This window comes from Cyprinodon tularosa, unplaced genomic scaffold (genome assembly GCF_016077235.1).
Source record: "Cyprinodon tularosa strain WSP-4 unplaced genomic scaffold, ASM1607723v1 ctg60, whole genome shotgun sequence".
Lineage (NCBI taxonomy): Eukaryota > Metazoa > Chordata > Actinopteri > Cyprinodontiformes > Cyprinodontidae > Cyprinodon > Cyprinodon tularosa.
The window spans coordinates 1,533,518-1,605,606 of NW_024039341.1; the positions used below are offsets into that span (position 1 = coordinate 1,533,518).

The following is a 72,089-nucleotide window of genomic DNA, read 5'->3' on the forward strand; positions in this document are numbered from 1 at the left end:
CGGAGCCCTCCGGTGTTGTAATAGGAACACTGTCTTAATAAAAAGCAAAAATATTTGGATGAAATAGTTAAAGCTATCAACTTTGACCATTTCGTCTAACAAATTTTACGTTATTGTTATACATATTTTATTTTATCATTAATTAGCACCAGTTGAAAGACATCTGTTGGCTGTTTAGTCTCAGTAGCACAATGTTTGCATTGTGTACTAAAAGACAAGAACTTAGAAATTATTCTTGAGTTTTTATTTTCATTTTAAAACTAAGCCTCAACATTTTCTACCGATTTTAACAGGTTTACCGAACAGATTATGACTTTTTAATTTTAGAAAATGTATTTACATCTAACACTGATGTAGGTCTATCACTCTTTCCATATTGTTTATTATCAAAAACAACTATTTATCCATAACATCTGTCTTTAAGCTAACTAACTGGAATCTTGAAAAAAGATGCTATACTTTTTTCCAAAATAAAATTAAAAACAATCCACTGGAGTTGGTTTCCAAAACTAAGTCCAGTGGATTGTTTTTAATATATATATATATATATATATTTTGGAATGACTATGAACTGGATGACTTAGAACCTTTACCAGCATGCTATACTTTTGTTTTCTATCCGTTGAACACTTTGACAAAAAAACATTTTATAATTATTTCAATTCCATGCTTTTATTTTAGTTTTTATTGTGGAAGTGTAGTAATAGAATTTGTTTCTATATTACAACACATAAGACTTACAGTAGTCTGTAATTATAACATCAATAAGATCTAATCACACTATATCTGGAAGTCCAAATTTGTTTATAAGCTATGCTGCAACATTTAAAAGTTTGTATTGTAAACAGTGTTGTCTGTTGCTCATTATTTCTCCCTCTTCTTTTGGTGTCTCTTTATCAAAAACAATTCCAGGGCTTTTTCATGAAACTCTGATAGAAATATGTTACACTAAACAAAAACAACAAAACCTTTCTTTGGTGTTCTAGCAACCAGCATAGCTGGACATGGGTGCAATTTGGAGGTGTGCCCTCTTCTAACAGAGAGCAAGATAAACCAATTATTTTGTACAATTGGCCTTGTTCTGGTGCATTATTCACCAAATGGGAAGTTTGAATTGTTTGTTATAGGTGTTTGTTGAGACTGCTTTGGTAAGCAAAAAGAAAAAAAAAAAAAACAGAGGAGAGATAAGACCTGCATTAGATATCTGTGACAATGCAGAGCTTTACACTAATTCCAGTACAGTAATCGCTTTACATGATGAAACCAACCCAGCAGGATGGAATTGCTGCCACTGATGCCAGTTTGCTCCAGAATGCTCCATCAGGGATTGTGATGTGCTGCAACCACAACGCTACAGTAAAGCTGTGTGAATGAGCAACTCTGTCACTCTCACAGTTTATCAAATGTTCAAAATGTAAAAATATCTTTTGTAAAATCATGTCATTATACACTTTGGTTTAATTTCATAGTCATAATATGGCCTAATTTGATACTAAGGGTTCCAAATCAAAAGAAGAAACTTGATATCAGCATATTTAGTAAAACAGAACCGATTACCCAATGAATAATAATTTGTAGTATGGGTTTAATATTTCTGAACCAGCTGAAATCAGTCAAAGCGAAAAGCCTCTTTACTTCTGCATGTGCAAGTTGCCCGTTCATTTCTCACACTAATCTAAACAGTTCATTTTAATATTAAATAATACTATTTAAGCTTATATTAAGACAGTGTTTATCCAGATTGGCTGGGGAAATTTATAGCAAGACTGCTTTCAATTTATCAAACACTCATGCAAGATATTTTGTACACACACAGCCATCATTTTCTTCATAAATATACATCAATTTATTGATTATAATAAGACATCCTTATTAAGTTAGATTATTAGTGTGCTTTAATATTACATAACAGGCTTATCAAATGTATTTGAGCAGCACAACCAGTTGACAAGTTGGCATTACTTTTGTCATTCATAAGTTTGATGTAATCCTATGAGAAAGAGAAGCCATTTTTCTCTGTAACAGATATCCCACAAATCACAGGTAGTTGATCTCTCAGCACATATTCAACACACACACATACATACACACACATTGTCTAGAGGAGAAAACACAGTGGCCCCTTACACATATACTTCAGAACCTATTCTTTATATGTTTTTCAGAATGTGGGAGAAAACATTTGGGGAGAGGAAAAAATCATCCCGCACTTGCCACAGTGAGTAAAAACATGTATAAATTAGGGGCAAACACCGTAAATAAATGGCAGTTTGTCATAAGAGGGTTCAGGGTCATTTTATCTTTCTGTTTCCAATGTCTGCTGAGTTCCACAACATATTAAATACAGTTATGATGGGGCAAGATATCGAGAAGTGTAACTCTATCATGCCTCCATACATTTATGTGGTTAAAGTATAAGGAACCCAAACCAGAAAAGAGGGGAAATGTTTTACTCTCTGTTGATTTGAAGAAGACAGAAGAAAAAATTCAGTAACTCCCTACCCTGACGCTTCGACTGGCAGCAGACGCAGTGACAGTAATCAGATGAATAAATAGAAACAGATGAGATAGGGTAACTGCAAGGGTAAAACAACACCGAACGATGTAGAAACAATAAAGAACTGAAGCTTGTAATTTAAATAATGAATTACATGTACGTATATTGCTCTGTGAACTTTGCTTCATCCTGGAAACCTGACAGTTTTTTAAAAGAGTGGTGTATAAAAAGCGTGGAGGCTTCAAAGGGGAGGCCACTGTCATCGAGTTGAACATTATAAACGATGCAGAAAAATGAGAAACAGTGAGTCACCATAATCTGGGAGATTTCCAGTGAAGGAGTTAATTAAAGTTTCTGTTGAAGATGTATGGAACTCTTGGCTGCCGCTGCGTCCCGCATAGCCGAGGGATCAGGGAAGGATCGCGATTCATTTGGCTTTGATTTCTGTATAGTTGCTGCCGTCATCCCCCCTCCCTGAGGCCCCCCCACTGGGCCTGGCGCCGATAAACTCCAAAGCAGCGTAATTCAGCTCTTGCTTATCCTTTCCTGCCATAGAGCCCACAGGTTGAAAATCCCCGTCTTCTCCCTGCGGGCAAAGGAACCATTCACCACCACAAGTACCATAACTGTAAAAGTACCATGAAGATACTATGAAAAAAATATGTTAGCAGTTATTGGTTGACATATGACAGCAGGACTGACGACATTTTGCTGTTAGTTTTGCAGTTTGTGTTACTAATGAGAAAGCCATGAAGAGGGCTTTTCTGGAAAACAATCTGAAGTGAACAGAACAGAGAAGCTGATATGCGAGGGGAAGCATCTGTCACCGAGGCTTGTGTTTTAATAGGGATTCGTTTAGGAACCTTACCGTAGTCTCCTCTAGAATGGAGTTAAACTTTGAGCCCAACAGCTCTGTCTTAAGCTGTGCAAGAGTTAGGGGAGAGAAAAAACAGACAGAAAACGCAGAGAAGCGATGAAAGCAGGAGAAAAACAGTGTTTTGAAAGGTCTTTGTCGGGGTTATTAGACTGCTAGTGGGAGAGATTACTGTATGTCCTCTTGGCAGAGGTTAAAATGGGGTCTTATATTTTTTTTTCATTACACAAATAACCCCAAACATTTTGAGAATGGTTGTCCAACCCCTTTGTATTTATAATCTGAATTATTGACACCGTTATGTCTCACCACTTTCTTCCTCAGATTTTGTTTGTCCTTCTTGACTGCGCTGTAGTACAAAGCTGGGTTCTCCAGGACCACTTCCTGCCTAGGGTTGCCATTCTCTCTGGGGGACGGAGTCACATAATCAGACTCGGTCTCAACTGCCAGTAATGCTGGGCGACACGCCAAGCCTGGGCATCCATTTTAAAACAAGCTGTACAAGGTTATGCTGGAGGTTGTCTTTGGCTGTGAGTGACGTGGTTATTTTATGGGTTTAGTTGCTGAGATTGCTGATCTACTGAGGAAAAGCTTGCAAATTTGGGGGCCCGATGAGAACTTGGGGCTAAATCAAAGCAACTTGGTTAAAAGGGCTACCTGGGTTGTATTTAGCACAGCAGGTCAAGGATACGGAAGCGATGTCAGAGTGGAGAATCATGCCTTAAAACTATAGTGTTAGTCGAGCTCCCTAACTACCTTCACAAGGCAACCATTGTGAATTTGCAAAGATTGTTTTTTTTTTTTCTGTTATGTTGTTGTAAATAAATTGAAATTGCTCTAAACAGAATATGCTCACGTTCACATCAATCCCACATTCACTCAAATACAATCTGCATACGTGTGTTTTAGAATGGATGACTAGGCTTAAGTGTTTCCAAGGATTTCAGTAAATGCTTAGTAAGCAAATATAAGGCCTCTGTCTTACATTGGCCTCTCCATTAGTTTGCCATTTATACTTACTTCTTGTTATTTTGACCAACATATCTCACTGCTGCGATGATGAAGGCAATGACCGCGACTCCTCCAATGGTGCCAACTATGACTGCCATCATGTACTTTTCTAAAATCACAAAGATAATAAAAAAACAAAATGACTCTAAGATTTGTACTGAAAGTACCAAGAAACACATACTGTTAATCCATAATTATAAATACTACTGGTAGATTTCCATTTAACTATTACATTGATCTGAACTAGTTTGTTGAAAACTCAATATTCTTAGACTTAGACAGATTTTGTTTTGTGATTTTGTACACACAAGTGTAAACAAAAAGAAATTTCGTTAAGTACAGCTCTCTAAACTTTTTCACTTTTTAAAGTGCAGCACTGAAAAAGGTGATATGTAAACATATGACTGTATGGTTACAGTTCCAACATTTTTTTTTCCTTTTTTTATAACCCATAACTCTTGTGATACATTCTGAGGAGAATGTATCACAAACATGGCTTGACTGTTGAAAAGCAGCTTAACCAAATAACTGTTTTTTAGTAGTACACATGTTCTCCTAGTGTATGCATTGGTTATCTGAAGGAACTGTTGCCCCCATTCAACAGTTCATGAACATAACCATTTTGTGCAGGTGTGGTTTTGTTTCCTGTGAGTCTTTGGATGTATGCATGGATGTATGGATGTATGGATGTATGGATGGATGGATGGATGGATGGATGGATGGATGGATGGATGGATGGATGGATGGATGGATGGATGGATGGATGGATGGATGGATGGATGGATGGATGGATGGATGAAAAGTCTCATGGGTTTGTATAACATCCTGAAAACAAAGTGTTGTGTGACTGAAACTAAGGACTCGTTCTCTATTTGAAGTTTATTCTCTATTGTAGATCAATACAGACTCAATTTACTGGGGCGGATAGATTATGTGGGAGTGATTACAGTACTTTAACCTAAAGTAATGAAGGACTAACATCAGCAGAGTTTTTAATTGCTCAAAGAGATCAATACAGGTCTACAGTAAAGATCTGGATATCTGTACTTGATGTTTTGTATAGCCAAAGCCATATTAACACTTCAGGATGGTGTAAAAAAATCAGATTGTGTACATTTGCAATTCATGAGTTACGGATAACTCGTAAAACACAAATAAGGTATTACCGCCCTCAAAATCAAACATAGCTGATTTTAACTTATAAAATAATTCAAAGAACATACAGTGAGGACAATTAGAATTTGAAAACACTGCTATTTTGAAAGTTCTCCCTATAGAAATCATGGAAGGGTCTGACATTGTCGTCATAGGTGCATGTCCACCATGAGAGACAATGCAGGATCTTTTCATTTTTATGATATAGCTGCAAATAAGTATTTGAACACCTTAGAAAATCAATGTTAATATATGGTACAGTAGCCTTTGTTTGCAATTACATAGGTAAAATGTTTCCTGTAGTTTTTCACCAGGTTTGCATACACTGCAGGAGGGATTTTAGCCCACTCCTCCACACAGATGTCCTCTAGATCAGTCAGGTTTCTGGGCTGTCCCTGAGAAACAGGGATTTTGAGCTCCCTTCAAAGATTCTCAATTGGGTTTAGGTCTGGAGACTAGCTAGACCATGCCAGAACCTTGACAAGCTTCTTACAGTATGCTCTGGGTCATTGTAATTTTGGAAGACCAAGCCTCAACCCGTCTTCAGTGCTCTAACTGAGGGAAGGAGGTTGTCCCCCAAAATCTCGCAATACATAGCCCCAGTTATACCGTCCTTAAAAAAGTGCAGTCGCCATGTCCCATGTGCAGAAAAACACCCCAAAGCAAGCACCCCCATCCTTCACAGTAGGGATGGTGTTCTTGGGATGGTACTCATCATTCTTCTTCCTACAAACACGTTTGGTGGAATTATGACCAAAGGATTCTATTTTGGTCTCATCTGACCACATGACTTTCTCCCATGACTCCTCTGGATCATCCAAATGGTCATTGGCAAACTTAAGACAGGCCTTGACATGTGTTGGTTTAAGCAGGGGGACCTTCCATGGCATGCATGATTTCAAACCATGGCGCCTTAGTGTATTACCCACAGTAACCTTAGAAACGGTTGTCCCAGTGCTGATCAGTGTGCTGATTTCTCACCTTTCTAAGGATCATTGAGACCCGATAAGGGGAGATCTTGCATGGAGCCCCAGTCAGAGGGAGACTGACAGTCATGTTTAGCTTCTTCTAGACAAGTTTTCAAATATTTATTTGCAGCTGGATCATACAAATAAATAGTTAAAAATTCATACATTGTGATTTCTGGATTTTCCACAGAACACATGCATCTAAGTGGGAGAATTTGCAAAATAATAGCGAAGCATTCAAATACTTCGTTTTCCTCACTAAAGTATCACACAGAAATGATCCTCTATCTTTGCAAAAGACATTCAAGGCTTTGTGTTTTCAAATGAAATCTTGTAATGAACTAAACAGGTGACTGTACGCACAGCAGATAGTGATTCTTGAGGAAATGGTTACCTGGTAAATGAGTTTTTTAAAGGGTTACTCTGTCAAAGGATGTTTACTTGGGAAATGCTTTCATCAAAATGTACAACGCATTTCCTGTATTACCTCATACTCAGGCAATGGATAAAATCTTATTAGCTCATCATCAGCTTTTTTCACCTTTGATTGATTATGTAACCGGAAACATTTGGGTTTTGAAATAACAATGTTTTATATTTCACAATGTTTAACCGTTAAAGCCTATGATAACATTTAAAGCAAATATAGCTTTCTTTGGACTCACTTTCTTGTTGTAGCTCCAAAAGGACGTTCTCTTTCCCATAGGTGTTATATATGTTGCAAAGGACGTTTACAGCCGGCCCGCTGTTGTCAGTCCGCTCACCTTTCTCCCTCAGCTTGATCATAGCAGTGGATGTGTGACCATCTGAGTATGTGTAGAAGTTGAACCGATTATCGGTTTCATTGATGGTGATGTTGAGGTCAGGTAGGTAAAACTCAATAGTGGGTTCAGGGTTCCCCACGGCCACACAAACACACTGGACCCCCTCCCTCACCACTGTGCACTTTGACTCCTCCAGAAACACAGGGGCATCTGTGGAAAAAGGCCAGACAAATTTAGGTAAGAGCAGGGGATATATTTTCATACTAAGAAGCCAGTTTAGTTGTTTGTAATGTTGCTCTATTATCACTGGGACCTTCATGAAATGTTTGCTTAACAGTTACAAACAATGAAGATTAGATTAGTTCAGTTACAGAGCTTAATTTTCTCAAACTCTTTACATTTTCCACTAAGAATAATACAGGGGAGTGAAGCACTCACATTCGACAGTGATATTGAGGGAAGCACTGGCTCGTCCATGCTCATTCTCCACCAGACAGCGATACTGTCCCGTTTGCTGTGGCGTGACTTCCAGGATATCCAGCACTGAGAGCTGGCCAGCAGTGATGGAGCCTGCCAGCTCCCCATCCTTCAGCCATGTGAGAGTCGGGGTTGGGTTCCCCATGGTGTTGCAGTGCAAAGCCAGTGAAGTGCCTTCAACTACTGTGATGGAATCATTCACAATAGGTTCACGAGGAGGATCTGCAATACAAAGAGAGAACCTTACCTTGTTTTATTTTTACTAGGCACTATTTGGAAACAAATGTCTTCTTGTTGACTGTCAATAAAGTTATGAAAGAAAAAAACATATATTTGAATCTGGTGGGTCACCAACAAGTAGTGACAGTAATTTAACAGCATGTTATCAGATGGTGGGTAAACATAGAACACTAGAAACTACTGCATGACAATCAAGAATAGCAAAGTTGTCAGTAGTAGATAATCTGTGGGTCACAACAAGCAAACATAGTACATTTCTTTTTCTAGTCCAACAATATTGTCACATAACATTTAAACTGATTTAAAGAAGGATCAAATAACTCAAAAGCTTTGTTGCAGTTCTAAATTTCCCTTTCAGTCGTAAAATACCAAAGTGATGGGGAAAGAAATAATCACAAGAAATCCAATTTAATTTGAAATTACTAAGTAAATCATCATATATGTGTGTTACCAATATTTCCTAGGCATAAAAATGAAAAAAAAAACAGTAATGCATTTGGTAAAGACTGTGTTTTAAAGTAAAAGTTCAGGATTTCTGAAGTAGGGTCCTATTTTAAAGAGTTTGTAATGTATAATCTATGGCAGATAACAATTGAAATCCAAAGCTTTTTGATCCTGAGAAATTGAATGTTGTAAATTTTACAAGAAGTTTTCAACTGCTTGAGGCAGATAGGATGTCCTGCAGTGTTTTGTCTTAGCCTCAGACTGAAGACTCATTTTCACTAAATTAAACTAAGTTGGTCCTGGAGGCCTAAAGGATTAGTCAATGAAAAGCAAAGACCACAGCATAATATGAGAATGATATCAGCAACATAATGGCAGCTTGTTTCCAGTGCTATTCAAAAACTTTAAAACGTTTTTTTTATTTTTTAATAGTTAATGGCGGTAGGTGGTGGTGCGCCAGAGTGATCACTCTTTTGAAAGAGAACAGAGAATACTCAATATTTCTTGTAAAATGAACTAATGTAAAAGTAAGTAGGTATTAAAAGCAAAAATCTTTTAGCAGTCTAAGTCGACCCAGCATACCAGTTTTTTTACACTGCCTCCCATCTCTATTGGGTAGTTATTCTGAACTAAAACACTTATGGTCTGCTTTTAGTGGATGTTGCACAAAAGACGAAGTGTATCTTGCTTCTACTTCTAGTATAATGAATGATCACTAACCAGTCAATTCAAAACTTATTATGATTTTAATGTTTAAAAAAAAATGTAATTTGTAAACAGCATTATTTTATGTTATGATGATGTGAATGAAGTGTTGGACCTCTTTACACAAAGAATTAGCTGTATCATCTTGGAAAAGTTAATCTGCATGAAAACTGAATAAAGACATCAAATTAGTTTTCTACAGCCTATGATACTAAATGTTTATAAGGTTTGGACATAACTTCAAACATCTCAAACTATCTTTATGGCAGATCCCAAACATGATTTTCAAAACCTTAGAGATACCACACAACAAAAGAAAATGTAGATATAAGTTTTTTGGTCGTCCGGTGTTTGTACAGCCACACAGCATGCAACAAACTCCACAAACAGATTTATCCATCCATTCATTCATTTTCTGACATGCTTATTCCTGCTGGATTGGCAAGGGGTGCTGGTGCCTATCTCCAGCACTCAATGGGGGAGATGCGGGGTACACACTGGAAAGGTCGCCAGTCTATAGCAAGGCCAAACAGATTGAATTTGGGAAAATTTAGATGTTAGACAGGTAATCTTACAAAACGTATTAAGATCAAACACGGGTTCACAGTATATTAATGTTTAAGACAAAGCAATGGTGATATCTTGTGTACCAATTTAAAGAGAGAAAAACGATTCAAATAGCAAAAGGGGCTGGTTAAATTAAAGGAGATTTTGGACTAAAATGAGCATCCTCTTGAGAAGATTTTTAAACAATAATGTGTCTTCAGTCAGAGGTTTCTCCAGATCTAGTATAAGACAGGCTGATACAGAAGATCCCAACTTGATGAAAAAAAAATATGAGTTACTGCAACATTTAATTTCCTTTTGAGATTAATAAGGCATTTTTAATTGAAAAGAATCAAATTAAAGGAGTGCTAAACTGGTAAATTGATTTGCTTAGATTTTTTTCCATGGGAAAACCTTTTCCGATTGACTAAACATAATATTCAACAGGTTGCATCCCTCTCTGAAGGCGGGGAACACCTCAATTGCTGGTACGCTATCGGGCTAAGACAAGCCAACATATATCCCTCATTTAAAGGTCAAAGTTGTAGCAATATCCCAGACCAGATTACTCTAACAGATGACAAGCAAGAGGAGTATCTCATAAAATTGTCCTAGGAGCCTTTACAATATTAGGGGCATCTCGAAGAGAGAAGATTTGGGCAAATCTGGCCCATTCATCTTGCTTTGCGGACCATGTGTTAATCTGAAAATGTTTCAAACAGAAGAACATTGTGGTTGATAGAATTAAGGCATTCCTAGGCTTTTTTTTTCTTTTACTTCTCCGACTTATTGCCATTTCAATTATACACTGAGTTAGTTTTGACTGTATGGAAGATTTTTTAATCAGTCTATTGGCCAGCTAGCCTAGTAAACTAGCCCCACCCACCAGCGCCCAAAATCATTGCGAGTGGGCTAGCCTCGAACAATGCCCCAGGCCCTAGAACTGGCGGGCCAATCACAATGCAGAGATGTGTTTTGAATTTCTGGATGCAAAAAGGGGGGAGTTTTGAGGGCGTGATGACAAAGCTGCACGACGCTGGAGAAAGCGCAACAAGGAAGATGGCAACAACTATTGAACAGTTCTCGTTTGACTCAGCTTTGGAATCAATTTTGGAAGGATTAGACTTAGGGTTTTCGTGGAAACGTAAGCAAGAAGAGACTCTACTCTCATTCATTTTTAAGAGGGACGTATTCGCAGTTTTACCGACAGGCTGTCTGTTTACACTCCCCCACCAGGTTTTATCTGTCGCGCTTACTACGTCACAGTCATTGGGCAGAGCGTTGGCCAATAGGCACAGACATGGTTTGAAAAACAACGGGTTGTTCTCATCAACAATCTTCTGATGTCTCGTTCATCGGGGCCAGACTAAATTACACATTTAATCTCACATTTAATCTAGTTTATCAGGCTATTAGCCAGAAGTACTCTGGAGCTAATTTATTGTCCATCAGACTCACATTTCACAGTCAGGTACAACGAAGTATTCATAATGCCAAAGCTGTTGTCTCCAACGCAGGTATAAACGCCCTCCTGTTCAGGCGTTATGTCATCCAGGGAGAGAGAGATGTTTGTTGCTGTGTCCCACAGCAGCTCCTGCTCTCCAAACAGCCAGGCGATCCTAGGAGAAGGGTTACTGTCCACCTCACAGTGCAGCGTCACAGAGCTTCCCTCCATCACTTCAGAGGATACATTCACCCACACTGATCGTGGAGGATCTAAAAGGTAAGGTAAAACAGATGTTAGCATTTCTTAGCACTCAAGTTTCCAGATGCTACATCCAATCACAGGTTTAACTGTACTTACACTTGACATCTAAAGAGATAATCCTCTCATAGACCAGTGTGGTGTTTGGGTAGATGACCCTGCAACCCAGCAGTTGGCTATTGTGCATAGGTCTGGGTGTGAATCTAAGGGTGTTAGAGAGCACTGCTGTGTTGCTTTCTTCTATAAAATCAGAGCTGAATTCCGGATCAGGCAGGTAGTCAGTGTAAATCCACTGGATTTCTGGAGTCATGTCGGGGCAGTTATCAGGAACATAGCATGTCAGTTCCAGGCTGTTGTCACTGACAATCTCTTCTGGTATGTCAATGTTGGGCTGAACTAAGGAACAAAACATTTTCATCCTTAGTTTGAGTTTTTCTGGGTCACCAATAAGAATGCTGGCTATATTGACTCACCTAAGACTTTGAGCTCAGCGAAGTCTGGGTAGGAATATTTGTTGGCTCCACCAATGTCTGCACGGAAGTAATATCTTCCTGAGTGCTCTGTGCCGAGATTACCAATAAGCAGTGTGCAGTTTCTCTGGTTAAGGTCACCCAGAAGCTTTGTGCGGCCCTTGAAGCTCTCGTGCACAACGTCTGTGAGTGATTTAAAGACTACAGGGGGGAACAGTTGTGGATAGGGCTGGCCAAAGTACCAGATACCATGAACTCCCCGAGCAGGCCTGATTCCAGGTGGGTACATGAAACTGCATGGGATAACAACACAGGAGTTTGCCATTGCCGAAATATCCCGAGGTACCCAAATATTCCACTGAGAATTGGCATCTGAAAGAGAAAGTGGATCAGTTAATATTATATCTTTTATCTCAGAGTCAAAGAATATCACATTGTTTTGATTAATGAAGAGAACACTGGAGTTTCTTACCGCTGATGATCAACAGCAGAGGTATAAGCCGCTCCAAACACCACATTGTCTCTGCTTAGGACTGGACCATAGACTTCTGAAAGCAAGGCCACCCAGGAAGTCACAGGACATGTATCATCAAGAAGAAGAAATAAAAAGTCTATATGAGGTCTTTGCCTTGTTGATATCAATGCTAATCATGTACAACACTTATAAGTAACCCGACTGAAAGGTTCTGTAGAGTGAAAAGCATGATCTATTGGTTTTAATGTGGGATTAGTCTAAAATTATAATCGTAATTATGTGACTTTTTCAATCCCATCCAACCTTTGACTGGAGTGTGTGAATTATCACTTTCTATCAGTTCTCAATAAGTATGTGTTTGGTTCTACTAATATAGATCTCTTAACTCCTTTTACAGTAGTTATGATGAAATTTCTAGAGGTAGAAACAAATATGATGAAAACAAATGTGATTGTAATCCCATAAAAATACCTGTTTTGAAAAGAGCTAATGTCTGAAGCTTGTTTTATGAAATCAGCAATGGTGTAATAATAACATTTTCTTTAACCAATTGTGTCAAAAAACCTGTTATAAATTTTTTACATCCCCCAAACAAATTTTACATCACATTTATTCCTAAAGTGTCAGATATATATTCTATTCTATTCTAAACAGATATTGTTTTACTGATACCTTAAGTAGAATTACATAAAGTCTTAACTACTCTGTAACAATGGAAAAAGAAAAAGATAAATCTATAATGACTTGATAACCTCAGTTTCTAAATCCTTTAACTATTTGAATGCCTTATTTTCAACCTTTAGTCTACTTAAACTCACAGCTGCTATCAGATCAAGTAAATCTGATGAAGCATAAAAAAAGGTTTACATAATAAAATTCTAACATGGCAATTCTAGAAGGATCTTACTGACATTTGTTCATTATCTATAATGTATCTATAAATACATTAATTATCTATATGTAGGACTTTGGTGAGTGAATCAAGTTTTACCTTAAAATACTGATAGATCAAAACAGATTGGATCCCTGCAGCTTGTCCACAGTTACACTAGATGGTGTTTACTCACACCCTGATAGCTTGACACCCTTGTTCTCTACAAGAAAGAAACAACAAAAAAATAACTATGAATCCCGTCACCATGATCAGGCGATTACATCACTTTTACTCTGACACAGAGCAGTAGTAAGTCCCACAAACGCAGCGTCATTGGGCACCTGCTAGCTCCCCCTCAGTGGAGTCTCTCATTATGTTTGCCATACGTAAGACCTCACAATGAATGGCCCTCACTGTGGGCTGAGTTCTAACATGAAGCCAAACACCAGTCACCATACATCATGCCATCAGAGCATTACTGATGCTATTTGTGCTGTGCTAGAATTAATGGCAAGATGCAGCACATAAACAAGGCCTACTGGGTACAAAATAATTTAGCTTTTTTTTTTTTTTTACAGTAGAAGACTTTACAGAAAATGCAAGGTTCATGCAAAATTGTATAGTTTCTATAATATTGATTTAACTAGCTGTTTTAGCCAGTTTTTTTTTTTTTTTTTTTGTTTGTTTACCAGTAGTTTTGATCTTGTCATTTTTTCGTGAATATTGGATACTCAGGTCTAGTATGCTGACAATTTAAAATCCAACTTCAGGTGAAAACTTCATTAAACACAATTTTTTCCTAACAAACCTGCAGTTTGAATCAAACTAGATTACAACCATTACCAAGTCCTGTAACGTGACTGCCTAAAGAGTATCAGTATGTTGGTAGTTGTAAAAAAATAAAAGAGATCCAAAATTATATTATTTTTATGCAATTTTATAATATAAAAAGGTAATTTTTGCTTAAATTTTATTTTATTTTTTATCCCTTGGTGACAATTAGGACAAGATGAATTCCATTTAGATCATGTGAATTGCTGCAATACTTTCTTGTCTTTCTTTGCTGTAACTGATAGCCAATAACAGATAACGCAAGAGGTTAAAAGGAACGACCAGAAGCCAAGATCAAAAACCGTGAGTTTTAAGGCATACGGCGGTATGCATCATTTGCAATGTGTATCACAATTAAGAAATGTATTGTTCTGGGTTTTTAAAAAAAACATGAGATTCACAACATAGAAATGACCAAATTTCTACTGCAAGTTGCCATGATTTAAATTTTCTATACTCAGTGTAAATCTATAACTGTGTTAAAATAGAACAAAAATCAAATCTATACCAGTAAATGCATGACAAGTTAAAACAAGAACTAGCAGATGATTTTGGCTTAGTGCTGCAGCAGCCGGTGTGTGCAGATGGCGAGATTGGGAGAGGATGGCTCTTCAGAGCTTTACGATTAACACGTCCCAACTTCCCCCAGAGAATCCATGACCAATATTAACTTCACTGATGGACAGCAGGGAACGTTTCTGCTTGTCTGACATGGCCAGGGCTGCGTCATGCTGCTCATCATGCAGCCAAACCTCGAAAAAAAATTCTGTTATATTTTAACTTCATATGAAGCTTATTTCAATAATAGGAGTTCTTGAGTTTGTTGCTTGTTACCTTTCAACCTGCAGCTTCTGGCCACATGGTGGCAATACAGTCTGTATAAGTAAATATTGACCAGTGTGCTGCATATTAATTAAAGAAGGCACTTTGTTATCACCTTTACAGATTATAATATGACCTTTCTAGTAGTTAATTATCTAAATACTTTGAAATGGGAAGCAGAAATAGCATACAGTAGGTGTTCTGTTCTTAAAAATAAATACACGTTGATTTTAGGTCTTCGTACTAAAGGTAGCCCAAACAAAGGGACACTTTTTGAAACATCCAGGCAAGGAACATGAGTCTCAGCCATCTGGGTTCTAACAAAAGGCCAAGAGCTTTATGACTGTGACCTGGGATAGAGGGAGGTCCTGCATCAGCAACAGCAGGAGAGAACAGAGCTGAACAGCCAGGCCTGGCCAGTGACACCACCACCAACCTCAACAACAGCCTCATTGATGGGGCAGACAAACGGCTGAGATGGTGCACGCTGCATACGTGTGCACGCTTATAGGGCCCACACAGAAAACACTTGCCTCATACCAGCCTCAGCACCAGGCTCCTGCTGCCTCACAACCCTGAAGACTTCTTTTCTGTTTTCTGCACGCTGCTTTTGTTCTCCCCGAGCTGGTTGTCTCACTCGGGGTTCTAGATGCCAGACTCTGTGTAAAAAGAACACAAAAAAGGTGTTAAAATCAAATGTGACTTGGAAACAAGAAGAAAGGGGAGCCTGCACGAGCCCTGTCTGGTGGTGGGTGGATTTAAATATGTCTGCCGTCATATCTAGAGCTGTCAGTGGCCCACTCAGCATTCCTTTTCCTGTGTTATGAATTTCATGGGTAGTCTCCATATCTTTATCTTTCATTGAGATTCTGACACATCTTAATCTTCTTTGTTTAATTTCTTCTATATGGAGGCAATTGAAGAGTGTTAACAGTAAAGCATCTTCAACAAATTTTCTTCACTACATGGAAAGAGTTATATACAAGGTTTAAACAAAAACAAATACAAAACATTTCATTAAGCCCCATTAATAAAAGAAGTTGTCATAGATACTTTCCCCCTCAGAGTCTGCTTTGGTTTTGTTAAATGCCTTGAAAAATAAAGACCGTTCAATATTATACATAGTTCCTAATGGCGATAAGAAAGGGAAAAAAAACGCTTTGACCCACTGTGTTGAGCAGAATTGTTTTAACTTATTCGCATGGGAGAGATTGTGAGCACGAACCGCCTGTGTGATGTAAAAAAAGAAGGCTTTGACTAGACCACTTTAAGATATATATTTTAATATCCAAAAGTAGATGTGCTGATGATCTTTAAATAAACATATTACGATATAATCCTAGCGCACTTAAGCTTACAAAGTAATGGTATATTTTTGCTTTTATGCAGCATCACAAAATCAATGGATTCATTCATTACAGCAGATTGTAGAAGGTCTGAAGAAGCCTATCAACCAACAACCATAGAGTAACTACCACAGGATTTGACTGTTGGTTTGATTGATTAGTTTTTGAATTCTGTGATAATATTTGACTTTGGAACTTTTTGTTCTTTTGGGTCTGCAGTACTTTTAGCCTTAGAACTTGTCCATAGATACCATTTTGGCCCATTCCTTTTTTGATTTTTTGTAGTGGTATCATGAAAAAGGAATTTAATACAATCACTACTAAACCTGAACTGAGGCAAGTGAAGCCTGTATTTTATGGAATTGTTTTACCTCTATATTATTTCTCTGAATTGCTTTTTTTCCTCTTGGATAAATTCCCTATGCATACTTGGAGTTTGATTGGCCAATCATTTCTGAAAAGATTTAACGCTGCTCCCTATTTTCACCATGTGTTGATGAGCTAAGCTAGTTTTAGAGATGCCTAATTCCTTTTCAGACTAATAGATGCCCATTATTATTTGTGTTATTTAACATGTGTCTGAATCTCTTTATATTATGCTGTCTCACTTCCAAGGTTATTTAGCCACCTCTCTAGACAGAGAGATTTAATTAATATCTTGATTCTTTACATGTAACAAGTAACATGGCGTAAGGGTGGCTTGTAAAATGGGACCAAATATGGTCTATTTGTGATTTAACCAAAGGAGAGGACATAATTTAAATAAAGTCATGTGTGGGATTTTTTTCTAAAATAAATAATTATTTGAAAACTTTGAATATTTTTATTGAAAGCTAAGATCTGATTGAAAACCTGAGTCTTTCGAGTGAGATGTAAAAGCACAAACAGATCCACCAGAAAGGAAAGGGGGAAACTGTTTTCCTCACTCTGCAAGATAGAAAGATTTATACCGGAAGCTGGATTAAATGAAATTCCATCTAATTAAAAAGAAAGGCAGTGATTATTCAAGACTAAATAGCTATTCAAACTGTTCCAATTTTAAACTAATATCGCATTACTTTTCCCACCAAATGCTCTATATGTTCTGGGATTTATGGAATTAAAAGGTCAGGGAGGATTCAAGGAGCTTATCATATGAGCATTCAAAATTAACTTTACATTTGAGAACTTTAATAATTTTTTTGAAATTAATTGTTTGCTACTTATTTTTTGTTTTTTACACATCTGATCTGATATAAAATGCATTCATCCAAAGATGTTGATAAAAAAAAAAAAACTGTTATTTCATTTTGGGGGTAAACAAATCAATGCTATTCCAGTTTTAGTTTGAAGAGAGAAGCAGAGATGATTCAAAACCACTTTGAATAAGGCGTCATTAGAGCAACATATGAAGTGTAGGAGGAACTTGTGAAAAAACATGATTATGTAAATTGCTAATTTACATTACTTTAAAGAGTTTGATCTTTAACTTCATTTTTTACTGCGACTGAAGAGTTCTATAATTAGTTTCAACAAAGTGTTTTTTCTTCTCTAATATGATGCTATGTCTTTCTATGCACATACAGATCTAATATTTGATCATATATATGTTCCAGACATTCACTGACGAGGAATTTATGGAGGCAGGGTGCACAAGAACAGACCCACTGAGACATCCATATTAATGCAGCAAAACTAAATTATGTTTCCAGTGTGGAAGGTTTTCCAAAGGCTTTGATGCAACAGTAGTTTGTGACTTAAATTAAAACGCCTTCAGAACAGAAAGAGTGAGTTCAAGGAAATCCCTCTGCAAAAAAACTCAAAAGGATGTATATCAAAGACTGTTACATTCAGGGCCTTGGAAACATGAATAAGCAGCATGCCATAGCCCCCCACTCACACACGCAGCATAAAGCATGCTGGCTCGGTCTTTGGTGGGGAGATCGTTGATATTTGACCTTCCTCCACACTCCCTCTGTGCTGTTTGTCAAATAAGCATTGCTTCATTGTCCTGCTGGAAACAAAGTAATCATCTATACAGATTGTATAGATCAGACCAAACTCGGTACCACTGATTTGGCTTTGTGGTCTTAGATATAAAGAAATTTGCTAACAGAAATTTAAAGAGATTATTTTATCTCACATGTATATAAGGTTATACAAGAAATCTTTCTCCAATCAATGTCCATTGTTTTTGCTTTGATTGCATTGTTCCTTTGGGATACATATTCTAGATAAATCAGGTTATGACACCTTTAGTGATTTATCATGCCAATGAAATTGTTTACAGAAAAAACAATTGGCCATGCCAAAGAGAACATTTTCACGGCTTATATGATCTGCAGACCGTGCACAAGAGCAGCGACTCAGCTCCTTGGATGAAGGGAGATGGAGGAAAGAATGAGAACCTTGTCTACAGAACACTGCCTATTGTGCAAGGGGAACAAACTGGAGGAATGTTTTCCGGAACAGGCCCGCTCACAGCTTGCGCCTTGCTGCTTGCCTGTGACGTGCGTTGATCCACCAGAAGCTAAGGCTCTAACCAAAATACTCAGAGGAGCAGATGGTCTTAAAACATGACTGGTCCCACTCCCACACATGGAGCGCAGAGCTGTTATAAGCGTGGACAGACTAAAAGACACACAGTATAAACATAAAATAGACGATATATGCCAGTACAGAGCTAGACATTCTGTTTCAAAATAAAAGAAAAGACTGGACTTTTAAGAGATTATGATTTGCTTATGATTTGTGTGGGGTTTTTTTTATAATTTAGCACTTTTCATAGAAACAAATGCATATGCAGAAATGCCTGACCTTTTCGACCAGGATTTAAAAGGTCAGTCATCGTTCTTCATTCAGTTTGTATAGTAGTTTAAACTTCATACCAGTATGAAATGTTTCTCCTTCCTTTCACCAACAGCTATAGACTGACATCTATGAGGAGAGCTTTAGGTGACAGATCCCAGCAGAACAACAAACCAAAAGCACTAGATGCTTTTTTTTGTGTTCTTTTCTTTTCCACCTGGCAAACAAAGTGAGTCTGGCAATCCCCATCTCAGTGAGCAGATGGCAGCCACAGGCTTCCTATCTCATAAGAGTGCCCTCCCTTCCGCTCTGAACTAAAGGAGGTGAGAAATATCACCTACAAACCGACATAAACCAATAAACTGCAGTCCCTTACGAGGACTCCCAAAGCCCTGACTTGTTATGAACAGGGAGAGATGAGTTTATATCACCAGGTATCTTGAATGGTTGACATTTTGGATGAATATGAATATTTTCAATAATATTTAGACTGGTCAAAGTGGGTCAGTATGGAGAGAAAACAAGCATATTTGATGTAATTTTACCTTTCAATCTAGTTTGGTTCATATAATTTGCATACATTTTCTAGATTCACAATAAAATGCTCAATCACATGCAAAGATTTGTCGACCTGCATCACACCTTTGTTGATGTGAAAATCCACTGTATTAATAAAAAAAACCTGCAGGGCATTACTGTTTAAAAAATAACTTATGAGTTACTGCAACATTTAATTTCCCTTTGGAATTAATGAAGTATTTCTGAATTGAAATCCTTTTCTGTAATAATTAGCAGGGTTTTTAGCTGCTCAGGCAAACATCAAACACCCTCTGCTGTGTGTGAAGACTCACACCTCATCACAAGCACGTTCACTCATCCAGGCATCCCCTAAGGTACAAACAGTCATACGCACTTATTCATCGTCCGATGCCATCTAACCTGTGACTCATTCACTTTTTGCGCGCTAACTGATTAGTATGAGGGCCCAGGCAAATAACAACAGCTACTCATCCTGATTGTAGGTGTTTGACCTTAAAAATAAAGGACTAAACATTGGAAAGGGATTTACACAACCCTCATTGTGCTTTTATCTCATCCTGCTTTTTCTTGCAGAAAAATATAACATTCAAATTTTACCTGTGTAGGTAACTGCGGTGAAAGTCCAAAGCTCCTCTAGGCACGGTTCCAGCTATGCTCCCCTAGACGCTCACAAGTAAGGAGTCACACCAGCAGAAGCTCTCGCCACTCGCTGTACCAAGCCCCAATAGTGGCCCTCCCCAGCACCGACATCAGCCCCCTTCTCTTATGAAAATCAGCCCTTCAGTGTAGCAGCATTGTTCTACAGCTTCGCCCAAAGGCTCAACCATTCATAAATATACAGCAGAACCACAAAGGGTTTGCTGTTCTTACTTTCCCCAACAAATATGGGTGAGGCTTTGAATTTCAAGATGTTTTGACTCCACTTGGCCAGTTGGTTTGTGCTGGATGAAACTGAGAACTTTTGATCAGTGAGGACTAATAGACAGCATGGTGTGACATTTGTTGAATCCAGTACATCATTACAGATGAACAGAGGTGGTGCAGCTATGAGAAGATTATGAGGAAGGTTAAGGGGAAGGCGAGTAAAAAGTGTGAAAAGTTCTTAAGGTTTTTTCTGAATGCATCCTTTCAAAAATTGGGCTGCCATGAATAACATCTTTGCTATTTTCTTTTCAAAAGACACAAAGAATCATCGTTGTGTCTTTTGAAAAACCCACCGAAACATAACTGCACATCTACAGGCTTTGTCCCAGTTACAGTACATCTGGTTTTCGGAGTATGACCCAGTGGATCCCAGGTATTTTGCTAGGTTAAAGCTATGATTCAGCAAAAAAAACAAATACATACCGGTATATTTGATTTACCTTGAGGTAGATTGAAATTCTTAGCTCATGTCTAATTTGTAAGGAAAAATATTTTCACTTTGATGGATTATCCTATTCACTGCCTGCTTATTTTGCATTAAAGAAAGAGCTAATTTTGACAGTAACTTTTCAATTGAAGATACATTCCAACAACAGTTGATAAAAACAGGAGAAAGGAACTAGTACACATGTGTATCTAAAAATCTATACATATTTATAACCTTGCAAAAGTATCTATACCCCTTAAACATTTATAAATTGTGTTGAAATACAATCAGAAAATTGTTTGCTTGGCTTGAATATTATGCAATAATATAGATTAATGCATTCACATGCAGTGGAAAAAAAATTAAACATAGGTATAAAAATCTTTACAGATAAATAAATAAAAGGCCAGCGGTCAATAAACATCTAAGAGTTTCATGATAACTTTTGTGAACAAACAGAAGATTTACAGACAGTAACATGATTGTGGTTTCAACCTTTGATAGATAATTAAATAACTGAACATGTAAGCTGACAGTGAGAACATAAACTAAAGGAGCAGCATAAACACCAACATCTGGATTGCTTAACAGTTTATGTCTAGAATCTGTGGAAGGGAAGGCTTTTTGTGTCCTCCACAAATCCTTTATGGATAAGTGAAAACATAAATGGTGCAGGAAGTAGGTCTGCAAAAGGTCATATAACAAAGCAACCTGTGGAAACTAAGGCTGTGTTAAAAAATCGATATTCCAATTCGAAATAGATTCTCATATTAATGCCTACAGATCAAGTTACAAAATAAAAGTTGAATTTTTTAATCAATGCATTTTACAGAGTCTATACAGCTGCTATTAACTAGCATTACTTTACTAATTTGCTATTGAATGTGCATATAATAGTAGAATCAATGTGTTACATCACTACAGAGTCACGTAGTTCAGGTAAAAGCTAAAATCATGGAACTAGTCGAATTAGAAAATAATAAATTTTAAATATGTAGAATCTGAATCAAATCAGTTCTGGAAACTTAAATCAATACCCAGCCCAAATGGGAATAAAAACTCTATGTGTTTCTTTTTCAGGGCAACATTTCACAAGCTTTAAAGGAGCATGATAAATAGATATATGTTCATACAATTTTCTAATAAATAAAGTTTTTGTTTAAAAATAATTCTGAAAGATATTTTTTTACCATCATCTGATTTTTTTTGTCTTCAGTGGAACGGTATATATATATATATATATATATATATATATATATATATATATATATATATATATATATATATATATATATATATATATATATATATATATATATATATATATATATTCTGATGGAAGACTTATTAAGGACAGTCAAAGATCTGAGAGTGAATGATAAGGTTCTTCCACAGGAAAGTGACCCTTATCACACAATCATCCACACAACAACTGACTGTAAGCTACTTCGAATTAAAAACTTTGTGAAATGTTTATACTTTACCATGAAAAGCTGCAGAGAACTATTTCAACAGACAGATAGTTGGTTTTAACAGAACTGACTTATGGGCACAGAACAAAAAATTTACTCCCCAATATTTGTGTGTAAAAAATATTGGAAGTCATGTATCTGTTAACTTCAAGCCTATGCATTATGTTTTTCAATCTGTTAAATAAACCCTATCATATTTTTAACACCACAAACCTTGAGAATCTTTATCAATGATTTCACGAAACACTGTCACTTGCTAAAGATATCTAAAACTTGGCAAATAAAACAAAACTAAAAGGCATTACCCAGTGTTAGGGTTTCATTGAATAGAGAGTAGACAAGAACAAGTTTCCTGTGCTGTTGAACATATAAACATAACACTCAGGTCTAGTCTCTATAAATTGGAGTTAATGGTAAAAGAGCGGAATTTTGTCATTATTTTCATATTCAAGTGGACTATATGGAAGGTTTTACATGTTTTTATATACAAATGTGAAATATTAAACAATATAAAGATTTTCACTAACAATAATTTCTAGTTTTAAGTTGCAAAAGGGTGTGCAGTGTTAAAATGATGGTTAGTTGCTGGAGATGATATATGTAAGCTTCTTAAGAATCAGTAATCAAAGGATGTCCCTTTTATTATGTGAGGAAGCTGATTAAAGGATAGGAGGACTTTTTATAAGATCCCTTTACTTTGCACTGATAAATCTGACCATCAATATGGGTTGAAATGCTAAATCATCTCTGTTGCTGTCCCTGCAAGCACTCCTGCATTACCATTAGATGACTCACACAGTCAACTGGTGTCACAGTGCTTAAAGCCAACCCTAACACTGAACAGGACATACTGACAATATGGTCATGCAAGGACAGATATGAAATATGTGAACATCTAATAACTAAAGTTAAACCTAACTCTCTTTACAGCTTATCTAAATCAAGAAATTTCTTAGAAACATTAGAAAGTCCCACTTCCATATGTAATTCAACACATTTCCCCTGGATCTGGTTGGTACCCTTCAAAAAGATAATTGAGAGTCAAAAATAATAAAAATAATAACTGCTTAAAATAATTTTCTGCAAGTAATTATGTTATATCTTAAAGTGTCCACACAGCTGGTTTGCAATGCTATTGATAAGCACATAAACATTTATAGTATTAATATTGTTCATGAGTTGTATGTTGATATGAGCATGACATGAAAATCCAAGACCAGCAAACAAATGCTGCCCCTCCTCCTGAAACAGTAGCCATTGTCCCCAGAGGCTCTCTGGGACAGAACAGCTTAGCTGGAGCCTGACACCACACAACACTGGGAAGTCGATGCAAACAGATAATTGTCTTTTAATCAAAACAATCCCCTTTTCTCTGCTCTCCCTTCTTTGTCTTTGTCCTTTGTTAGACCTTGCTCCCTTGGTTGTAACTTTTATGGCTTCTTGCTATTTTTAATGGCCACTACTAGGGTGAAACCAAGGATTTACACAAGGATGATCCACACTGATTATTCACAGATAAGAAATAAAAAATCTTGCTTGAAAAAAATGTTTTAATTAAACATACCTAATCAGAATTTAATGATTATGTTAAATTCATAGCTTCTGACAACAACATACTAGAATTGGTTGTTTCTAACTAACCAAATATTAGATGTAAATTTATCCCTATCCAATATCCTTATCTAAAAGGTTGAGTGCAATATTAATAACTTAAATTAAGCATGTTGTGGCTTTTGTTGCTCAGTTTAGAGACTGAATATGATCTGATTATGTTTTTTCAAATAAATGTTTTCAGCAAAGCTCAAACTTTCCATAATTACATCAATAATGATAATAATATTCGTGAGGTGTCAAAATTAACAAACATATTCTGATTTCTTGTGAGCTGCAGGATGCAAAGTGCCAAAGCTCAGCAGGGCACCAGAGCAGGTTCACCTTCAGTTAGACGACATTAATTAGACAGTGTTCAGTGTACAGGGAATCTAACACAGCCTTCAAAAGAATTACTTCCATTGTCTACAGCCACTAACATGAGATTAAAAGTATTTTAAGCAGACACAAAAATCCCATTTTTATAGGTTAACGGTGTATTTTAGGGGCGCTTTGGGGAGAACTGTGTGGGTGGTGTGGATGGAGGTTGTTGGGATTTTGCTGGAGAGTTGAGCAACAGAGCAGCATTGGGAAAAAGGATCCATTGTCCATCCTATCAACTTTATATGACAGAGGTTGGCTGCATAAGTAGTTAGAAAAAGCTAACATTTTGTCCCTCATTATTCCAGCTTGCAGGTTATTAAAGCATTTGATATTTCCTTACAGCATTCAAAACATGAATCCTGTCTGATTGTAAAAACCGCTCTGCTTCATTTAATTTCAAGTCAGTCTGGGAATATCAAAGGCGCACTGAGCTAATGGAGAGTAAATAAAACATAAACAGATCTATGTTTAACAGATAACAATTTCAGTTGCATAAAATCAGAAATCATGAGATAAAACTCTGCTCACATGTGCAAATTGAATGATTATTGACCTCATTTGGGGAGCTTGATCCTAAGCGATGACATGTTGCTGCTGCCCTGGGTTAAATGGGGCTTGTATTCCCAAAGGTGCAGAATATCTCCAAACTGTCCCACTTTGTTTATATTCTAATGTTTATTCCAACTGTCATTGTTGGATTGAGAGTCTGTTTGATTCACAGTCAAAATCAGGTCTTTAACAGACAACGATATATCAGACTTTTATCACATTAAATTTTATTTTTAATAGACAGTAGTTGAACTAACACCATATTCCATAGTTCTATTTATATCTCATTACATAAAATAGGAAAAAGAAAATGGTTTTAAGTCCTGGCATGGTGTGGTTAGAAATAAATGTCCAAAATTACTATCTGTTTATAATTTTTTTGTGATAGAAAATAATTACTAAAAATAGTTTTTTTATATGATCAAAATAAGCATATAATAAATTCAGTAAAGATTTGACAAACAATGCTATTCATCTTCTTTTTAAATATAACCAGATTACAGTATGTGAAAAAAGCTGATAGATTCACAATCACATTAAACTATAATCACAAATTCTGAGATTTTGTCATGAAACGATCACAAACACAAAACTTCTGTTGCAAAAAAAAAAAAAAAGAACTGACAGGGCTGAAAATCTGGCTACTTTTAAATTGTTTTTCAAAATGAGATGCAAAACTATTCTAAAAACTGCTATCTAATGGGCAAGATAGCTCTTACCTTATCAGCTGATCTGATCAGATGCGAGTAAGAATCCTTCTCTCTCCTTCAACATTTGTTTACTCTGCTGCTCTCTCTCCTCCCTCCATTTCACTCCCTCTGTCAGCAGATTGGCTCTTTGGCAAAATAAATCTGTGATCTCTACAGGGAAAATGCAGATTCCAAACACTATCATTGTGGAATTACAATGAGAAGCAATTAGTACCATGAAAAGGCAGTCAAAACAATCAGAAATAAATATGCCCAGATTGTTTAAACCTTTGTTAAAACCGAAAACACCCCAAAGTGTTCATCACTTTCCCTTTACTGTTAAATAACACAATGTATTATTATGACAGAATCAGATGGTGGTGGCTTCATTCTTTTATTTTATTCAATCTTTATGGTGAAAAACCACAAAAATCATAAATGAAACCATGTTAAATTCAAAAGGATAGGTAATCTTTAATGATGAAACCAAGAGGTTTTTTAAATAAAATACCAAATTTATTCTATTATCAATGATTGTAAACGCTGTAGCTAATGTCCTAGATGTCCAAGCACTGATAGCATCTAAAGCTCATAAATCTGTAAACAGGCTTTGCTCAAGAAATCCATCAAGGTGATCTTTTACTGTTGCATCTTTTTTTCTCCTACAGTAAATCTTTTTCTACCACTGACTTCATTTTAATACAGCGTTCTGAGAGGTCGGTGGCATAGGAAGCTGGTTGCTGCTTCGAACACCAGCTCTGTTTACCTGTTGTTGTGTCCTTAGGCAAGGCAACTCACCCACATTGCCTCCTGATGGCGGCCAGAGGTCCGGTGGCATACAGTGATTTTCTCAAGTGCTCAAATACTTACTTGTAGCTGTGTCATACAAATAAGTAGTTAAACAATCATATATTGTGATTTCTTGATTTTTTTTTTTTGGACATGCATCTACAATGACAATTTCAGACCCTCCATGATTTCTAAGTGGGAGAACTTGCAATAGAAGATTTCAAACACTTATTTTCCTCACTGTATGTATGGCAGCCACAGGGCAGCTGTAGCTACAACGTAGCTTGCCATCAAAGTGTGTTTAAGATAGATTGTTGTGTAAAGGACTTTGGAGTCCCCTATATAAGTACAAGCCTCTCTGTGAGCCTGTTAATGAGACAATTTTTTTTACCACGATTGTATGGATCATAACCTCTACAAATCACACTGGTTGTCTTCTGTAATACTCTAATATTTTGAAAAGGAAAAGAGCTTTTATTTACTCTACGACAGAATTATCATTGTGAGCAAAGACGTGCTTTAAATATATTACTTTGCTTGGTGGTGAATGTATAATTATCACTTGATTTTTCTAATCACTGCAATAAAGATATTCTAAGTGACTGAAGCATGAGCGAGTGACAGTCATGTCTTAAAAGGCAAAGAGACTTTATTTCATATTTGTTCCAGTAAAAAAAAACAACACAAAATTCTGATGTTTCAGCCAAATGCTAACACCAATCATAAGCAGGCCAGTAAAAGAGACTGAGCTTTTATCTAGAAAACTGAAGTCACATACAGTTCTTAAAGGCTTGATATAATTAGAATTTTCACTAGTAAGGAAAAAGAAACAAAATATCTCAAATATACATTTTTAAACAAATAGTTTGATAAAAAGAAAACATACTTTTTCCATTCTTGTTTTGAGATTAATAAATATACTTTTGAACTTCTACATTTTGATTCACCACACTACATAAACTACAGGCGTGTTCTGACTGTACTTCGTTTTTTTGTGGTGTGATGTGCACGATAATAGTGACATTTGTTTGGAGTCTGACTCATGGTTGGCATAGAACATCGTCTCTGATTGTTCTATTGGAGATGACTGCCTACAAAAAAAAATCTTTGTTGAAAAATGAACAATATGGTGGCATCTAGTGGTGACACAGTCCAAGTTCACAGAGCAGCTTAGCAAAATTTTTAGGTTTAATGTAAAATTACATTTCATGATATAATAAACATTTGCATTATCAAAGCATAAATCTGGTCAGCTGTACAGCATGCAATTAATTAAAATGCCAGGTATTAAAAAAAAGAAAACAGCCAAAAAATCTGTCCTAAGTGTCATTTGTTATGTCTTAAAAACATGGACAAGGCTAATAACTGAAGCTAAAACAAATTCATTTTAAATGTACATAATTTCCTTTAAAAAAATTTCAAGTATAGAAAACAAAATGTTTTGACAGACCAGAACTCTAAAGCTAACATAAAAAAAAATCCAAAGCACTGAAACCCAACTGAAGCATGTTAATCTGTACTGATCAAAACATAGAACACAAACAGAAAGGGGTCCGTTATAATGGATTTAACATCTACACCTATAACTCTGTACACATTAAGGCACTTGTGGCAGCCACATTTGTTTTTACATGAAACAACAGACACAGATTGTGCCTCTTTTTGTTAAAAAAAGTTTCAAACTACATCTAATACAAAACTAAATCAGCAGCCAAACAGTAAATCAGCATATCAGGTTAGAGGTGGGAGTTTCATATATACATAATGTTAGATACCAACAGCATTATTTTCTGAGATTAAAGCTGCGTTCAAGGTCTTGATTTGTTTATACAACCAGGCTCTCACGGCTCACAGCTCCATTCTGCAAGACAAAAAAAAGGAATGTACAATTTACAAATTAACCCAAAACAATCTAATTTAAGACATAACTCTAATTTATTTCCTATATACTCAGGATTTAATTCTCCCTTTTTTTGTTTTTTTTTAGCACTATTTATTTAATATATGGGAGCTAAAGATCTACTCCTACAACTTAAATCTTTACTATACTTAGTAATCATTACTGTTTTAGTTAAACTAAAAAAAAACAAAAAAAAACAACACATTTTTTAAACAACAAAAAGATAAGATCATATTCAAAATTATACAAAGAACAAATAAATAACTAAATGATACCAAACAGTATCTATGAAATTAATGGTTCTAATTTATTGGCTGCCTCATCTTAGAAATATTACCAAGACCCTTTCTTCAATAGAGCTGCACTGTTCCAAATGTAGGCCCACATTTATAAAGCTTTGACTCCAGTAACTCTAGTAATAAGTAAAGAACATCAAGAAAGGGCATTTCAAGACCCTCTTTAGTTAACAAGACAAGAGCCAAAGTGCTGTTTGTAAACGTTTTGCCAGTAATGAAAATAAAAAAGGAAAAGCCAAACAGTCAAAGGATACCAGAAGCATTAGCATCCTGATGTCAGAACTGTTTTAAAAAGGTAAGTAACGCTGCTATTTCTATAGCAGTAAATGAGTAAACTACTGCATGGGATGGGCTAACACAATCTATTTAAATACGGCTAACTTATTGATCGCCCCATGACAGCATAAAACAATGCACTAAAATGTCCATCAGCAGATGGTTCTGGTGCTGAATAGTGAAGCGGTACTTTTAAACTAGTATTATGAGTAATATAAAAGGGTACTCTGCTTTTTCTAGCTTCCTCACCAATCAGTTCCAATAGTGAGCTCAGGTCTCAGCAGTGGTGTGAGATTTAGGGCCTTCACTGCTGTCCTAAAATCAATTAGAAACACTAACCTACATTCATAACCTAAACTTTACATTTCTTCAATCCAATAGTATTATTTTATTCCAAACAATCAATTTTCTTAATTTTTTTTGCCTTTCTCTTTGCTGCGACGTTTCTATTACATTGATGTGTTTGATATATTTTTTGTCCAATCAGATTTCAGCCTCTTTGTGTTGCTATTTCAGTCCAATCTTCCCAGGGCTTTCAGCATCAGAAGTGCTGGTTAATCTTACCTTTACAGTATTAGTGTGCAACATTTTCTTCAACCAATTAGATTTGCCCCACTGGGCCAGCTAGCAAGCACACGTGAACATCAGCATTTTCTGTCCCCTGACTGGTCAGTTAGAGCAAAATGTTTACAGCTAAGATAAGCAAGCAAAAATCTGAATTTTAGATTCTCTTTTGTTAAAAGTTTTTACTAGCAACAATGGCTGATAATAAATGGAAAACCAAGACATCCTGTACAAAGAAAGAAGGATGGATTTTGTCTATAACCAATCAGAATCTCTGGTGAGTGTGATGCGATTTATTTTTATGCTTTATTCTATCTTGTATTTAGATGCATATTGAATCTGAACGGCTACTGATGATGTAAATGTGGCGGAGCTGTGGTTAGAGCATTGCAGTTGCCAGTTATACCTAAGCTTGTTACATTTCAAATCTGAATACTATTGGCGGCCTCTGTTATTAAAATGCGAAAGTGGTGATATTAACAAAAGGTTGGATTTTTGGATATCTGTTTGGCGAATCACAATCATCAAGCGAAAAGCCTGCAGATTTCTCTGTGCAACTCTACCTTAAAGGGCACACATGTAATGGCTTACCATTGATAAACCAGGACTTACTTTGCGGAGGTTTGTTTTCCTTGAAGACGACACACTCTCATCGTCACTGTATGGTGGCGGCTGAGGTGGTGGATAATTATCCCGCCGATCAGGATATCCAGAAGGCGGGCTCATAGGAAGTGGTGGTGGCCCACGTGGACCCCTCCCCCGATCAGAGCGATCACTCTCGCTATCCAATCGCTCCCGGCTGCGCGCCCTCTGCTGCTCGCCCAGCCGCTTCCTCTCCAAGGCCTCTCGCAGGAAGCTGTCGTCGTAGTCTTCACGGCCACCCCTGGCTCCACCATCATACCTGCGGTCTCTCTCCATCTCCATGATGTCATCACGACTGTGGCAGCGGCGCCCTGCGAGGCCGCTCTGGGCTCCTCCGCCCCTTCTGCGATCTTCAGGGGAGTAGTCACGACGTCTCCGGTCATCATTGTTACGATCATAGCCGCTGCGAGCACTACTGCTCCACTCATCAGAGCTGTAAAGGCAAAAAAAACATAATTATTATGGCATGAACAAATCAAATGTTGCACTACAACAAAACTTTTTCCTGGAGCCCGGCTCAGCATTATTGTTTCTGTAGAACTATAAAAAATATTGGCATCCATAATGACTACAGTTTCAAAATCAGAAAATAATAATTTTATTTTACAAGTGGTCTGAAGCAATGGCTTTCTCTACCTTTAAATATAGTAGTAGTTACAGTTCCCATTGAACTGGGGAAGTGAATCAAAACAAATAGAAATCCACCAAATATTAGCTTTTCGTTACAGAGGCTTAAAAACTACAACAAGGAGGTCAAGATGCATCTCGCACATTGCTAAATTGGCAATAGTAACAGCTTAGTACTACAGCAATCTAAGTAACAAAGACGCGTCTTGGTTGATAGGTTGCATATTCAATCAAATAATGACCTTGGGTAGTTAAGAGAAACTACTCACTAGATAAACTTGCAGACTCAACTGGTACATTCAAACTTAAAGCTCATTTTTGTTATAAAATACTCCAACCTAAAGCTAGAGAGTGGTTTCAAGGATGCTCACATACATAACTAATCTGCAGTACTGTAGCTTTTAGGGAAATAAGTGATACATCTGGGAGACGACATTTCTCGGAACTGTCAGGAAATTTGACAAGGGTAGTATGGAGTATGGTTACTTATAAGATCTATGGGTACACAAGGTACTGTAGGTTTAAATTAGGTACTGTAGGTTTAAATAAGGTGCTGTAGGTTTAAAGAAGCAAGAATCATTGCATGCTTTAATCAAACTGCTGAGGTTTTATAAAGTGAAAAATGTTGCCTCTTATTTTCAGTCCAAACTAGCAAGCCTGAAATCTCAAGATTACTGATATATATGGTATTACTACTTCAGAGGGAGAGCCGGGGTTCTTCTAACACCATGAAACGTTTATTTAATCAGTTACCCAACATCTCCTCCAGACTGCAAGCACCTTTTTTTGAAAATGGTTATCAGACTGCTCAATCTAACTGGCAAAAAATGTCCTAAAAGCTGCAATTCAATCAATCTGATGTTGGGGCCTCTTGGGCTTAATAAAACAGGGCGATAATCCTGTAGTGTGTGGCATCTTAAGAGTGATAAGTCCTCTCTATAGAACATCGCAATGCATCTGACAGCAAACCAGGGACATCCAACATGTTGGATTGTCTTGGCCCGATACCTTTTCGGCACATTCAATTGAGATGCTGGAGTTAAAAAAAAAACCTGAACTCTGCATTCAAACTATGATCTCTGCTCCTGCAGAGTGGACTTACCCCCTCCTGCCTCTAGGCTCATCTGGGCCTCTGTGTGGTGGGTAATCATCTCTGTAGCGCCGTCCAATGTCGTCAAGGTTATCCATGGAGCGGGCACGCCCACGATTCGCCATAGGACCCCCACCATGGCGTGGATAGTCATCCCGACGCCGGCCTTGCTGGGACACGCTGCTGATCGTGCTCATGGCTTCATCTTGGTCATAAACTGTGGGCATAGGAGGGCGCCCACCGCGGCCTCGGGGTTCCACACTGTCATGCAGGGAGCTGACTGTGCTCATGTTTTCCACTGAGAAAAATAACAGAATTAATCAATGCAAAGAAGCTGAAATGTTAAGTTTATTTGTAAGCAAAGTGAAGTCCAAAAAGAAGTTTTCATGTTTATATATACAAAGATGATTTTTTTTCTTTCCAGGTTCAGAAATTAGGACTATTATTATTATTTTGTTAATAATTCATTTAGTTTTTCTGGTTAGTTTTTATTCACCAACTATGCCAACTTCTTTTCTGTTGTTTGCCATAATCTCTTGTTCATGTACAGCACTTTAAATGGTCCCGTTTCTGAAATTACCTCTAAATAAACTGGCCTCATTATTACGTTTAAATCCTTGCACAGTGCAGATATATCCAACCAATGAGTTAAAAACCTGTTTAAAACTAGACAGTAAAACTGGCACGTAAAGCTTATAAATGGTAATAATTATGGTATGTAGTAATTGACACGTATATCTTCACAGTATGTGAACTAAAAATAACAACACAGATAATTCTGTGTGAGCAATATCAACTCAATCAATAATTTAGTAATTGCATTTTCTTTTATTTTAATCCTAAACAGTTTTGTCTGCAGCAAGTCATAACAGTTTAACTATAAACAACAATTAGTCAATCATATCACAAAATATATTTGGACTAATACATTTAAATCACTCTTGACCAAAGCCAGTTTTAATTGAACTACTTCATAGTTTAAGTGGATAAAACTTTTACCATAGCAATGCTGTTGTAGCACCATCCATACAGGTTCACCTTTCGTCTCACAGTTTTCAGAGGATGTTAATAAATTATAGGTAGGATTGTTTTGAGAGAGAACCCTTTCAGACACTGAGCAGGTGCAATGAACTACTTTAGTCGTACATATCAAAGCCACAGAAAACAGTTAAGTGACTCGTTGAGAGAAATGTGATGTATGTTTAGCCACATTGGTTTGTGGCAGACAAGTGTTACCGAACCACAGGAAGTCACTCACAGCGGTTGTAGTTGGCAGGTCTGGATGGGTCTAATGAGGCCAGCTCTTTCTCCATGTAGTAAATGGCTCGGGTTGCATTTCCATCTGGGTCCACCTGGATACGATAACCACTACGAGCTATGGAGACAAAAAAGGGGCACAGTTACCACTAATCCATCTGAAATATAATGATAATTGGTTAATATATATATATATATATATATATATATATATATAAGATGTTTATCTTAATTCCATCATATTCTATCCAACCAGCTCTGTCTAGGAGGTGTTGCTATGATACTCCATATGGGGATTCAATTAGAACATATTTTATTCCTTTACATCTGATCAAAAGAGACCGACATATACGGAATACCCCGCTTGGGTTTGGAGACATTACTGAGAAGTTTTATTGCCAGTTCCTCTACCTACCTACTTAGATTACCTAAATGAGACAACTGAAGTACTATTGCCGTTTCTGGTGGAGGAGGGGTCAGCAAAATGTCTTGCTGGGTAGCAGGAAGGGATGGGTGTAATAAATTCAAATTCTAAACTAAAGTTTAAGGTAATGATCCCAATCACCACAAAGGTGTAAATAGAAAAAAAGGCACCATTAAATTTAACTTTAGCAATTAATTTAGCCAGAGACATAGAAGAGCCTTAAAATTGATCTTAATTTAAGAATAAAATGCCAATTTTAAAAGAATTACTTCACAAACAATACAATTTTTGACGGTTGCTGCTCAGAAAGACATAACTGCAAAGTCAACGACACTGCACAACTTTACTAAACAACGGGTAAAGATAAATGAGTCATGTTAACTTTGAAAACGTAAATGCATTGATTGTTGTGCTGTCAAACCACAAACAAAGAAAAGGACTGAGAGGGGGAGAGATTACTGTTTTTTGGGATTTTCATACATCATCAGACTTTATAAGAGGATGACAACAGTTTGAGTCTACGATTACAATAAATGACAGAAACTGCACAGACCCAATGTGAAAATAGCACAAAGGCCTTGATGTGTAAGATTAAACATTGCTATCAATGAAAAAAAAACTTCCAAACTTGGTCCAAACTAATTTCTACCCCTTCCCCTGCAATTATACATCAACACCTCTAGGAGGCGCACGTCTCATTGTGGGAACCACTACAGTCTTGACAGCAGAGGGCACAAATTGGCTTTCCTTTACAATGACTGCTTCCATAAGTTATTTATAGATGCCTTATTTTGGGAGATGTGCGAGGAAATCCAACAGTTTTATTTTACGTTGACATTTCAAACCTTGGGCCAAAAATAAATAAAAAATCAGATAGATTTTAGCAAAACTACAAGGCAGTGATGTCAAATATTTCTATACCTGTTCCCTTCAGCTCTATTAAGTCCTGTAAAGGTGTAGTTACTAATTGCCAAAGGCCTTGAGTTTAAACGAGAAATGCTCTAATGAAACTTCCATTTCCATATACATACCCTGACACATTGCAATTTTTCCCTTTACTTACTATGGTCTCCTCCGCCGTCTTGCAACAAAGGCACTTGTGACCCCTGACCCACTGCAGGGAAAAATACACGAAAACTCAAGTAAGTTCACCGTCGTTCAAACATTCTTTCATGAATATATATAAAGATTTAGGCATTAAATCAGGTTTGTATCAGTATGCCAGTTAAAAAGTAGCTTGTAACAAGCTTTAAACATTGCTTTACCTGAGCTTGCAACATCATAGTCACGGCCATAGCTGTTTGGGGGAGGCCCACCCCCGTTGGGTACGGGCAGCATAGGAAAGGCAGGCTGGTTACCTTGTGAGCCACCATACATAGGCTGAGCATACAGACTTGGAGAGAACATGGGTGTGGCATATTGATTGGGCATGCCTTTCTTCACCGCTTTTCCTGCCTCATACACTGCAATGTAATAGAAGAACGTTAATTGAAGACCCACAACACTTTAGCAACCTTTAACAACCTTTCGAAAGCAACAAAACATGCACACAAGGAGTGGACAACAAGAATACTTCATTTTAGTTCCAAATCAGGTCCAAATTTAGCATATAACAAATCCATTAATATACATTATACATAATTACAACCCGATTCTTTCAATTCCAATTGTAGTTCAATACAGTCACATTTAGGTTATAATTTCAACAGATAATAAATCTAGATTGTCTTGAGCTGTGTTTCATTTGAACTCAGAACAGAACTTTGGTACGTGGCGGGATTTCAAAAGGCTCTATAAATGAAGCTAGACTGGATTGCATTGCAGAAGCCTGTCAAATTATTAACCATTGATTTAACAGATCTAGCTCTCATTGTTCAAGCATGTTGCGACAGTGAAAGAACAACAACTTTTTTTTTAACAATCTTGGAATCGACTGGGAAAATTCTGATTTTGGTAAATGGTGTTTTTTTTCAACATTTAACTTTCTTTTGGACTAATTACACAAACCTTGAACTAAAACCCCATTTCAATCCTTTAAAATGCATCAATGCGAAAACCTTTCCCAACTTCTAGCCAATAAATGTATTACCAGCATGTACTTTGGTTGACTTTTTTGTTTTAATTAGAAATCAGAAAGACTTGGAGAGATATGCTTGGTGGCAGAAACTGGTGAAAATGGTGTAATCCCTTTATTTGCTTATGGATTTAAAACCACTACCAATGAGCAAAGAACCAGTGGAACAAATCGTTGAAAAAGGAAAAGCTAATCATACTTAACAGAAAACTAGAAACCAGTATTTGCTAGGAAAAAAACTCATCAGTGTATCTCTTCCAGGTTTTTAATTGAATAAAAAACAAAACTTTGACACTTCTGATTGTTTATAAGAGACTTTATAAAAAGATTTTTAAGCACCCAGCAAATGGAGATACGAGTATTATAAAGCTTCCCCTTTGGTAATGCTTGAATATTTATCACCATATAGCCTTTCAAAGTAATCTTAGCACCCCGAGGCAATATTATCTTGGATGTTTTACTATACAACCAGACCATATATTTATATTATCAAATAAAACATTTTACTCCCAGAATGACTTTAAAACCTCTTCAATATTTACTTCTATTGCATTAAGAACCAAAGGGTTCAATATTGGTAAAATTACAGTGTGCACCATTTTTAAGACTTTTTTAGTCAAAAATATATTCATGCATTTAATCCTGTATCGTTTTTTTCCCTCCATGACACTTACATGCTCGTGGACAGCAGCAGCGTTCTGGGCAACAGGGGCAGCTGACGTAGCAGCAGCAGGTGTGTGGGCAACACTGGCACCAGCAGATCCCGATCAGAAGAAGGAGCAAAAAGAAGCCCAAAACCACCAGAACCACAAGGAGCCAGTCTGTGTGGGCCAAAGTGAAACATTTAGTAATTAATAAAAGGAAATGCTGGTAGGTACTAAAAAGAAAGCAACAGAAAATGAATCGATAAAAATAAAAATGTGAAAAATTGCAATTTTATTGAAAAAAAATAACTTTACAACAGCAGAGAGTCTGTGTTATGAAAAGCCTCTTTGATGCTCTCGGTTGAAAAGAGAAAAAAAAATAATCTAAGTCCAAACATGTAAATGGAAACATTTTTTTAGGCCTTGTCAAACTAGTAAATCTAGTTTACTCAGCATGTTAGATCAGGCAGCGCATAACACAGAGGGGACACGGAGAGTGAAATGAAAACCTAATGTGGCTACAGACAGAAATAAAGAAAGGTTCACAGAGTTATTGTTTGATCAGCCTGGAAAAGCAGTGTTGCAACTGAAACCGCATTAGGAAACAATGCACTCCAACAATATAAAGACATATTAAAAAAGAAAAATATTTGAGAAACCTCTCTACAGATCTGTTTTTGTTGTTATTGTTTTTTTTTTACATCAGAATGTTCACAGGAAGAGCTCGGTCTCTTCAAATGTGCCATAGTTGACATAGTGCTTGGTATTTGCTCCTTGTCTATCTCTAAAACTGTTTCCCAGAAGATTTGATCATTTTGGATGTTATGTAAACGGAGCACATGGGTTTAAAGCCCCTTATTAAAGAAGCCAGAGAGGGACGAGTAATCTCTACAATGAAACCTGATGCACCCCACTATCCTCCACTCGTGTCACACAAGGGGATCGTACTACCTTCCATAACCAGTAAGTCAATGCCAGGCAGGAGGTCAGTAGTATTTGACTTTCTCTCTGTGAAAGACAAATAAAGCTGTAATTATTTTATGGTGGTGCCTAACTCTGCTGCCTACATAATAGAAATCAGGTTTCTGGCAAATACCTTATTTTTTTTTATCTCATTACCTAATATATTTCAGTCATTTACATAATAAACCTCGAAAAAACTGCTTTCCCTACAATTTTGTGTTTTTTATTTTGCTTACCCTCACATTTCTAAGTGCGTAATAATTTTAGTGAACGTAAGAAGAACTTAGAAGAAAGGTAGTGGGGAAAGAAGAAAACAGGAAAGGAATAAACAAGACATGTATTCAAATTATCGAAAACAAAAACTCACCAAGCACAAGTACTTCAGAGTAGCATTCACCATTCCCCTTTAGATCCTGGGCTGAAGACACAGTGCAGTAATAGACACCGCTGTCTCCCCATGCCGTCTCAGCGATGTTCAGGTCTGCCTCTGTGAGTGGGAATTTAATTCAGTTATTTAGTATGATTGCATTTATATTTGATTAGCTTATTCAGCCAAGACAAACTATAATAAACCAGATGATCACTGAAATATAGCCTACAAAAAGTCACTGAATAATTGATAGGAGCTTGCCTGTACTTGTTAATTACGGTAATGTCCTTATATTTTTAGAAGGTGTCAAGCTAGTGTTGCTAGCCACATTTAGAATATTTTTTTCATTAAACTAGCTTTTTGTCCCATAGTTATTTTTCGCATTTTGCTTATATTTTTTTACTTTGATACCATATTTGCTTTGATACGATATTACTGAGGAAATATCTTTAAAAACAATTTAGGCGACATGTTTTTTTTTTCTTGTCTACTTTTTTTTTTTGCAGTAAAATAATCCCTTGATCGGTGTCTGATAACTTTTTATAAGTAATTCCTTGCATAATATATTATATTTGGCACAGAAGCTCATTGCTACTTTACAATGACCAAAAATTAGGTATATGAGTGTTAATAATCAGTCATATATGACAATATTTCATCAACATTTGGACTCATGTCTACTATCAAGTCACAGGGAAGCTAATGGCTACCACATAACGCGATAGTCATTAGCATAAATCTTAGTTTCATAAAATACATTAAGTTACAGAAAACACAAATTCAAAACACCAGCTAACTACTTTTATTTGAAAACACAAAACAGTCATGCTGACGTTAAAATAGCCTGAATTTTAGAGTTACAATCATGTTATTGCATTTATTTCCTTATAATTCTTTTGTGCTTTCGGAATTACCGGTAAGTAGTATTTTGCAAAACATATTTTTTTTTATTATTGTTTTACTCCTTACACAATAACAAACATACCTGAGTGATGATACCTGGGTAATTAGACTGTGTTTCCTCATGTAGCAGTTTTAAAACAGTGACTTTGGTAAGAAAATAATTTGTGGTAATGCTTTAGTTTCAACACCTTTAGCCTTTGTGTATCTTAGCGTTAAGTAACTTAAAAGCAGCTGACTTTGTCTTTATTATAGGTAAAAAGTAAGTGTAGGAGCTTTTGTTTAGCAGCAACAGGCTATTTGGAACAGCACTATATTCATCCAAGTTTCCTACAAACCACCAAACTGACTTAAAACTGAAGATTTGTATTCCAACTTACTACCATTATGTATCATTTTAAAATATATACCTGCCAGTTAGTTAACATATGACTTTTAAAAGAAAATGTTAATAAAATCTTATAAATAATAGAAAAATCTAAATGTTGAAAAAAGTTTGTTGAAATATATGACTTGAGAGGGATTTGTTGTTATAATTGTGTCCAATACCTACCTACAAATGAAAGAAAAGGGTGTTTTTCTCTTTCTAAATTCCATTTTTATCCATGAAATTTTTCTATAATGTTTTATTTAATCCTTAGTAAAGATCGTTAAAATAATTGTTTATTAACTCACTGTTTGCGACGCTGATCTTGCGATTCTGATATTGTTCGCCCAGAGTAACAGAATCGCCGTGCTTGGATGCCACAATGCGGACTGTTCTCTCAGAGTCCCCACACTCGATGTTGGGGTCATAGTTTGGGTTGTTCTGAGACAAGATGTTTTCTGCACTGCTGGGGTTTAATGCTGCCTGGAGCGGGTTCCGGCAGTAGGATTTGTACTTCCATATTACAATAGGGGGTTGAGTGGCACTGGTTGAGTATTCACAGATCAGGTTGACACGTTGAAAGAGAATAACAGTGTACCTCTTGGTTGGACATCTGACCGAGATGGCCAGAATGGACTCTGGAAAGATATAGAAAATACAAAACATAAATAGAAAAGACACATTACAGCAAGGATTTGAAATTCCTTTTGCAGCCCATGGAGATTATAGCGTAGAATTTTCAAGGTGTGGTATATAATAAACAATGTTTCTTCATCACTAGTATCACTGAGAGTAGGAAGGATGAGTCAGGCATGCTGCACACTCTCAATCTGACCAATATTTGCCATTTCCCAAATTATGACTATTCTCTTTCTACAGAAAAAGTTACAAAAAAAAGTTTATGCCCTCATGTCATTTATGCTATGCATATTTTGAAACATAAATATTGGGAAGGGATATAGTGACATCCCCAGGCATTTTAGGCTTAACAGGTGGAAAGAAATAAGCAAGAAAATTATACTCAAACTGATAAAAAATAATTTATGGGGAATTCAACATTTGATTCTACTCTTGGACGAAATTCAGATTGCATTTGTCACTTAATATTTCTATGTGAAAAGTATATACTTTTTAAAGGTTAAAAATAAAACTGCTGGTTCCTAAATGTCAAATACTATTCCCTTTATATTCCATATATTTCATTCCATGGGAAATGGAATAAACAATTCCTTCTCATAAAAGGAACAGAATAAAAGAGACGAAATAAAAGCTTCATGTTAAAGTACAACTTTGTGTATTAAAATATCAGTCTTAATGTTTTCTAACTGATAATTCTAGAAAAAAAAATCATAAAACGGAGTCTAACTAAAGTAACTGTACGAAAACGAAGAAAACGGGTTTTCACGGAAGAGCCCCCACCCTGTTATGAGGAAAAATAGGCCTACTCACCTGTCGCCATTAAAACTGCAAAGAATACCCTCCAAAACATATTTAATCCTCCTCTGTCGGAGACTTAATCAAAATACACTGAGCGGAAACAAATAAAAAGAAACTAAAAACACACACAAAAAAACATTATACTGAAGAATCACGTATTTTTCCGTTTAGCCAGGAAGCACCGACTCCATTTCGAGCGCGATGTAGGCGAAGAGGAAGCGCCTGAATGCATCACACAAAGAGTCAACAGGTAAATGTTCAGACATGTTGCGAAACGAGAGGGGAGGTGTCAACTGCTTTCGTTGTTTTTTTCTTATAGGTGTGTTTATAATTCACCACCAAAATCCGAACTTGTAAGCATTGACAGTAACAGAACTGTTTTATTTGTGTTCATACTCGGTCTCTAGAAAGAGGAGCTAAAATATATAGTTTAACAAGTTTATGATACCCCGGGTTTAGATGGTACAGTCCAGCTCCGCAAACAGAGCAGGGTTAAGGTAATGTTTTACCCGGTTTGTGACCTGTTTGAAAATGGTTATGTCTTTTCACACACTTTCCACACATTGAAATTGTGTTTTTCTGTTAGGTTTTTAAACATTTAATCCACATATTAAAATCATTAATTCGTTAGGGCGTTTAATTTAAAGTCTTTGAAGTTTTGAATTTAATAGTCAAACATTATTAGGTTAAAGGAATAGTACGCCCAAAACATGATTAGCCTTCATTTTCTACTCACCCCCATGCTGAACAACACTCTGGAGTACTTTTTTGATATCTCAAATGCATCTGGAGATCTGGGAGGCTTCTTGCTGTCTGCTGACATTTAAATAATGGAGGTCTATGGTGCCCGAGACAGAAAGGTCCATAAAAGTCCACAAAAAACGTGTCAATATTCCTCCATACTGCTCGTCCAATGTATTCCAAGTGTCCTGAGTGGGTAGCGTCCATAATTTACTCGAAACGAAGTCATTTAGAATGTTTTTAGTGCATAAACAGTAGTCCTGAAAGTCCTGAAAGCGCCGCCTGCGCGTTCACGACGCTACGGAAGCCGGCAGACCAAACCAGATGAAAGTGCGCATTCAGCGTCTGCTCTGCCGATAATGCAAGCGTAGAAGAAGAAATGTGCTGTTTACCTGTGCAAAGAAAGAAACAACGAAAGAAAAATGTCTGAGGACTTCAGTGTTGAGGAAGAGCATGAGTTCTTTGCCGAGCTGAATGCGCACTCGTCTGGTTTGGTCTGCCGCGGTTTCCGTAGACTCGTGAACGCGCTTTTAGGAAATCCTATACACTACTGTTTATGCTCTAAAAACATTCTAAATGACTTCGTTTCGAGTAAATTCTGGATGCTACCCACTCAGGACACTTGGAATACATTGGACGAGCAGTATGGAGGAATATTGACACGTTTTTTGTGGACTTTTATGGACCTTTCTGTCTCGGGCACCATGGACCTCCATTATTTGAATGTCAGCAGACAGCAAGAAGCCTCCCAGATCTCCAGATGCATTTGAGATATCAAAAAAGTACTCCAGAGTGTTGTTCAGCATGAGGGTGAGTAGAAAATGAAGGCTAATCATGTTTTGGGTGTACTATTCCTTTAATCTGATAAGAAAATTTACTTTTATATATATTTTTTAAAGTAGAAGACAAGGAAATTATCGCTGTAGTCAAGGTAAGGTAGAGCAGAGGCCGCTGAATCAAAGATAAACTTAATAAGACAATGTACGTTTCTTAGAAATTTTGAATATTTCATAAAAACATGAAATATGGATTACAACACAGAAATGCAAGTCCTTTTAAGTGTACAGCAGAGGTCTCCAACTTTATTCCTCGGAGCTTGGGTGCTACAGTTTGTGTAATTTAAGTGTCATAAGTCCAGCACATTGTTCAGATAAGTTTCACAAATCCTTGAGAATGATCCTTATGTAAATTTAGGTTGGTTTCAGCACAGACATATCTAAATAGTGCATAACAACAATCCTCAAGGACAGGGCCGTAACCAGTATTTTGAAATACCGAGGTCAAATATTGCGATAAATCTTACTTGACAAAAAAAAAAACTAATATGGTGACTTTTTAAAATATATATTTTGGAAACTTGAATAAAGAGAGTAAAATCACAAGCCCTTCAAGGAGGTGAATATGAACATATTTATTATAACAATTCTAAAACTCAGAAAATTAGAGTATTGTGAGTGAGTGAGTGAGTGAGTGAGTGAGTGAGTGAGTGAGTGAGTGAGTGAGTGAGTGAGTGAGTGAGTGAGTGAGTGAGTGAGTGAGTGAGTGAGTGAGTGAGTGAGTGAGTGAGTGAGTGTTATTATCATCATCATCATTATACTATATTATTATTGTTGTTGCTGTTATTAATATCGAAATTATCATTAGTACCATTATTATTGTCACCATCATCACCATGCATGTGCATGGCGCACTCCATGAATCAAATGACTTGCAATAATATATTGTGGACTTTATTTTTTTTTAAACAAATGAAAATGCATGCATATTTTTACACCAACAGGTTGCCACTCATGAAATATGTCCTTAGTACTTGGTCTGGCCTTTTTTTGGAGTATATGCTTGGTCTAATGTCTCTCATCTAAGTACAATAATCTGAGTAGAATATATGAGATCAGCTATGTTATTTAGCTAATCCTGAACTATGATACAGTAAAATCTAGTAAAATTAAATTACTCCATTAAGAGTAAAGGCAGAGGGCAGCGTGAAGTACAAACAGCTGCACTGACTTCAAGTTTTAAAGAGTATAAAGAGGATAGAAAACAGCTGAAGTCATGGTCTTCTTCAAGGGCAAATGTAGACTGACAATAACAGATATTTTAAGGCCCTATGCTGATACTGATTACTTCAATCTGACAGACCTGATAGGTGCTGCTGACAATTTTTTTTGGGACAAATTGTTTAGGACAATATCACTTTTTCTTCCATTTCAGTAGTTAAAAAAACTCAATGTTAAGATAAATCTCACTTTAAATAATACAACATGTAATTGTCATATCAGTCTGATTGGCCAGACTAATCGGCATAACATCAGCTGGTCAATGTATCAGTCTAGCTCTACCTCCAAATCAGTGGCGGATCTAGGGGGCGGCTACTTGGGCTGCAGCCCCGGATGTTTCCCCTAGAGCCCCGGATCTCGCTTCTGAGCTGATCTGAGTAAAATGTGCAGTACTGGATTTCACCAGATGGTGGCAGCAAAGGCAGGAAAGCAGCCCGTAGCATTCCCGTGCAGAAGAAGAAGTTCTCACCAATGGCTGTTGCTAAACAGACTGATGTTCCAGGGATGTGAAGCTCGCAGGCACATGAAGGAGTAAAAGGCAATGAAAAGGCAGATAAATTAGCTAAAAGGGCTTTAGAGGGGGAAATAACGATTTCAATTCCTTTTGGAAAAGGGGAAGGGAAATCACTTATTAAAAGTAAAGAAATGGAGGAATGGCAAAAAATATGGATCGAAGATAGGAAAGGAAGAAGATTACAGGTGCTGGTCATAAAATTAGAATATCATGAAAAAGTAGATTGATTTCAGTAATTCCATTTAAAAAGTGAAACTTGTATATTATATTCATACATTACATACAAACTCATATATTTCAGATGTTTATTTTGTTTCATTTTGATGATTACAAATGACAACAAATGAAAATCTCAAATTCATCATATCAGAAAATTAGAATATTGTGAAAAGGTTCAAAATTGATGGCCCCTGGTGCCACACTCTAATCAGCTAATTAACTCAAACCACCTGCAAAAGCCTTTAAATGGTCTTTCAGTCTAGTTCTATAGGCTACACAATCATGGGGAAGACTGCTGACTTGACAGTTGTCCAAAAGACGACCATCGACACCTTGCACAAGGAGGGCAAGACACAAAAGGTCATCGCTAAAGAGGCTGGCTGTTCACAGAGCTCAGTGTCCAAGCACATTAATAGAGAGGCGAAGGGAAGGAAAAGATGTGGTCGAAAAAAGTGTACAAGCAAGAGAGATAACCGGACCCTGGAGAGGATTGTGAAACAAAACCCATTCAAAAATGTGGGGGAGATTCACAAAGAGTGCACTGCAGCTGGAGTGAGTGCTTCAAGAACCACCACACACAGACGTATGAAAGACATGGGTTTCTGCTGTCGCATTCCTTGTGTCAAGCCACTCTTGAACCACAGACAGCGTCAGAAGCGTCTTGCCTGGGCTAAAGAGAAACAGGACTGGACTGCTGGTGAGTGGTCCAAAGTCATGTTCTCTGATGAAAGTAAATTTTGCATTTCCTTTGGAAATCAAGGTCCCAGAGTCTGGAGGAAAAGAAGAGAGGCACTTCATCCACGTTGCTTGAAGTCCAGTGTAAAGTTTCCACAGTCAGTGATGGTTTGGGGTGCCATGTCATCTGCTGGTGTTGGTCCATTGTGTTTTCTGAGGTCCAGGGTCAACGCAGCCACATACCAGGAAGTTTTAGAGCACTTCATGCTTCCTGCAGCTGACCAACTTTTTGGAGATGCAGATTTCATTTTCCAACAGGACTTGGCACCTGCACACAGTGCCAAAGCTACCAGTACCTGGTTGAAGGACCATGGTATCCCTGTTCTTAATTGGCCAGCAAACTCTCCTGACCTTAACCCCATAGAAAATCTATGGGGTATTGTGAAGAAGAAGATGCAATACACCAGACCCAACAATTCAGAAGAGCTAAAAGCCACTATTAGAGCAACCTGGGCTATCATAACACCTGAGCAGTGCCACAGACTGATCGACTCCATGCCACGCCGCATTGCTGCAGTAATACAGGCAAAAGGAGGCCCAACTAAATACTGAGTGCTGTACATGCTCATACTTTTCATGTTCATACTTTTCAGTTGGCCAACATTTCTATAAATCCTTTGTTTTTATTGGTCTTCAGTAATATTCTAATTTTCTGATATGATGAATTTGAGATTTTCATTTGTTGTCATTTGTAATCATCAAAATTAAACAAAATAAACATCTGAAATATATGAGTTTGTATGTAATGTATGAATATAATATACAAGTTTCACTTTTTAAATGGAATTACTGAAATCAATCTACTTTTTCATGATATTCTAATTTTATGACCAGCACCTGTATATGAAGTGCAAAAGTCAGTTCGAATTCGAAACATTAATGAAAGAAACAGAAGAGAAGAAATAATAGTTAGTAGATTAAGAATAGGTCATACCTACTTAAATGACATGCTTTATTTAATAGGGAGGAAAAATAGTGATAAATGTGAGAAATGTGGTGAAAAAGAAAATGTAGAACACATACTGATGAACTGTAAGTTATATGAACACGAAAGGGAAAAATTAAAGAGAATAGTTAGAAGTATAGGGCATGAATTGAATCTTAAAGGAATATTAGGAAATGAAGGAAACATAACAGATATTCATAAACTAAGGAAAGCATTGTTTATGTATCTTAAGAATACAAAATTAAAAAATAGAATCTAATAGATGTGAAGTAACGCTGCTACACACTCATGTACAGTAGGTGGCGGTATGCACCTTAAAGTTGCTTGTGATCCGCCATAATAGAAGAGAAGAAGAAGAAGAAGAAGATTTGAAGCTCTGACTGACTTCCAGACGTTGTTTGTCCCGGTGGTGTATGAAATTCTGTTCCCCTTATTTCGGGAATCGCATTGAAGCCAGAGAGGCGGACATGGCGGATGGGACCATTTTCACGACGCGTCTGATCGATTTCTCGCTAAAATCAGCTATAATCATGTCACGGTTGCAACATCCAGTTTAATCAGCAGCTGTTGTTTACAAAATTGTAAAATAAATAAATAGACGAGGTGCTTTAAAGCTATTTTGTGTTATTTTAAACGCCAAGAAAATCGCCTTTTTCCAACTTCTGTCACTTAAACCTGACAGAAAAAAAGTCAGTCACCAAACAGTTTTCCAACAGTAGTGAGTATTAATCATTTTTCATTGCTGATATCAGAGGATGGAAACTGGCTGATAGCAGGACACAAATATTCCTGAAAAGATGAGAGTGTAGACTTTCTGATTTATCCCGTTCTAATGTAAAATATGACAGATTACTGGATTAAGGACATTCCTAGTATACTACATGATATCACACAAACAATTTTTAAGAATCTGGAAACAGATGCTTTTTACTTCCCAAAGATATGGGAGGAGGAGAGACTTGATGTTTCAGCTGCCTGAAATAATCTGTTCCTCCTCCATAACATGGGAAGAAATTGATTTACCTGCACATTTTTAACTGTGTTTATTCCTCTTCATCAACAACAAATCCTCTGGATTTAGTGACATTTGATAATTATTTGCCAAAGTTATGAGAGGGGAATCGTATATTTTAGCCCCCTGATAGAATCTGTTCCCCCTTTGATTATCTTTATGAAATATATTTTCTGTTTAAATGTTTATCTAACAATTCATAAATATTCAAAAAAAAAAAAGTTCAAACCAAAACCACTGGACATTGTTTTCCAAGTTTGAAGATGTTTCTTAATTCCAAATGTCTGGAGCAATGCTATTGCAGACATTTGGAATTGAGAATTAAAATACATTAAATAAAGATAATCCAACAACTATTTTGGATTTAAAAATATAAAATAATAAATGTTTTAAACATGATATATGAAAAATAATGACAGTTTCACTGGATTTGTTTATTTTTTTTCCCATGTTATGGGGAAACGGATTCTATCAGGCGGCTAAAATATATGATTTCCCTCTGATAACTTTGGCAAATAATGATCAAATTTGACCAAATCTACAGAGTTTGCTGTTGATGAAGAGAGGGATAAACACAGTTAAAGACTTGCAGGTGAATTCATCTCTTCCCATGTAATCGAGGGGGAATTGTTATGTGTGATAGCATGTAGTATAGTAGAAATTTCTTTAATCCAGTAATCTGACATATTTTACATTAGAACGGGATTTAGAAGAAAGTCTACTCTCTCATCTTCACCCTCGGGGCTAAGCCCCTGATCTCCTAGGATCCTAGATCCTCCCCTGCTCCAAATATATATATTTTTTCTTTTCTTTTAAAAGACGATACTTTATTATTGATGAACAGTCAATTTTTTTCTTACCCCAAGTGAAATGTTTTTGCGTGTTTTGTTTAATATGGTTTAAGACAGTTGAAACCAAAAGTTGTAGCATGTCCTAAATATGTCTGTGGTTGGACGCTTGTGAAACTCTAACTCTTACCACAGACTACTTTTTCTTCATCTACTGCAAATCCTGGAATGTGTTATGCCTCACAATCCTCCCACGGATGTTGTTATGTGTTTTATGTGTCTTTTCCAACCACACTTTTTCCTTCTACTTAAAGTTATAGTGAAGTATTTTTGTGAATTTGAAAAGACCCACCCTTACAATAGTGCCCCCCATACTCATGCACAATCCTGTACCCGCTCCCGAGATGGAATGCCTATTAAAAGCGTGCAAGAGCCCATCTCTCCTCGTGCTCGCTCTCTTTAGAAGTTCTTTTTTGCATCACTCAACTAATAAAAATACAAAAGAGCAATTTTCCACCATGTCAGACTCACCACCTGTAAGTGAAAATGAGGACAAGCACGTAGGATGGCCTTACGTAAACATATCACCAGAATATTCAACAATTAGGAGCACCCCTTACAGTATTTAGATGATCCACCCAGAAAAAAGACCATCCTCCACTATACCTTTAACCTTTCATTAGAATTCTAACAAAGATCTTTATATATAGGAGCATAGCATATAGGAGGTACAAATGTTTGTTGAACATGTCAAGTCAACAACCCTCTGTATTAATATGTAGGCCATAATACAATACAAAACCATAATACCATACCATAATATGCAATTTGTTTGTCCTGAATAAAAAACATGTCTCTGTGTCATCGGTGTGTTGGTTAAATCTAATTTCTTGGAATACAAACTTCCTCTTATCCTTTACCCAGTCCATTAGTGGTAAATTCAAGAAGTAGTTAAAATTTGTGAGAAATGCACCATAAAAAAAACATAGAAATCATCAGAATGTTGAAGACGATTCTCAGTCATCCAGGTCCTAGACATTCCATAAAAGTTTAAAAAAAAAATTAAAAAACAATCCACTGAACTTGGTTTCAAGGTTTCCTTGGAAACCAAGTCCAGTGGATTTTTTGTTTGTTTGTTTTTGTTTTTTTACTTTTACGGAACAAATAATCAGAATAGTAGCAGTTAGATAGCAGATGTTGCACATATTACTTTCATGCTGACTAAGCAGAAATATATATAATATTCTCTTTTGGTGCAGTGGAATAATGTCTAATAGAAATGAACAGCTTCTTCACACTTGTTCTTTCATTTTACCACATGAATGTCTCTAAAACATTTTCATTGCCTTTATTACTACAGCTGTTGTTTTACCCTTACTACTTTTCTTTCTTTTGGTTTCACTTTCCCTGTGATGTTTGTTTTTCTCTGTCTGTATGTCTTCAGTAAGAAAATTGATTCCTTCTCTGTTACTTTCCCCAGTTCAGATAAACTGAAACCGATCTGGCTTTATGTCATTTTCAAGTAATTTAATACTCAAAAAAATGTATTGTATAGATATAAATTAAATATTTTGCTAATAGATAATGCTAAACCTTTAGTCTACTATTTAAATCCCTGTTTAAGGTATAAAAAAAAACTATTAACAATGAGATAACATCCTAAAAAAATGACCCACACCCTGAAAAATGTTTTTTGTGAATATATGTTTTTTGCAGCAAGGGTTTGAAAGCTGGAAGAATTAACTGGAAAATGGGCGGAGCTAAATACAGTAAATTAGAATTTCTCTTCCAGTAGGGAAATACTACATTTACAAGTAGAGTTTATAGTATGAATACGGCCTAGTCAAAGTTCATACCTTAATAAAGCAAAATCAAAATGACTGTATGAATGAAAAATTGACATTTATAATAATTCCCTATCTAGTCCAAAGACCTGTTACTGTAAACACAGCAGAACGTAGTTTCTGACTCTTTAAAGCTTTATTTGTAAAAATCGCCAAACTATGGATCCTTTACTGTAAATCCAAAATTTTGAGGTTATTATATTTGTCGATTTTGTAAACTTAACATTATTATGTAAGCGTGGCGTTCTAGCATGATAATACATGACAAAGGTCAGAAAAAATAAACAACTTTACCAAGCATCTTTTGTATAGAGACTTTTAATTCAAATTCAACGTGTCAAAAAACATTATTAAGAATAGTAACAGAAAGTAGTAAATTATATCAACTACAAATCAAAATCAACAGTCACTGCTAATTGATATAACAAAGAGCTTATTTTGGTAATAAAATGTTGATGTGTTGAATGTTAAAAAGGTAAGAAACTTTAAAAAAAACCTGGCCAATAGAATAATGTATTGCCATTGGAGCAGTCATATCCTTCTTATCAAATCATATCAAACTTTGTTTATAAACCACCCTCCAATAACACTTTGTGATAGCCAAAGTGCTTTTCAGCATCAAACTAATGAATACACAACACATCCAAATAAGGAAAGTATTAAGCAAAAAGACAGAAATAGAAATACTAAAGTTCTAAAAGCTAAAATCCTTAAAAAATAATTGGTCCTGATGTTGGCTGTGAATAGCAGTAGGTCAGCGATGTAGCATAGCTCATATGGAAGACTTGTCCAGGATGTTGGATGACCCAGTGAAGAGGTCTGGTCCTCTTACTGCTTCCACCTAGAGCGAGGGACCTCCAGCAGATGTTGAGCAGCAGACCGTAAAGCTCTGCTGGAGTAGTGGATTTTGAAGAGTTCAGATACAGAGGATGGTGGCAGGCCATTGAGCGCTTTAAAAACATCATCATTCTAAGCTATATCTTAAACTGAATCAAGAGCCAGTGCCGACATAAAAAGACAGGAGTGATATATTAATGTGTGAGTAGGTAATTCAGGTGAAGTGTCTTGACAAGGACACAACGACAATGAACGCCACAGACAGGGCTTGAACCGACAACCCTCCTGCATCCAACACCACTGTCACCCCTAGTTGTCTTTTTTTATGCAAAAAAAACTTAATTTGTTACTTCTTATAAATGTAACTTTTTTTGTTGTGAGGTTAACTTTAAACTTAAAGTAAACAAAGAACCATGAACATAACTTGAGTGACCATTTGTTGGAATCCTAATCAATTAAACCACATTAAAGTCGTTTTTAATGTGTTTTCCCCTTATTTTAATACGCATCTGTGGAAATAACAGAAAGCAAAGGTGAATGGGAATCTGTTTGCAGTTTTAAGAAGCAGAATTCAAATCAAGTTCCTTTGTTTCCTGGATTACAGCTGTATAGGGAATCCATGTCTGTGAGTTGATTATCAAAATATTGTATTTAATTAGAATTTCCTTTCTCATCCCTATTCTAGTTTGAGGATGGCTTGAGTCAGTACTAAAATGTGATGATTTTATTACATTTTTATTGTGAATCAGTTATCCCCCTATGGTGGACATCTTCATATTCATGTCTTGCTGCGTTTGTGATATGAGTCATAGTTTCTGTCCCTAATGACTCATTTGTAAAACAGTTGTCTCAAAAGCAAAAATCAGATTTGGTAAAACATGAAACAGAAAAACATTTGGTGTCACAACTTAAAACAAATATAAGATGACGTTTCTCACTAAACGGTTTTGAAAGTAATGTGTTCTATCAGACTTACTCTCTATGTGATTATCCACACATGATGAAAAGAAGACCTGTAAAACAGAAACAAATTGCTGCTATACACTGAGTCAGAACAGAAAAATCTACTTTCAAGAGGAATATGTACACTCTCATGTCATTGTAAGTGTTATAAATACACATTAATACATACCACATAAAATGAATCCACCATGTGCTGATATCTGGCCTTTATTGGGAACAAGAAATCAAGTGATATTATTGTTAATGCAATTCAGAATTTTAGATATGGAGGTTTAATCTAAAATGTACGTATTTTTAATAAAACAGCATTGGATTTTTATTTAATCAGGTAATATATTTACCTGTTGCACTTTGTACTCTATAATTAACTGTCTGTTTTCAGATAAATAGGGCTATATATTTTTTTAAATAATTGAAAAAAATATTTAAATGGGTGCTTAGGTGCTTATTAGACAGATTCTTAACACAAACTGCAAATCAGGTATGGTGTGATGTTATATAGTGTATACTTATGTATTTCCAAAGTAACTGATCATGTGTGGTTTAAGAAGAATAGAAGAAAAGTGAGAAAATATCCAGTAAGCAACAGTTTTGTGGACAGGAATGCATTGATGTCAGTGTTCAGTGTAAAATGATTAGGCTGGTTAGTTATTTCAGCAATCCTACCTAAAGTAACCACTTGTTACAACTAAGATAAGCAGATATAATCCAGGATTCCCGAACATTGAAATAAGATTAAAAGGCTATGGTTGCAGAATAACTCACTGGAGGCCACATTTCTCAACCATGAACAGGAAAGTGGTTCTAAAAGTCTCACAGCCTTACCAAAAATGGTAAAAAAGCAATTCCTGGTCCAGACTTTAAGGGGCAGCATACGGCCACATTTAGATGTGTGACTAAGAGTTACTACTTACCTCAACTTTCGTATTTCTTTCACATAATATGGACTCCACTCCTGCAGCAGCATCTGTGCTCTTTTTTTTTTAAAAACCCCAGTCAGTCATGGCAGATGGGTGGCTGGGTCCTTTCAGCTGTCGCTACATGCATGCTCAGTATGTTTATATTATATTATATTATATTATATTTTATTTTATTATGTTATATTTTAGGTTTATATTACTGTTTTTATATATATTTTTTTAATTATTTTTCAAGGCTGCACTTTAAAAAAAAAGATGAAGTTGTCCAGAGAGCTGGTTCAAACAAAATTTATTTTTGTTTTACAGTTGTGTAATATATTTGTGTAATATTTTTTAGTAAAATATTTTCTGATATAAACAACAAAATGCTGGAAATGTTTTAACTTGTGATGTATTTAATTTTGTACATACTATCCAATTAGAAACTATAAGTATGTGCTTTCTATTTAAACTTTAAAGCCCTCAGAACTTTATTCACCCCTCAAATACACTTATCATTATTGTTTTGCAAATCTACATCCTTTTCTTATTATTTTATACTTGAAATTACAGAAATATCAATGTCTCATCTATAAATACTGTATGTATCTTTTTCTTGTATATTATGTATATATAATTTTTCAATAAAATCAAAGAAAACTAAAGCCCAGGTCCAGCATAAGTTTTGTGCTTTTGTGACTATAAATACACACCTGCACCGGTAGTTGGTCCATAAAGTTGAGGGTTAGTGTTCTCCTCCTTCTCACCTGAAATAAGAAAAAAGTATCACATGAAGTTGTTTATTTAGCAATGAAATATACTACTCTAATTTCGTTCAGATAAACTTGATGAAGGATATTCTTATATTTGTTCTTATTTTTACCCACAGTGAGTACACTTAAAAAAAAGAATTTGGGCAAATGTAAGACCTATTAAAGCATCTTTAGTCAGTTAATTACACTAATATGCTGAATGCTACTGCTGAATGTCTTCAGGGTAAAACATGAAACAACTGTTAAAATAACCAAAGATGCATCCATGGATATTACAAATGCCCCATTTTCTGTTTCAGGATATGCGGAAAATCCAATGCATCACTAGTGTCTTGCTACCACAAACAGTGGTCTGTGCACTCTCAGTATGGGATAAAAATATGAGCTTTTGCTTTTTTAATTAAACAAAAGAGTCACTTGTTGACTTTACTTAAAATCAGTGTTTTTAAAGCCAAATTTACATCCTATAGAAATGTTGTAAATCTTCTCTCCATCTTTTTCTGCATCAAATGTCTTGATGTTTTTTGGGCAATAGATGTGGATTTTGGACTTGGAACAGCAGACTGAACAGGTATTTGCTAGTGGAAGAACTGCCGAACAATTTGGTATTTTGTCTTTAAGGTCTCTTTCAAAGAGAAGGTGGTCATCAGGTCCAAATATTCTCTCTATTTTTAGACAACCGTCCTCGTCCATGCAGGTAAAACAGTTATGCTCTCTCCAGCCTAAGAAAACACAGATGAGATGTAGAGACATAAACATGTAATGTGCTTTCAATTTAATAACTACTGATAAAAGGTAACTACAATGATTAAGGGTGCAAATAAACTTCAAATACATTAAGAAGTGTGCCGGACCACTGATGGGGGAGACGATAATCAGCTTATATGGCACCCAACCCTTTGCAAACATGGGACACTCTCAGAGAAATAAAGTGATTAGAAAAGATTGAAAGAAAAACTTGGCTTTGTTTCCTACCTCTAAATGTCTTGCAGTCACGCATCTCATTTGTTTTTGCAACGGATCTGTTCCATAAATATTAATTCCTACTAATATCTAAGGTCTGGAGCACTTCCCTTGTCTCAAGGTAGTTTACAGCATTTCTTAACTAGCAGTTGTTTTTGATGCCTTCAGCATTTTCAAGTAGCACGTGTTTTTTGTGTTTGTGTGTCAGCATCATTTAAGAGCTTGCTGTGTTTTTGTTTTGTTTTTTCATCTTACATTTTCCTGGCATGTGGGGAGTGTGGCCTAGTGGTTGGGATATTGCGTTTGGAATCCAGAAGTTTCGAGTTCAAGCCCCACTCCCACAGGCTGCTACTCTGGGGCCTTGAGCAAGACCCTTAACCCCACACTGCTCCACAGGCACTGCACAATAGCAGCCCTCTGCTCTCCAAGGGAATGGATTAAATGCAGAGAGTTCATTTCATTGCTCTGTACTTGTGACAGTGTAATGACATTAAAAGCTGAAAAAAAATCCTCCTCTTTCTGTGAATACAGGTTTTCTCTTTTTCAGCATTTTATCTTTCAATTTGTTTCTGTGTTTTTATGTTACCGTATTTTCACGACTATAAGGCGCACTTAAACGTCTTTTTTTTCCCTCAAAATGTGCGGTGCGCCCTATGGTGCGGTGCGCCCTATGTGTGTTGTAACTGCGACTTTTGAGACCACCTCATTGAGGAGATGATGAAAGAGTGGCTGAATGTAAGGAGACCAGGTGTTTTTTTTCCACCCCTCACCATCGCTGTTAATATGTAACTCCATGCGTGCCCATCTCACAGCTGATGTGAAAAACATGGGGAAACAAATTAACGCTGCTCGACATCGGTGTGAACCGGACCCAGCAGGTGCAGCAGAAACAGCGAGTTTACATGCAAAGTCAATGGTTGACGCGCATATAGGTGCAGCAAAAGGTCCTGCACCGCGTTTTGGTGCAGCACGTCGGGAGCGTTTAAGCATCTGAAGCGCCGCGCTTCTGCTGCTCGAGATGGAAAAATTGAAGTTTTGCTGCTGGACGCGCCGCATCAACCAATTAGAGAAGCTGATCTGGGAGCTGCCAGCGAGACAGACAGCGCTCTGATGACATATGATATTAACGCAAATGGAAAAGGCTGGATGGATGCGTGGCTGAGGCAGGTGTATGTGAGAAGACTAGGTGGTTTTTTCCACGCATCACCATCGCTGCGTGCCCATCTCACAGCCGATGTGAAAAAAAGGTGAATCAAATGAACGCTGTGCTCGCCGTTATCCCGGGGGTCTGACAAAGGAACTTCAACCGCTCGACATCGGTGTGAAGCAGCCGTTCGAAGTAAGGCTGCGAGCGGCGTGGGAGCGATGGATGACCGACGGAGACCACAGTTTCAGGATAAGAAGGCAGCGCCGGGCAGATTACGCCACAGTTTGCGGATGGATTGTAGATGCTTGGACTAAAGTGTCTGCTGGCTCTGTTGTTCAAGCTTTCGCAAAAGCCGGCATTATTTCTGAGGAGCTGCGCTGCACGGAAAGTGACTGACAGCGAAGAAGGGGAAACTGGCATGTCTGATTTAGCGCAGCTGTTTTATTCAGAAACAGAGGATGATGACTTTGATGGGTTTGATTAATACTTTGTAATAAATACATGAATAAAGCACAATCATACTCAGTTTTGCTCCCGCTGTATTTTTCTCCCTGAAAACTTAATTCAACAGCATCCCCGGCGCGTCTCCTCCTCTTCACTGCGGTGGCTGGCAGGTGTTTTTTCATCTAAATAATCTAAATCTTGCAGCTATATTTGCTGTGATCAGTGGGAATAAAGTAGTTTTAATATGTTTTTAAGTGAGAAAGTCCACCTGAAAACTTAATAATTGCAGTCAGTTCATCCAGATTATCTATTTCTGTCGGAGGCGCTCAGACCCCCACATACCAGCGGTGCGCCGACAGGAGAAATCCTTTCGTTCACCGCGGCTGCTTGCAGGTGTTTTTCATCTAAATAATCTAAATCTTGCAGCTATATTTGCTGTGATCAGTGGGAATAAAGTAGTTTTAATATGTTTTTAAGTGAGAAAGTCCACCTGAAAACTTAATAATTGCAGTCAGTTCATCCAGATTATCTATTTCTGTCGGAGGCGCTCAGACCCCCACATACCAGCGGTGCGCTGACAGCAGAAATCTCTTCATCAGCAGCCTGTAGGCTGGGCAGCCTGGGCTGGCAGGTGTTTTTCATCTAAATAATTTTAGCTGCAGGCACCAGGATACCGGCAATAAAAGCGAACATATTCCGTCAGCAGGTTTCAGGATTTTAAGTTAATTTAGGAGTGACCACAGCGCTGTGTCATCTGCGATGTCTCTGTCTCACGGCCAGCTGCCAGGTTTGATTAATACTTTGTAATAAATACATGAATAAAGCACAGTCATACTCAGTTTTGCCCCCGCTGTATTTTTAAATACGCAGTAGAGGTATTTAAAGGTAGTAGAGGACTTGTACCTGTATATAAAAAACGCGCCCTATAGTCCGGTGCGCCTTATGTGTGTGTTAAATACAGAAATGGGACACATAACTGAGAGTGCGCCTTTTAGTCCGGTGCGCCTTATGGTCGTGAAAATACGGTAGTCTAATTTTTACTCTGATTTAGTTTGCAAGTCTAATTTTTGTCATTACTTTGCTTTTTGTATTTGCTTTGCAAGGATCTATTTGCATCCAGATCCCCCCCCTTAGCCACCATAGAAAACATTAACCTTAGTGTTTAAGAAATGCACATTACTCGCTAAACAAATGTAGCTAAAGTTAGCAGCCACTCTAGGATAATCTATTCGAACAATAAAACTTGTAAAAATGAGGTATTACAGGCATTTAATAACGTACCAGTTGATCCATGACAGATAGCAGCTTGTGTTACCACCAACAGACAGCAAAGAAACACTGTAAGAGAAACACGTAATAAGTGCAGTTAGTAAATACATTCTGATTGCAGCCCAATTCTTTTTGCTTGGTCCTTCACCCTTCATGTGGTGGGCCCATTGGGGGATGGTCTAATGTTGTTCTTTTAGGCAAACTGGGATGGCAATCCCCCTCCATAATAATTAAAAGAGTCTGCCAGGGTTCTGGAAAGGAGAGTCCTCTGATTGTTGAACCTCGGGTACAGTGTAATTTCCGTTCTGGTTGGGGAACACTGGAACAGCTCTGCACCTTCTGAAGGGTGCTTGAAGTGTCATGGGACTTTACCCAACAACTCCACATGTGTTTTATGGACCTGGAGGGACATTCAGGTGGGGCCTGGATAAAGAAGTCTTGGGATCCTGTTCAGGAGTGAGGGGAGAATGGAGCAGGGGATAAATAGACAGATTGGAGCAGCTGTTGATATAATGCAAACGCTGCATCGGTCTGTTAAGATGAAAAAAAGAGAGGAGTCCAAAGGCAAAGCTCTTGGATTACTAGTCAATCTATGTTTCTACCTTCTCCTATCTGGATCATGACAAAAAGAAATTGATCCAGACACAAGCGCCGGAAATCCGCTCCGAGAGCAGTCATCTGAGGTTGCTCGGACATCTTTAGATAATCTCAGGACGTTTCCATTTGGGAAGTGTTCCAGTCACTTCTCGACTGGAGGAGGACCAGGATACACTGGACAGACCATGTCGGTCTCTCCGCAATGTTCTGGGAGTTCTTCAGGGGAGTTAGAGGAGGTCCCTGGGGAGAGGGAGGTCTGGAAGTCTCTGCTGAGACTGTGACCCGGTCCCTGATAAGCGGAAGAAATGACTAACGGGTAGTTAATAAATTAATTCATATCTGAACTAATATATCAAAATCTGAAAATATTCTCTGCAAGCTAGTCAAAAAATATTTTTCCAGCATAAAGTATGTAATAAATAGACTTCTGTAATCATCCTTCCATGTAGCACATTTAACTCTGCCGAAAATATGTATATGTAAAAAGATAACCTAATATATTTCACTCAGTTACATAACAATGTTTAACTTATGAAATAGTTTTTATTAATGCATATAGTGAATCTTGATTTAAGGTTATATCCATAGAGAAGTGATTAACCATGGTGTATAATGTTTTTTATTATCCTTTAGCTGCACTTTGTTTCTCTATGGCAACAGAGATTGCTTTTTTTTTTTGTTTTTTTATGCTATTAGACTCTTGCTGTGCAGTAGCCACGAGGACGCCATCCCACTGAGCCTTCCTTTCATCTGCCTTCAAAATGGCTGCTGCATAAACAAAATGCCTTGATTTCTTCTGCTACTTTACTGACTTACTACTACAAATATCATTTTAACATTTGGAGTTAAAATTATATATGTATTGCTATTTTTATTTTATTTTTTTAGAATAATAAAAGAAGTAAGTAATACGAAATAACAGTAATTTACAAAAGCAGAGACAAAAAGCTGATGCCATGAAAAATGTTCCATTGGTCAGTTTAAAAGGTTTACCTCACATTTAGATGGATCTGTTTTTAAATGAGGACACAGCAACTATTGTTGCCAATCCTCTGGTAGTGTTAGCATTAAGGTCAACACATACAATATTTATCATTAATTCTAAGTATACTGTCTTATTCAGTACTGTACTATTTAGTCCAACAAAGGCTCGTCACTAGAAAATGTGAAGTCATGAACAACATATTACACGAGAACCACATATTACATCAATGAAAACCGAAAACAACTAGCTGAGGTGTTTCTGCTGTCAACAAAGAGCTAGAATCGGTTCCTTACAACGAATGAATGGCAATGAATTACTCACAAATACGAAGTTTCTCAGTGGTTTACTGGAGCTTACCTAATTACAAACTGAATTAAAAATAACTTACATTGTGTCTGTTGATATTCCAAAGTGCGCTTTTTGATCATTATTGTTAGAGACATTCTTGAGCACGTGTTTTATCTCCCAGCTGAAACAGGAAGTCAGCTTCTTGTCACATCTAAGCTACACAACGTGGACTAAGCCAAGCTGTGTTAAAATATCTTAATCCAATTCCATCTCAGCAGGACAAAGAGTTTGTAAGTTATACAAGTAGTAATTATTACAGACTGGGTGATTTTAAAATAAAAAGCATACAGCACGTGATGTGTCTTGGTAGAGTGTGCTGGGGGAGGGTATAGAGATGTAGAAGAGAGTTCCAGAGCAACCATTGTAGGGCAGTACTGCATCCTCTAACCAAGTAAACATTGTTGAGATAAAACCTGGACATTTGTCCAAAATTATTTTCATGGTTTATGGCCAAACTGTCTTTAGTCGTGTTGCTTTAGATTTACTGTGATGCCGTTATTGACTTTATGCTTCATGGATCCTACAGGCATGAAAAAGTCAAAAGGAACATTTTCCAAGCAGGTTGTGGTTGTAGTTACTGGTGTGTGTTTTATGTAGGACTCATCAAAGATGGAAATGTAAATAGAAATATGATTGACTACAAAAAAAAGTTTGGCTTTAAAATTAAAAGAACCATATTAAAATACATGCATTTCTATTTTTATTGTCTGCAAAAACCGACATATTAATATGGAAATCCTGCAGATGGCAATCAAGCAATTATACACTGAATTAGCAGTTGTTGGCATAATTTGTAGGAATCATAGTAGCATTAAAATGTATTTAACAAATAAACATGCAGTTTATTGAAATCAAAAGATTAGAGGAAACGGTTAACAGGTGGCGTAAAAAAAAAAAACAATATATACATATACATATATATATATATATATATATATATATATATATATATATATATATATATATATATATATATATATATATATATATATATATATATACATATGCAGTAGCAGGAGTTTGAAGTGACGTTAATGAGAACACATAGTTGGAAACTGTTGCTGAGTGACATATTTGCCTCAAAACAACTTTGCAGACATTAATTCAGTGAAATTAATCCCTCATTAGTAAAAAATGGTCACGTGATTATGTGGAGAAGAGTGATTATTACATAATCACTACCTCACTCAGTAATTTACAGTAAAGTAGCCTCCTCTGGTCATCTAGTTGTAAGGGAAATGGATGATTTGTATGCTCATCAACATCATACAGCATAGCATCTGAATTACGTTTTAATTCCCTTTTGGTTTAATAATGTATTTTTGAAGTGAATTGAATTAAATAATGCTGGACAGGGCCACAGCAGAAATAAAAACGTGCTGCCAGAACTTCAATGCTTTGAATAACAATTTTTGTCTCAAGTATTCATTTGCGTCAGTGGTGAATTAAAGGCAGACTAGGTCATTATAGGTTGCTTTTAAATCCATCCGAGATGGTTTATTACCTATCTAGCATTCAGTTTTATTCAATAATATATATTCAAATAAGGTTTTTTTGTAAGACTAAAAGTACCAAATGTTCATTAATAACAGAATGCAGGCTTACAAATATTACTTTAATACATCTAATGGACTTCACAGAGAGTGTTGAGTTACTGAACAAAATGAACATCAATGATATTCTAATTTATGGTATTCATTACATTTATGTTCTAACAATTTTTCTGAGCTACACCTCCCTATTTTATATATTATCATAATTTTGCTTTAAGAGCTATATATATATATATATATATATATATATATATATATATATATATATATATATATATATATTAAACATAATAATAATAAATCGCGAGGCACACTTACAATGTAGATCACCATCAGTGAGGAAACAAAAAAAAAAAGACAAAACCTTGAGTAGTTAAATAAAATTTAATCTTTTATTTGTGAGCAAGATCTGTAATACATACCAACACCACATATGAGTCCAGTATGTGAATGTGCAAGGCCTAAAAATAAATAACACAAAGAGCAAAAAATTAATAGGAAAAAAAACATTTTAGATACAGTCTTTAAAGCCTTGATTAGTGTTTGTTTTCTTTTCACAACTGATTAACATAGTCCAAATGTCTAGCGATATCCCTGGGTCATTGGGAGAGCAGAAACACTATTAACATCCATCAGTCTTCCAGATTTACGGGATTTAACATCTTGCCCAAAGCCAATTAATGTGTGTCCTCTCTTTTTATTCTTTGTTACATTGCTGTCAAATGCCACTAGCAGACCAGCTGACAGTTTTTTTTGTCCTCCAAAAAAGTCTTAGATAACTTCTCTTCATAAATGTGATTAGACTTGGTCTCTAAATGCCAAACGGCTAACTTTTTTAGTGGGAAACTAATTAATGATTTTGCCACATCATTGAACCTTTCCTGGGACATCCTATAGTAAAGGTAGTTCTTTATTATCTTCATTTTACTGAAAGCCCACTCACCTTCAGCCCGTCACAGGTAGAGATTGGAAAATACGTCGCAGTTTCTTACATTTCCAATAACAATGTTTGTGTGCACAGTTTCTTTCATGCCTTGGAACTCTTTCATAAAGCTTTCTGTATTTTATGTTGGATATTTTCATCCCATCTATTGAATTTAATGCACTAGTTTCTCTACTTCACAGGAGAACAGCAAACACGGTTAGCAAACTATGGCCTTTTTTGACCTGTTGTATATCTGCCACTCCCTAACAATTTTTTCCCCTCCATTCGGGAGGTAGAATAGGTAAGACACTTTGGAAATTCTCTGCCCTCTGAATCTTCTGGCAGTTAATTTGCCATCTCTCTGAAAGACTTCCTTTTTGCTTTTAAACGTACAACATTTACTCAATCAGAATAAGTCTTTTCATTGGCCACAGTGCAGGATCACTGAAATTAACGGCGTGAAACCCCCTCCATCTCTCTGTTATCCATAGGGATATTCTGTAATTCGATCGGCAGCTTCCCTAAGAAGAACTGATACAGAACGTGCTGAACCCTCTGTGTTCGCCATTTCTTGACTGCTTTTCGGAGGGAAAGTCCACAGGAACTGAGCGCTGCAGTTGCATCTAACCAACTAATAGGCTGCCATTGTAGCCTGAAGACACCGCCCCTCATTATCATATTAAAGCAGAAGCGAAGAGGGGAAAATAGAATGTGATAAATTAAAAAATAAGGAAATACTTAATGAATAAGGGAAATTGGAAAATTAAAAAAATTTCAAACAAATGGTAAATGAAAAATAGATAAAAGAAAAATTGGTAAATAAAAAAGGGATATATGAGAAATTGATTAATGAAACCGGGAAATAGGAAATCGGGTTAATGGAAAAAGGAAAATTGAACAGTGGTTAAATTAAAAGATAGATTGATGAAAAATGGGTAAATAGATAAAGAGATTAATGAAAAATGGGTAAATGAAAAATAGATAAAAGAAAATGGGTAAGTAAAAAAAGGGATATGAGAAATTGAGTAATAAAACTGGGAAATAGAAAATCGGGTAAATGGAAAAAGGAAATTGAAAAATGGTTAAATTAAAAAATAGATTAATGAAAAATAGGTAAATAAATAAAGGGATAAATGAAAAATGGACAAATGAAAAATAGATAAATGAAAAATAGATAAAACAGAAATTGAGAAATAGATAATCTGAAAAATAAATAAATAAAAAAATTGGCTTAATGAAAAAGGGAAATTGAAAAGTGGTTAAATGAAAATTAGATTAATGAAAAATGGGTAAATGGATAAAGGGATAAATGACATAGATAAATGAAAAAGAGAAATTGGGAAATTGATAATATGAAAAATAAATAAATAAAAAATTTGTTTAATGAAAAAGCTAAATTATTTATTTAACAAATTTTTTATTTATTTCACTCATTTTCTTCATTTTTTTATTTTTTTTTTTACTCATTTTTTATTTATTTCACCCATTTATTTATTTATTTAATTTTGGCTGAAATGGCTCTCCATATGTTTTGGAATATTGCATTGATAATAGAAAAAAAAATGTTTATGTTATATAGCTAATTTGAATGGTATTAATATGAGAAATCTGTATTTAGAGATTATAGAGCATCAAATACTGAATTGAAAATATTTACTGTAAGTAGGATATTTTACAATACAATAAAATGTTGGTACGGTGATTACATAAATAAAAGGTTCAAAGATCTAAATCTGTGTTGTTTGTTTCTTAAGAGTTTTATCATAAATTCACAAAATATTAATATAATATATAAAATTCATATCAAATTTAATTCAGAGCCTTTTATGGCATTGCTGTTTGAAGTTACAGTTTAACCTGCACAGATTATGGAAATTTTTAAACACAAAATATTCTAATTTAAATCCTCTTAACATTGTAAAATGGCACCTAGGTTTATCATTTGAAAATAAGTTGCGTTTATAATATACTATGTAGAGATGTCCCGATCCAGGTTTTTGGACTTCCGATCCAATACCGATACTGGCCGATACCAGCCTATCCGAGCATGTATTTAAGTTTAAGTTAAAGTATTTAGCCTTAGTTGTAAGACTCATGTTGAAAAGGGTTTTAATACTCTTGATAACATCTAGCCAGCTGAATTAGGTGAGATTGAATAAAACACAATGCTTGGTAACAACAAACTTACCTGTTTATTAAGAGATAAACACAAACTGGACAAAATTATGAATAGCAATCTGAAATTGCACAGTGAGCAGTAAAACCGGAAACAGTTAAAGGTGCAAGTATTACTGTAAGTTTTAATAAAAATGCAAAACAGGGGAACACTGGTGCAAAATAGTGGAATGGATTGTTTCAATCGGCGAAACTGGAAAATACAGACCGGATTTTTTTTAAAAAACTGGATCGGCAGTCTGGATCGGCATTTTACAGGCTTTGCCGATACGCATTTTTTTGCCAATATCGGCGTCCCGATCCGATACGTGGATCGGATCGGGACAAGCCTAATACTATGCTCACTTCTGAGATTTTTTTTTTAAGTCAACAGACTGCAATTTCCAACTTCAGTATAAGGAACATACTGTAGTTGAAGCCTGGATAAATGCTGAGCAAAAGCATTTCTGTTTTATGAACAAAGAAATATGTGCTTCACTTTTTTCCCACTTATAATGACAGTTTACAGTTTAAGTAATTTCAAATAATATAACACCCAATCACTAGTTTGTGATCATTTCTTCTTAATCATGGGGAGTGTTGGCCTAGTGGGTTAGAGCACTGCTCTGAGAAGGTTGCAAGTACTTGGTTTGAATCCCACTGCCTCCACTCTGGGTTCCTGAACAAGACCCTTAACCCCCGACTTTTCCCTGGGTGCAACACAATGGCAGCCCACTGCTCCTCAAGGGGATTGGTTAAATGCAGAGTACACTTCTCCAATGTGAGATCAATAAAGTTTAATTATTATTGTTGGAGAAACATTTCAGGCTTTGGAGAATTCTGGAAAAATATTCCTAAAGACTTGAATATTAACAATACACCAGAGAAAAAGGAAAGATTTATTGGTGTAATCATCCAAAACAACTAGTCTGATCAGCCATCTATGGTGACTGCCATCATTTCTTTGTTTTGGTTTTGCTGGCATCCCCTTTTCGTCCACCCGCTATAATCGTTACCTTTTTTTCTTTAAATATTCTAAGAGAACAGATTTTGCAGTGCAAGAACTACAGTGTGTTCTTATTAGCTTGTGCTGAGGAACCTACCAAGATTTTTTTTTTTTTTATCTTTCTTTTTGTTTTGTTTTATGCAAAAAAATAAATATTTTTTATAAGCATACCGGTACATGTTTTAATATAGGTGTTAAAGGAATAGTACACCCAAAACATGATTAGGTAGCCTTCATTTTCTACTCACCCCCATGCTGAACAACACTCTGGAGTACTTTTTTGATATCTCAAATGCATCTGGAGATCTGGGAGGCTTCTTGCTGTCTGCTGACATTCAAATAATGGAGGTCTATGGTGCCCGAGGCAGAAAGGTCCATAAAATTCCACAAAAAACGTGTCAATATTCCTCCATACTGCTCGTCCAATGTATTCCAAGTGTCCTGAGTGGGTAGCATCCAGAATTTACTCGAAACGAAGTCATTTAGAATATTTTTAGAGCATAAACAGTAGTGTATAGGATTTCCTAAAAGCGCGCGCCTGCGCGTTCACGACGCTACGGAAGCCGGCAGACCAAACCAGATGAAAGTGTGCATTCAGCTCGGCAAAGAACTCAAGCTCTTCCTCAACACTGAAGTCCTCAGACATTTTTCTTTCGTTGTTTCTTTCTTTGCACAGGTAAACAGCACATTTCTTCTTCTACGCTTGCATTATCGGCAGAGCAGACGCTGAATGCACACTTTCATCTGGTTTGGTCTGCCGGCTTCCGTAGCGTCGTGAACGCGCAGGCGCGCGCTTTTAGGAAATCCTATACACTACTGTTTATGCTCTAAAAACATTCTAAATGACTTCGTTTTCGAGTAAATTCTGGATGCTACCCACTCAGGACACTTGGAATACTTTGGTCGAGCAGTATGGAGGAATATTGACACGTTTTTTGTGGACTTTTATGGACCTTTCTGCCTCGGGCGCCATAGACCTCCATTATTTGAATGTCAGCAGACAGCAAGAAGCCTCCCAGATCTCCAGATGCATTTGAGATATCAAAAAAGTACTCCAGAGTGTTGTTCAGCATGGGGGTGAGTAGAAAATGAAGGCTAATCAGGTTTGGGGTGTACTATTCCTTTAATAAAATAATTAAGAATTAATGTTACTGATATGAGCTCCTGCCTGAAAATCATTCCATTTATGCATCCAAGTCTGTTGGAGAGACCTCCCTCATTCCTCTAAGCAACGCAGGCCATGGGTAACAGCTTATCCTTGGTTAGAGAGAGTAAGACCAGGACATTTCACTGACCAGGTTGTTGAGAGAATAAAGTAATTCTGAATTTGCGCTTATGAATGGGTGTGAAATTTTAAGTTAATCTGCAAATCATCAACCATACAAAACTGGTTATACCTAAAAGAAAACATTTCTGCTCTTTTCTTCTGAGATTAGAGAATACATTGGAATAAACCTGTATAGGTGGAGAATTTCATGAAGTTTGAAGGGAAAGAAAATGCTGGCAGAAATTGAAGAGGAAATTTTAATTGAAATACAGAAAACTTGGTAGAAACAAAGAAGAGGTAGCTAGACGAATAAAAGCAAAACCAGAAGCCATCACAGCCATCATGATATTAAAATAAAGCACACCCAAGAACAATCTCAATAGTTATGCAAAAGATATTTGTAGACTACTCTTGATTTTTTCTTTAAATGTCAATTGTATAAAGCGGTATTAAACTAAAGAACACCCTGCAAGGGTGCAAGGGTGTTTTTCCCTAACTGTAAATATGCCATCTGTTTATTTATGTGTAGATAGATAGATGTAGTGAAGGTTTATCACATTAGTGTGATTCCTTTAAACATAATCTGTTTTGCATGTCCTTACAAATACCACGATCTGCTCTGTCTAAATAAAACAAAGGCTAAACATTACTTATTTTCCAGGATCTCTAGCTAAGCTATAGGTGATCTGAAAATATTACAACCTTATGCCATTTTTAAGACATCAATTTTGTGTAAACCTTTTCACAAAACATTTGCTTTTTATTTCAGTCTTATATTCAGGTTATTTTAGTTCTGTGATCAAAAGGTTTAGGGAAGTAGGTAAAGGTTAAATTAATTTAAAAGCGGACATACACTAGTAAACATCAAACATGGGAAGTCATGTTGCATGACTCAAACAGACAATAACATAAAAAAAATAGTAGGAAAAAGAGGAAATAGTTCTCTTTCATAAGAACCCTGAATAAATACTTCCTTATTTTGCTTTTTTTTTTAAAGTTTATTACATGTGTAACCAGGTGAAAAATGGGTACATGTCAAAGATATATTCTGTAAACCATGTTTTGTTTTTGTTTCACTGACTGGTTGTAATTCTTGTTCTTGTCAGCATGTGGTGCTGTTGGTACAGAGAGGTCTAAAGTTACCAGAAGTAGAAAAAAACTCTTGTTCATGTACCGTGGTACTCTAACTGGAAAGAAACGGAGGAGAAAGACATTTTTTCTTTTTTTGAGCTAAGACTTGTTGGAGAAGACGACTCTATGGCCATATGAGTGAAGAATCCAAGTATTAGGTAAATTAATGTTTAAACTGAGATATCTTCCGTGGATAAAACTACAGATATGATGCTTATGTTATGTTTTTCTGTTTGTCCTCTTCTAGAGGTGCCACTGCCGTTTGTTATATGCAGCTGTGAAGTTTTTGGCTTGTATGCGAAGCTACGTTGTTACTTTGAGTGTTATTAGCGTTATTAGCCCGCCATTTCACTAGAGCTCAGGCTTTCTGTTGATAAAATACGGTTCACTTTTTTCAAATACTGAACCTCATTCATTTATTTTTTTTTAAATAAAGAACCCCTGTTATTTGAAGCTCTGTGTGCTGTATTACTCCCGGCTTCAAATATTGGTACCAGGAGTGGGGTCATATTTTTTTTCTTTTTTTTATATTAGTCTCTCTCTCTCTGTTAGAGCCTGTGTATGGTGGCGCGGCTTTAGCATTATAAAACGGCAGTGGTGAAGAACTGGCCTAAACCAGAGTGGACCTCGGTATCCTGCCTGTGTGACGGCAGTTGCTTCAAGATCAGAGGAGGACGTTGCTGGACAGTCTGTGCTGGCGTGGTTGTGAGGGATTTCAGCCAAGGTGATCGTCAGCCCAGGACGCATTCCAGGAGGGGGAGAGCATCGCCCAGCAGCGGTCTTGGAGCAGTCCAGTGGAATCAGGACTTGACTAAGTTATCCTTTGCTATTTAAATTTCTATTGACTGTTCAGTAAAAAAAAAAAAAAAAAAAAAAAAAAAAAAAAAAATTCAGAACATGTCAGACCAAGACGAGAGCTTTGAGATGCATGAAGAACAGGTAGTAGTGAATAATAATGAGGGTAATGAACAGGATGGTGGACAGAACAATGGACAAAATGACATTGAACAAGCTGGGGTGTTACAACAATTAAGTGAGTTAGCCAGAAGACAAGACGAGGTCATGACCGTCATATCATCACTAAATACTGAGCCTACCAGATCTTATGTCTATGTACCCAGAGAACGGCACATTTCACCATTTAGTGGAGACATTGAAAAAGATGGGAGGAGTGTAGATGAGTTTATTGAAGAAGTAGAAAGGGTTATTTCTGCTAGAAATCAGTCTGCACCTGAACAGTTCGATTTTGTGCTGTCACTTTTAAGAGGCTCAGCTCTGGAGGAGGTGCGTTTACGCAAAGTTGATGGTGATGTTGCAAAGGACCTGTTTGTTTACCTAAAAGATGCGTTTGGAGATAAACGTAGTGCTTCCCAACTTTTACAAAACTTCTACAACTGTAAACAGAAAGAGGGTGAAGACATACGTGACTTTTCACATTCATTATCTCAGGCCTTTAGTTTTGTACGGAAACAGCAACCTAATTCCGTGACTAATGAGAACACTGTGTTGAGAGACCAGTTCATTGAAGGCGTCAGAGACCTTTCCCTGAGGCGAGAACTCCGAAAATATGTAAGAGGAAAACCTGCGTCTACTTTTATAGAGGTGCGGGAAGAAGCTTACTTGTGGTCCTTAGACCAAGCCCCTAGCACAAAAATGGTTAGGAGTAAAGTGCAGACCTGCAGTAATGTTACAGTAGGAGCACAGTGCTGTGCAGTTAAAGAGACAGGAAATCCAATGTATCTGGAGGATGTGATGAAAACTCTTAAAGAGCAAGACAAAGTCACTAATCTAACTAGACCTAAAGAGAAGTTGGTTTCAATTGATGATGTTCTTAAAGTCCTCACTGAGCAAGGCAAAGCGATAACAGAGCTTACTAAAGCTGTCAAAGAGTTGACAGTACAGGGCAAAAGCCCTAGTAGCCAGACACCATGTAAGATCAAAACTGTTCCAGCATTTACCCCTGATGGTAAGCCTATATGCTTCAAGTGCCAAACTGCTGGTCATGTTGCCAAACAATGTCCCCAGAAAAGACACAAAAACTCTGATGAGTCCCCTGATTCCGGTCAGTCGGGAAACGAGAGACCCTGGTTGCAGTGAGTCGGGTAATGCAGGGTCATGTCATAGACTCATCTACGCACGAGATCACACGAGAACAAATAATTGAGCGTGCAATAGGAAAATGCCCAGTGGTTGATCTAAAACTTAATGGGAGGTCAGCTCATTGTTTACTGGACACTGGCAGCCAAGTCAGTACTATGACAGATGAGTTCTTCAGAAAATATATTGGTGATGATGAGAGCATGCTAGCTACAACTAGTTGGCTTAAAATAACTGCTGCAAATGGACTTGACATCCCTTACCAGGGATATATTGAACTGGAAGTTGAGACGATGAGTTTAAAGATCCCAAATTGTGGCTTCTTGGTCCTGAAGCCTTCAGCAAATGCTTTTGTGTCTGAAGAATGCTTAATTGGTATGAATGTCATTCACAGATGCAGACAGCTGGTGACAACAGAGTTTGACAATACTTTGGGTGGATCCTTAGACTCTGGGTGGAGGATGGCTTTTCAACAGGCACAGATCTGTTGCAGTGAGAGAAAGGCGATTGTTCGGGCTGCAGGCAGAAACAAAGTACGTATCCCTGCAGCCTCGGTATCCACTGTGTTCGTAAAAGGTGACACTAAAACCTCAGATGCAGCCTCTCAGTTGATCATTGAACCGATGACTACTCCTCTACCACCCGGATTAGCAGTTATCCCAACACTTGTCACGAGGACCAGTCATGTTCTTCCGCTCCAGGTGGTTAATTTCTCCGCCGAGGAAGTTTGGTTGGGCCCCAGAACACGGCTAGGCGTGATCTCAAAGGTTGATCCTGTTAAGAATGAGCAGACGTGCCAAGTAAAGTTTCACCGCATCTCTGCCGATGTTGAACAGGTTTCAGTTGACTCTAACACAGTGCATACTGACAGAAAGGTGCAAGCCATTTTGGAAAGACTTGACATGGGGGGCACGGAGGAAGAGCGTGTTGCTCTCTGTGCATTGCTGTCCCGTTACATTGATGTTTTTGCAGATGATGATGAGAATCTGGGTCACACAGACAAAGTGAAACATGAGATCAAGCTGGTGGATGACATACCTGTCACACAGCCATATCGACGTATACCTCCTAACCAATACCAGGAAGTCCAAGAACACATTTCTAAACTTTTGAAAAAAGGAATAATACAGGAAAGTGAAAGCGCTTATGCCTCACCAGTCGTGGTAGTCCGCAAAGGTGATGGCAGTATTCGCTTATGTGTAGACTATCGAAAGCTAAATCTAAAAACTAAGAAAGACGCATTTCCATTGCCTCGTATTGATGAGAGTTTTGATGCGTTGAAAGGTGCCAAATTCTTTTCCACAATTGACCTTGCCAGTGGGTATCACCAAGTGGCCATGGATGATCGAGACCGACATAAGACTGCTTTCACCACACCTTTTGGGCTGTTTGAGTTTGTACGCATGCCCATGGGGGTGTGTAATGGGCCTGCAACATTTCAAAGGTTGATGCAAGCAACTATGAGCGATCTGATATTTGACATCATGTTAGTCTATCTGGATGACATATTGGTATACTCACCCAGCTTTGAGTCTCATTTGGAAAGGCTAGACCTAGTTTTTAAACGTTTAAGAGACACAGGGTTAAAAGTGAAGTGGGAAAAATGTCACTTTTTACAGAAGGAAGTAAAATTCCTCGGACACCAAATTTCTGCAGAGGGCATCGCAACTGATCCCTCCAAGGTTGCAGCAGTCAAGGAATGGCCTGTGCCTGGCACTGTTAAGGAACTCCAATCATTTCTAGGCCTATGTAGCTACTACAGAAGGTATGTTGAGGGTTTTTCAAAGATCGCAGCCCCACTACATGACCTTGTGAATCATTGTCGAGGAGCTGCTACTACAACCAAAGCTAGTCAAAAACTAAATGCATTATGGGATGCCAACAGCCAGATTGCCTTTGACACATTGAAAGAAAAGCTTGTGACTGCTCCTATCCTAGGTTATGCAGATTTCACTTGTCCTTTTGTTTTGGAAACTGATGCTAGTGGTCAGGGTTTAGGAGCTGTCTTATATCAGCAGCAAGGTGACAAAAAACGGGTCATTGCATATGCAAGTAGACGGCTGAGAAATGCAGAGCGCAATGATAAAAACTATAGCAGCATGAAACTTGAGCTGCTTGCGCTTAAATGGGCTATAGTGGAAAAGTTTCGGGGTTACCTTCTGGGCTCTAAATTCACTGTAATATCAGACAATAATCCCTTATGCCATCTGAAAAGTGCGAAACTTGGGGCTATTGAACAGAGATGGGTAGCACAGTTAGCTGCTTTCGACTTTGACGTGCAGTACCGACCAGGTCGGTGTAACACAGCCGCAGATGCATTGTCACGACACCCATTAGCAGGGGAGCCAGAACCAACGGAGGACGAGGAGTTTGATGATTGCATTGCAATTTGCAATTTGATCTGTAGAGGCACTGCCCTTCAGCCGGAGCTGGTTACAGCTGGGGTCAAATGTTGTCAGCTAAACCAGATCAGGGCTGCAGAAACTGGTAAGGTCGAGTCACATGCTAAAGAGGCCACGCCAACTCTTCCCGGTTATTCCAAGGAAGAGCTGCGGACATTTCAATGTCAAGATCCAGTGATTAGTGTTTTAAAACTGTTTTTGGATCGAAGCAGACCACCCAGTTCACAAGAAAAGAAAAACCTTCCTGTTGCTGCCAAATCATTGTGGAAACAATGGAAACACATTAGGATACGTGATGGATTGGTGTACAGAGTGGTGAGGGATGATCATGTTGGAGAGTGCTTTCAGTTGCTCGTTCCAGGTTGTTTACAAACAGCTGTAATGAAGAGTGTTCATGACTCTATGGGACATCAGGGAATAGAGAGGACATTACAGTTGTTGAGACAGAGAGCATTCTGGGTCGGGATGCACAAAGATGTTGAGCGATGGGTCAAGAATTGCGAACGTTGTATTCTCACAAAGATGCCCAATCCAAGGATTCACCCTCCAATGAAATCATTTTTGGCAACACGACCTTTAGAAGTTGTGGCAGTAGATTTCACGCTCCTTGAACCAGCCTCCGACGGCCGTGAAAACGTTCTAGTCATTACCGATATCTTTACAAAGTTCACTCAGGCGTTTCCTACACGTGACCAAAAAGCAGAGACCACAGCTAAAATCCTCTTAAAGGAGTGGTTTATGAAGTACGGTGTACCTGAACGTCTCCACTCAGATCAGGGCCGTAACTTTGAATCAGAGGTTATTGCTGAACTTTGCAGAATGTATGGTGTGAAAAAAACACGTACAACACCCCATCATCCGACAGGGAATGCACAGTGTGAGCGTTTTAACCGCACCCTGCATGAACTGTTGCGCACACTTCCACCTGACAAAAAGAAGCGTTGGCCTGAACATTTACCTGAGCTGGTTTATGCGTATAATGTTACTCCACACGCGACTACAGGATATTCCCCTTACTTCTTGCTCTATGGGGTAGAGCCACATCTTCCTGTTGATGCATTGCTTGCAAACGAAAGTCATCATGATAAAAATCTTGATTGGCTTGCTGTGCATCAGCAAAGACTCAAGGAGGCACATGCTAAAGCAAAAGAGTATACTGAGCGGAAAGCAGAAAGACGCATTGCTCAGCATAACCACAAAGTGTACTGTCCTTCAATTGATGTTGGAGAGTATGTTTATCTGAGACACAGACCAGCTGGTCGTAACAAAATTCAGGATGCATGGAGC

General features: G+C 37.0%; 2 protein-coding genes across 10 annotated transcripts; both read right to left on the reverse strand.

The window, feature by feature from the left end:
- Positions 1-553: 553 nt before the first annotated feature.
- Positions 554-25,716, reverse strand: mag (myelin associated glycoprotein). Of its 8 annotated transcripts, none has more exons than XM_038307125.1 (13): positions 25,597-25,715; positions 15,399-15,517; positions 13,323-13,425; positions 12,329-12,404; positions 11,860-12,228; positions 11,486-11,782; positions 11,140-11,397; positions 7,708-7,968; positions 7,171-7,479; positions 4,392-4,491; positions 3,681-3,777; positions 3,366-3,419; positions 554-3,083 (listed from the first exon to the last, which is right to left on the reverse strand). In XM_038307125.1, exons 4-13 carry the CDS (start codon positions 12,372-12,374, stop codon positions 2,925-2,927), a joined length of 1,950 nt encoding a protein of 649 aa, XP_038163053.1. In that variant the 5' UTR covers positions 12,375-12,404; positions 13,323-13,425; positions 15,399-15,517; positions 25,597-25,715; the 3' UTR covers positions 554-2,924. The 8 variants fall into 8 exon arrangements, with proteins under 8 accessions (XP_038163053.1, XP_038163055.1, XP_038163052.1 ...); XM_038307127.1 differs by lacking the exon at positions 25,597-25,715 and adding an exon at positions 20,129-20,299 and having other exon boundaries at positions 12,329-12,401; XM_038307124.1 differs by lacking the exon at positions 25,597-25,715 and adding an exon at positions 20,129-20,299.
- A 1,634-nt stretch (positions 25,717-27,350) lies between these two features.
- lsr (lipolysis stimulated lipoprotein receptor) lies at positions 27,351-40,421 on the reverse strand. 2 transcript variants are annotated; one of them, XM_038307115.1, is made up of 11 exons: positions 40,199-40,421; positions 39,058-39,387; positions 37,480-37,599; positions 37,101-37,157; positions 36,180-36,326; positions 34,697-34,894; positions 34,495-34,545; positions 33,009-33,125; positions 31,763-32,048; positions 30,004-30,466; positions 27,351-28,216 (listed from the first exon to the last, which is right to left on the reverse strand). In XM_038307115.1, the coding sequence occupies exons 1-11, from the start codon at positions 40,236-40,238 to the stop codon at positions 28,181-28,183; spliced, it is 1,845 nt and encodes a 614-aa protein (XP_038163043.1). In that variant the 5' UTR covers positions 40,239-40,421; the 3' UTR covers positions 27,351-28,180. The 2 variants fall into 2 exon arrangements, with proteins under 2 accessions (XP_038163043.1, XP_038163044.1); XM_038307116.1 differs by lacking the exon at positions 37,101-37,157.
- Between the last annotated feature and the right edge of the window lie 31,668 nt (positions 40,422-72,089).

Excerpts from the sequence above, each read along its gene's own strand:
- mag (XM_038307128.1), bottom strand. The coding sequence starts at position 12,374 with ATGTGGTGTTTGGAGCGGCTTATACCTCTGCTGTTGATCATCAGCG. Across the intron at positions 11,783-11,859 it reads CGCTGAGCTCAAAGTCTTAG|TTCAGCCCAACATTGACATA; the intron begins GTGAGTCAATAT and ends TTTGTTCCTTAG. Across the intron at positions 11,398-11,485 it reads TATCTCTTTAGATGTCAAGT|ATCCTCCACGATCAGTGTGG; the intron begins GTAAGTACAGTT and ends CTTACCTTTTAG.
- lsr (XM_038307115.1), bottom strand. The coding sequence starts at position 40,238 with ATGTTTTGGAGGGTATTCTTTGCAGTTTTAATGGCGACAG. Across the intron at positions 34,895-36,179 it reads CTGCTGCTGTCCACGAGCAT|TGTATGAGGCAGGAAAAGCG; the intron begins GTAAGTGTCATG and ends ATTACATTGCAG. Across the intron at positions 30,467-31,762 it reads GAGCCTAGAGGCAGGAGGGG|CTCTGATGAGTGGAGCAGTA; the intron begins GTAAGTCCACTC and ends TTGCCTTTACAG.